A 72,089-nucleotide genomic window follows, 5' to 3' on the forward strand; every position below is an offset into this window, starting at 1 on the left:
TCTTGGCTCCATGGGATTGGATGTTGGGAGCATAAAGTTGGCAAGGGAAATGGTGTTTAAGAGCTGGATGCTTTGAATGTTTCCTATTATTACTCTGGAATTTTAGAAAACTGAAGTGGTTCTTAAAGATATACATCAGTTGCTGAAGAAGGCATCCCTGGAGAGCAATCCACATCCCCTCTGTGATTTGCATGAGATCTTAAAGTGGGACTAAGTCTAATTAGAAAACGATGAAGGAGATGGGATGCTTTTTCGATATTGTATTCCTAAATTTACCTCTGGGGAGAAAAGAAAGTAATTAATTTTGTTTTAGACTTAACATATCTGCAGGAAGTGAGTGGATTTGCTGATGGGAAAGCTGACATATCAGAACTTTATAGGGTGCAGGAAAATTGGGAGCACTGTATACTTTCAGCACTTTAGTTACAATCAAGATTTTCACTTTCATCTGGTACACTTGACTGGACATCAGGACTGTCATAATTTGGACAGGGGATCTCTCTGGAGTAGGCTATGTGCTTTGGGGTACACTTAATAACTTGTCTGGATAAATAGGTAGGTTTGGGCACAAAAGGAAAAGATATTCATGAAAGACCTTGAAGGATCTGAGGGTTTGTACCCTTTTTCCTGGATTCTCAGTGCAACTGAAAATGGCCACAATGATTTAGCAGAACTTTTTTTATTCTTTGCCAATGTTCTCCCTTGATGGGAAGATACACCACTGAGCGGCCAATAGAGTCTATACTTCCACTTCTCTGTTTCCAAGGGGAGCCAAACGTTTCCTTCCCTCATCCATCATCCCTACAGGTAAGTCTGGTTAGAGAATGAGAATGTGTATTTGGCCAAAATGCTAGGGAGTGATTTTTTGGCACTCATTTCCTTTTTGTTTATTTTCCCTTATTCTTCTTGGAAGCTGGTGTCTTCATATGTGCCCATACTTGCTTCTTACTTGGAAGGTGAGGCCTAGAATGATTAGCTTCACCTGGCTTTGCCCTATAGATTTGACAGACTTAACTAATACAAATACAGGACACAGATGGTGTGGATATACTTTTCCTCATTCCTCCACTAAGGATAACTAAAAATCCTGGAAATCATGTATTAAAAAAACAAGAATGTTCTGAAAGGTGGAAAAATGAAACGATCTGGGAAACCAAGGAATGGGATGGTGTTGAATTCCATGATTTTTTTTTTTTTTTTTTTTTGGTCTCATATATCTCAGATTTAGACCTGAAGAAACTTGCAATCTGAAAGTGCCAATGAGTGCAAAACACACTACACATGTACACACACATGCACCCCAGCCCCAACAAAGCCTGTTACCTCTAGCCAAAAGACCAGGAAAAAGACAACGTAACAAAACATAAAATTTTTAGATTATAATCACTGTACTCCAGTCAAAAACCACAGAAGAAACTGTGCCTCACACAGGAAACACTGAGTGGGGAATCTAGACTTCCATCTTCATGCAGTTGCAAAAAAGCACCCTGATATTTCTGCTAGGGTGTCAGAGAAGGCCACATAAGGAGTCAGAATTTTGCTTCCTGCCAGTCCCTAAGAAAGCACTTCAAGCATGTGGTTTCAGTGAAAATCATGTGGCGACCCTAGACTTCAAACCCCATATGATGGTAATCAGGTGTCCTTTCTCTCTGTTAGTGTGGATTATATGGCAGTTTTATTTCTTAATTATTGAGGAACCTCCACCCTCTTTTCCATAGTGGCTGCACCTATTTCCCACCAACAGTTCACAAGCGTTCCCTCTTCTGCATATCTTCGCCAGCATTTGTTATCTCTTGTTTTTTGATAATACACAGCAGGTGTGAGATACCATTCCATTGTGGTTTTGATTTGCATCTCCCTGATAATTAGTGATTTTGAACATCTTTTCATGTACCTATTGCACATTTGAATATCTTCTTTGGAGAAAACGTATCTATTCAAATCCTTTGCCCATTTTTAAATTAGATTATTTGTGTATTTTTTACTATTGCTATCAAGTTGTATAAGCTCTTTATATACCTATATACATTAATCCTTTATCAGATGTATGATTTGCAAATATTTTCTCCCATTCCATAGATTTTTTTCATTTTGTTGATTGTTTCTTTTGCTGTGCTGAAGTTTTTACCATATGATCCATAAATTTCACTTCTGGGCATATATATGAAGGAAACAGCATTACTATGCTGAAGAGATATCATCACGCCCATTTTCATTTCAACATTACTTACAATAGTCAAGACAAGAAAACAACCTCAGTGTCCATCAACAGATGAATAGATAAATAAAATGTGGCATGTGTGTGTGTGTGTGTGTGTATGGCATGTGTGTGTATGTGTGTTTGTGTATTCCATATATAGGTGGAATTATCTGAAAAGCAAACTCATAGAAAAAGAGATCAGATTTGTGGTTACCAGAGGTGGGGCTGGAGGCTGGAGGGTAGAGGAATTGAATGAATGTGGTCAAAAGGTAAAAACTTCTAGTTATAAATAAGTCCTGGGGATGTAATATACAGCATGATAATTATAGTTAACACTGCTGTATGGTATATCTGAAAGTTGTGAAGAGAATAAATCCTAACACTCCTCATCACAAGAAAAAAACTTTTTTTTTGTATCTATATGAGGTAAAGGACACTAACTAAAAGTACATGGTAATTATTTCGCACTATATGTATATTGTCATTATGCCATACACCTTAAACTTATACAGTGCTATATGTCAATGATATCTCAATAAAAGGAAAAAAGAGAGGGAAATAAATACTTAGGTGTAAGTTTATCAAAACATTTAGAGGGTTTGTATGCTGAAAACTACAAAATGTTGATAAAAGTGTTTAAAGATCTATATAAATGGAGAGACATATTCTGTCCATGGATTGGAAGACCTAACATAGTAAAGATAGCAATTCTTCCAAGATCAATATCCACATGCAGTGCAATTCATAATCTCATAACATGCCAAGCAAACGTTTTTTGTAGATATAAACAAGATTATTCTAAAATTTATATGTGAGGGTAAATAAACTGCAGTTGAGGAGGGATAGACACATACAACCATGGAATAGAATAGAGAACCCATAAATAGACCCACAAAAATAAGCCCAAGTGCTTTTTTGACAAAGGTACACAAAAAATTCAATGGAAGAAAAATAGTTTTTTCAAAACTTGGTGCTGGAGTAATTGAACATCCAGAAAGAAAGAAAGAAAGAAAGAAAGAAAGAAAGAAAGAAAGAAAGAAAGAAAGGGAGGGAAGGAGGGAGGGAGGGAGAGAGGAAAAAAGAAAGAAAGAAGAAAGAAAAAGTATAGAAAGAAGGAAAAAAAAAAGAAAAAGAACCTCAACCTAAGTTTCACAACCTAGGTAAAAATTATTTCAAAATGGATCATGAACTTAAATGTAAAATGCAAAGTTCTAAAAGTGTTAAAAAAATAAGATAATTTCCAGGATAAGAAAAGATTCCTTACAATCGACACCAAAAGTGCATTCATAAAAGGAAAATTGATAAATTGGCTTTTATCAAAGTTAAAACCTTTTGCTCTGTGAATGACCCTGTTAAAACAATGGAAACATAATGAGTGGAAGAAAATATTTACAACCATATATCTGACAAATAATTAGTATCCAGAATGAGTAAAGAACTATTGGGGCACCTGGGTGGCTTAGTTGGTTGAGCGTCTGACTCTTGATATCATGATCTTGATATCATGACTCAGGTCTTGATCCCAGGGTGGTGATCCCAGGTTTGGGGGATCGAGCCCCATGTAGAGCTCCATGTCAGGCTCTGCGTTGAGCATGGATACTGCTTCAGACTCTCTCTCTCTCTCTCTCTCTCTCTCTCTCAGTCTCCCTCTGCTCCCTCCTCCACTCCCCACTTTCTCTCTCTCTCTCTCTCTCTCTCTCTCTCTCAAAAAAAAGAAAAAGGAACTATCAAAATTGAAGAATGGACAAAATAAATTAAGAGATACATTTCACTGTTCTAATTAGATTTTTTTTTAAGTTGTGGAGTTCTTATTCTAAAAGTTTTATAATTTTTTTTTCATGTTTGGTCCTAGTATGCTTTGTGGATGGAAAATATTCCCCAGGTAGTAAGTGATTACTCAGGCTTCCCTGTGCCCTCCCCAACTCTGGAGTGTGAGACATCATCCTTTGCTAATGATTATAAAAATCTATTGTGCATGTGTTTGTATGTATGTTGGAAGTTGGGGAGAGCTGAATGTATAGGTATGCATGTGTCTAAATTGTGTGGGTTGGTAAAACACTCCAAGTTTATCCTGGGAAATGTGTTACCTTTTGAATTAGAGAAAAATTAATCTGGAAGGAAATATTTACAGAGTAGCCTTTGGTAAAAGATTTAAGCTGGCCACGTTGCCTGATTTCATTCTAGGTCTTTATGGTCTAGTTTAGATAATCAGAAAACAATTTTGTGGCTATAGCATATATTCTCAATGGGAGTGATATCACCTCCAAGGGACAAAACTTGGTTCTTTAGGGCAAAAAAAATCTTATTTGTTTTATGTATAAAGTGCAATTATATATTTAGTACATAAGCAGATATTCAATATATCTGTGGTAAAAAATGTAATGGAGATGCCATCAGGGGGAAAACAGCTTTTTGATGGGTGTGATACAAGTAGTGAGAATGTTTTTCTATACTAATAAACAAAATGAATTGATTCCTTTGCATATCTTCCTTTGAATTTGTTTTGGCAATAGATGGTTGCTTAAGGATTTGTGACTGTAACATGCAAGTCTAATAAAATTTCGTGTAATCTTACCTCACAACTGGCTTAATATTTTGGAAAATTTTGCAATGAATGATGGCTAACCTAAGCCCAAATAACGTTTACAAAATCCACGATAATAGTGATTAATCTCCTGATTAAAATGGGGGGTCTTAAGTTTTAAATGAGAGGTGGGAAGGGAAAGAAGAAAGATAATGAGAGAAAGGGGACAGGGAGGGAAGGAGGGGGGAAGGAGGGGAGGAGAGAAGAGGAAAAAATCTCTATCATTTTTCTAGATTTAGAAATTTAGTATTTGGGTAGATAACAAAACTGTAAAGGAAATCTTTAGTGTGTAATAACACCCAATCAATCATCCAAAAGACTATCCTGCTATTCTTCTTAATGTACATATACAGAAACTAGAAAGCAAAGATATTTGGTTTCTATACCAGACTGTAGAAAGTCAGAAAACCAGTACAATACATTATTTGGGAGGTGGGTGAGGGAGGAAATTATATCATGTAATTTTCCTTAATGTTCTATGTTTTCCCTCCACCACACATTTGATGTTAGTCCTTTCCCAGAAAGCACTGTTGTTTTTGTTTCCTTTCCTTGCTCTCATTCTGTTATCACAATTCTCTCTTAATGGAGAATTCCAAGCAGATAAGAGAAGTATGAGTTAATAATTCTGTGGCAAGCTCAGTAGAATGGCACACTCTTTAATGACAGGAGCAAGCTAACAATATGAGGTCGATGTGAGCACTGTGCTTTATGTAGGTAAGGTATCTGGCTCACAGTGGACATCTTTCCTTAATGACTGATGTTATGGGATTCTGCTACCTTTTGCTTCTTGGCAAGCCCATAAGGAATACTATATGTAACTCATTAACTTAGAATAATAACTTCACAGAATTTAATTACTTTAAATACTCATAAAAAAGAAGGTGAAAAAGGGCTAGTCTCAATACAAATGGGCAGTAATGTTCTAGAATGCAAATGATTGCCTTCTCACGTAAGTAACACTAGGTATGCCATCTAAGTGATCTGTAACTCATTGCAAATGGCAGCATATTTCACAGAGAAGGTATTTATACACCAGGCTAATAGGCAATCAAGGCTTTGAGAGAAATAGATATCAATATGCGGTGGGACAAATTCACGGAAACCTAATTACATTTACATTAAACAATCAAGTAAAGCAAATCCCAGCAGAGATGCAAAAACACAGGGACAGCCTTACATGCACACTAGATGATCAGTAAAATTATTTCAGAATGTAAGGAAGACTCTTCTTCTTCACAATAATCTCTGATAGTATTTATGATATTGTAATTTATCTAAGAAATATATATTTGGTCTTTGTCCTCTTCCTGGCACAGAACTCCTGAAGCACTTGGAATTTCCTAAATAATAAAACCAATAAAGGTGTCATTTGTTATTCATTACAAGCCTTAATCAACCACATCTGAGTGTATGTTAATGGAGTGATTTTTAGAAAGGTCCTGGATAGTCGCAGTTTGGGGGCTGGTTGTAGGGACCAAAGATATAACTAGAATGTTAGAACTTTCAGCCCTAACTCTTAGGGGCTAGAGGTTGATTTAATCACCAATGACCAATGATTTAATCAATTAAGCCTATATAATGAAGCTCCATCAAAATCCCTAAAGCACAAGGTTTAGAAGAGCTTCCTAGTTGGTCAACATGTAGAGGTGCTGGAAGGGTGGCAGAAAGGGCCTGGGGCTCCACATGCATTCTTCCAAATCTTGGGCTATACATATCTTCCATCTGACTGTTTCTGAGTGATAACCTTTAAATAAATCAGTATTCTAGTCAGTAAACTTGTCCTGAGTTTTGTGAGCCACTCTAGTAAATGATGGAACCCAAAGGGAGGTCATGGAACCTTGGGTTTATAGCCAATCAATCAGAAGTCTAGGTGACAATGTAGACTTGTGATTGATGTCTGAAATGGACAGTCTTATGGTACCGAACCCTTACCTTCTGGGATCTGACCCTCTCCCCCGCTGGATAGTATTCCAGTTGAATTAAATTGTAGGACACTCAGCTGGTATCAGAGAATTGCTTGATGTGGAAAACCCTTCCACAGATCTGCTATCAAAAGTGAAGAATTGAGAGTAGAAGAGAACAGAGAGGTTTTTCCTTTCAATGTTGAACTTTAAAAGATTGTAAATTGTTTAGGCTTTTTAGAAGGCAATATCCAGATATCAAAACATGGCATACTAGTCATAGAGAATAATCATAACCTAGGTTTCAGAAGTGGAATGAAAGGTCACTAGATCAGCAGAAGAGATACCGTGATGTAAAATCAGTGAATGTTCATCCAGAGTTTAGTTTAACAAACTTTTGTGGCTGCTAGACTCTACAAACTTACTCTGAAACTTACTCTAGACAATAAAAAAAGGTTATATAGCCCAGTGCTTTGTGGTCTAAGGTAGGGTGGACAAACTTTTACTATAACAGACTAGAAAGTAAATATTTTAGGCTTTGTGATCACGTATGGTCTCTGACACAAATTGTGTGTGTGTGTGTGTGTGTGTGTGTGTGTGTGTACTATCCTTTAAATTTCATTGACTACATAAAAATAGATTGTGTGGTATATTGGGCCTGTGAGCCATAGTTTGCCAATCCCTGGTCAAGAACAAGTTACTTATCCTTAGTGTGCTTCCGTTTCCTCATCTTATAATGGGTATAATACTTCTCTTGCAAAACTGCATTCAATATTAAATAAGATAATGCTTACAAAGCATTTAAAGTATGGTATCTGTTCAATAAATGGTAGTAGCTGGAGTCATTATGGTACTTGTCATAGTTGAGTAGTTTAGTATTTATATAGTTATTGTTATTATAAGATTACTATCATTTTTACTTTATTAAAAAATTTATTATAAAATTGCTATCATTTTATTCTCCAGAGTGTTGTGGTCATTTCACAGGGAGGAGAAAGCCTTTGAGAAGAGAATGGGTCAGCTATGTCTAGTAGTTGTCATACCTAGGCACACAAAGAGAAATAACAGATGGAAGAGCAAGAGCGAAAGTATCAGGTCATTTAATGGAGGGCTAAAGATACCAAGCAGTGTAGCATTTCATAGCATATACATCCAGTGTGGGATTATATGTAATGTGGCATTTTAAGTGCATACATTCAGAGTCTTTTCTTGATCAAATTTTAGTCAGGTTCCTTTCAATTCTATTGACAACTTAGGCCTTGCTTTTTGTACTTCCATGTCATACTTTACATAGCTTAATTTTAGCAAGAATCCTAAGTTGATTTAGGCAGACTTTCCCCACCCTTCATGTCTAATCATCATTGATGACATCTAAGCAGGTTCCTCATCCTCTACCATCCCTTAGGTGATGTCTTGTCACTTTGTCTACCTTCAGCAAGAATCCTATTAGGTCAGTCTAGCCAGAATCCCTCCTTAACCCCCATGTTTCCTCTTAGTTATTTTTCATCCACTCAGCCCCCAACCCCCCCATCCCACAGACTGCTCCTTGGTTATAAATTCCCACATTTCCTTGTATTCAGAGTTGGGCTTAAATCTCTCTACCCTGCTGCAAAACCCCAATGTAGTTGTCCCCCTGAATAAAGTCTGGCTTCCTGTGGTCTAACAAGTGTCATGGATACTTTTTTCTTTAACTAGTATTATATGTAGGGTTAAGTAGGGCTAGATCACAGAGCACTTTTTCAATACAATAGAGCAGTGGGTGTTATCCTTTAGGAAAGGATTAAATAAGATTGAACAAAGGATTTGAAGATTGGGAGTCACATGGGCCTGACCATTTTGATATTGGGCAAATAATGGACCAATCACTTGATCAAGAAAAAAAAAAAGTCACTCTGTATGGAAAGTAGAGAATAGGATAAACAAGAACTAGACTGAAAGTAGCAAAAACAGGAACTATTCATATCAGAGATTACAAGTGTCTAAAATAGAAGGAGGAATGGAGGAGATAGCATCGTGCATAGGATCTTAAAATATTTTCAAGGAATAGTGCTGGGTTTTATCTAGTGCATCCTAGAGAGATATACAGGATGGGTCTTGAGTTTCTAGCTCAGATGGTACTGGGATACAAGCGCATTAGTAGGGTTTATGATGACAGATTGGGCAGAGAAGATACACTTAATTTGGGACATGTTGAGTTTAATGTCTACCATGGTCACTTAACCACATGTCTAGCAGATGGTTACATATACAGGATCGTATTACACACACATATATATATATACTTTACATATATATACTTTATATATATATATAATTTATATATACTTTATATATACATATACTTTTGTATATGTATACATATACTTTATATATATATGTACATACATATATATACATATGTATATATTATACATATATAAAGTATGTGTGTGTGTGTATATATATATATATATATATATATATGAAGCTATTTTACCTAATTGAGTTTTTAAACCATGAAAGTGAGTGAATTTGACCAGGAGAATAGGTGGAGCAAAAGGAAATATGGGTAGAAAAAATATGCCTGGGCCTACTGATAAAGTTTTCTGTGAAAATCTAAAGGAAGGACTATTTTTTTTTATTTTATTTGAGAAACACAGAGAGAGAGAGAGAGAGAGCCAGGGAGAGGAGAGGAGCGGAGTGGAGAGGAGAGAAGGGGAGGGGAGGGGAGGGGAGGGGAGGGGAGGGGAGAGGAGAGGAGAGGAGAGGAGAGGAGAGGAGAGGAGAGAGAAAATCTTAAGCGGACTCCACACTCAGCACACAGCCCACCATGGGGCTTGATCCCACAACCCTGGGATCATGACCTTGGCCAAAATCAAGAGTTGGAGGCTCAACTGACTGAACCACCCAGGCACCCCAGGAAGGACTATTTTTGCAGTTGTCCTTAACAAACCATGCTAGGGGGAAAGAATGATGCAAAGATAAGGAATCATGCAAACTTGGCAGATTAACCAGTCCCTGAAAATATTACAAGTTTTATGAATCAGTATCCTGCATAATTTCCCAAAATGCAACTTCTGCAGGCAGTTAAGGTAATTCAGTACGAGTCTTGCAATTATAACCCACATCAAAACATGACCCAAGAAGAAATTAGGCAGGTTGGTATGGCAGGTGCAATTTCTATTTTCTGTAGAGCTGAGTAAGGCTATCCTTTCTTTATCTACTCATTATCTCACATTGTTTAAAAACAATTATGGAAATTAAGTTCAGACCTTTCTGCTAAAGGAAACAAGAAAAAAAAGCACTGTCCTTTTTGGTGATCACCTGGTCTTATTGGTCTTTGAACTGGCATGGAAAAAAAGAGGCAGTTGGATCTGTTTGCCAACATCAACATCATTTGTGTCAAAATTAGGAGGATTTTATTTACCATCAGAAATTGATCCTTTTTAAATAATTCTACATAGCAGGACAATACTCTCAACATTAATGATGTCCTGTTAACTAAAGGCAGATTTTTCAATATATACAGCAGGCTGCTGGAATCTTTCTTAAATATTTTGCAGACCAGAAATACTCATATGACATGAATACTTGGGGTCACATGTATGAAATATTGAGATGAAACTGGCAAAGATAATATGCTTCTTTTTTGTCTGACATGTTCTAAATTATAATAGTCAGGCAATACTAGGTGGGATGCCAGCTACTTCAAAATAGTACCTGCATACCTACCCTGATGCTTGGTGTCTTTCATTCCATTTGGTATAATTGAACCTGGCTAAGAAAAGCATCCTCATCATTACTATAAGCACTTATTAAAAATTTAATTATGGCAAATAGTTTTCTCCAAGCTGTATATGCAGTTAATCATTAATTCTCACAACACCCTTAAGTTTAGATGAGATTATTATCACCCTTTCTGAAGATGAAGATATACAGAAAGTGTAAGCAATTTGCCCAAGTATTTGCTCAATATTAAATGTCTAGTAAATAGCAAAGGTGAGTTTTATACAAAAGTGACATGTTTCCACAGTCTGTGTCTTTAACCACTGCATCTCACCTCACTCTAAAGATTTCCCAAAGATATAAAGTCAAGGACGGGATACACCAGAATTCAGATGTGCCAGAAGCAGAAGAATTTGTTAGATCTGTGAGGATTGGGTTAGAATATTGCAAGATTTATATCTACTCAAGGAAAGGAATTAGTTTCTTTTTCCTTTTTGGGAACATCCATTGTTCAGGAAAATGGAGATAGTTCATTTAATCCTTGCCTTTTTTTTTTTTTTTTTTTTTTATTATTATTTTTTTTTTTTCAACGTTTATTTATTTTTGGGACAGAGAGAGACAGAGCATGAACGGGGGAGGGGCAGAGAGAGAGGGAGACACAGAATCGGAAACAGGCTCCAGGCTCTGAGCCATCAGCCCAGAGCCTGACGCGGGGCTCGAACTCACGGACCGCAAGATCGTGACCTGGCTGAAGTCGGACGCTTAACCGACTGCGCCACCCAGGCGCCCCTAATCCTTGCCTTTAATGAGGAGGCAAAATTCAGTGGAATAATGGCATTTCAACTATGGCCATTTCAAAAGTCTGTGAATAATGTTAATGGGCACTTTGGGGCAATGTAAGCTTAGCAATTAGATGTCTCAGAACCGTAAGTAAGAGCATGTAGTCTTCAAGTGATGATACTTCCAGTTTTCCATGACTCTTCTAGAGTAGAAACAAGTACTATACCTCTTCCATTTACCATAGACATGGGACATAGTGATTGTTTATGCAAATGTGGAAAAAATGAAGTCCATCTTAAAGAATGCAAACAGAGATTATTCGGAGCTTTCCATAACAAAAGAGTTAGCCACCAACACTTGCATTTAGCAGAGACTCAAAGGCAGACAGAGGAGTGGGAAAGCTTCATGGTGGAAAAAAAGGAAAGCCATGATAGGTTATGGTTATATTCTTTCGGCAATTGTTGGCACAGGGAAATTGGAGTCAGGCTAACTAGAAGTAGCATTTCATATAATTCATTTGGAGAACATGTTTGTCTTTCTCTGGTTGGTCCTGAGTTGGGAGCAGGCGTGAAAAGTGAGGAAGATGGCAGTTATTAACTTAGTTCTGACTGTTCTGGGCTGACTACTAATGTATTTGGTGTGGCCATCGTTTCTCTGTATATTGAGACTCACAGATAAATTTTAAGCAGAAGATAGGACAGTCTTCACATCTGTGAAGAAAAATTCTTCACAGGTAAGAATGGCTACAATGAAGGTGCAACAAGGAAAAGGTCAAGAGCTAATTATTTAGGAGTATAGGGCTGGCAGTCACAAGGTCCATTCTAAATCTTTGTGAGTGTACAAAAAACCAAGGTATGGAGGTCAAGCCCTGCATGGAGCTGCTGTGTCAGTGGTTGCCGCCACCAAATCTCCCATCACAGGACAGTGATGATGTAGCCTCAGGTGCTGATTATTCTGAGGGATATTATCTTATCCCCTTTCTGTATTAGGTGAATCATGGATATGAGTCTATTCTGGGATGGGATATCAAGGATGATAATCAAGGACAATGGTAAGAGTGGTTCTTACCAGAATTTTCATGAAGCCAAAGATTAAATAAAGGTTGACAAATTTGAAGGCACAGTGATTAGTATGAAAGAAGGATGTTAAGCAAACAAAATGGAGTCTGGTAGGTTTGTGTGGGGTGGTAGTGGACTTGAGAGTTAGGGTGTCCAAGAGCTAAGATGAGCCAAGGAGATGGTAGATAGAAAGAAAATCTGAAGGAACTGGCTAGTGCTCTCATTAGCTCTTTAAGAATTAATAGATTCCTCTTGTATATAAATGAAGAAGACAAAGGGTGGAAAACAACATAAACAGTCATATTGGAGAGCACATCATATGTTTAAAATTTCAAAGGTGTTGCTGCAATTGTTTCTGATAGACAGTAAACACCCAAACAAAGCCACATAGGCACAATCTCTCTCTTCTGAGAAGCTGGGGAGCTGAACATTAGCTTTTAAGGAAGGAACAATAGAAGAACACTGATCATTCACTCCATCATTTGCTATTCTTCTGCAAAGTAGGATACTAATAACTCCTACCTTATAGGGTTGTTGTTGCCACTCAATGAATTAATAATGTAAATTTCTGAGGATAGTGCCTAACACAGAGAAAATGTTATGCAGTAGCTATTAGTATTATTGTTACTACTATTACTCTTTAGTAAGTTTTGAGAACTGTACAAAAGACCAAAGAAACAAAGACCAATAAGACAGAGGGCTAACCAAAGAAATTCATGTTTGAGAAAAGAAATGGGGGTGTATCAAATAATTACAATTTAAGTGCCATGATTAGGGTTATACACATACAGCATGGAAACACAGAGGAGAAAGTCACGACTGGAATACTAACCCTGGAGCTGGAAATACCCGATTGGTGCAATTCCATTATCATAAAAATCACAAGGTTGCTTTCTGTTATAAACATCCCAGATGGCCACTGATTAAACTTGACCTGAGTGAACTTTCAAAAGGATTAATTCTGATATAAGAGATGAGTGAAGAGTTTGCTTTTTAAATTTCTAATTTAGAAGATCTTTAATTTCACACTAATTCAAGTCAAACTACTTTAAATTGAGACATGTCTCAGTAGGGCTGGTTTGTATTAATTGAGTATTTGCATATGCAGTTCTTATTTGCTGCCAAGATTTTAAAGTTATTTATCTCAGTTATTGCTCTTGGAGATGAAGTTAAAGAAAGACAAAAGGTTAATACTGTTTATTAAACAGAAATATATCATCTTAGCTTCAAAATATTTTTATCATAAAGGTATCACTAAGTCCATTTAATACAAGAAGAAATTTTATATAAAGAGGTTGAGGAACTCTCCCAAAATTATTTGTCAATAATTCATTTTAGCCTGGATATATTTAACTCTGAGGACAAAAATGTGGCATTATTTTTTGAATCCATGCTATTTCCAATAACGTAACCAATAATATTACATCATTGATCTAGAAAAAAATATTATATGGCCTTAAATGGATTAAAGTTATTTTCTTGCAAGCATCTCTGACTTTTTTTTTTTTTTTTTTTTTTTTTACTTTCACTACTGAGATTTATAGTCTCATGGTTCTGGAGGCTAGAAGTCTGAGGTCAAGGTGTCAGGGCCCTCCACTTGAGGGCCATGCGGGAAGGATCTGTTTCATGCCTCTCTTCTTGGCTTGTAGATGGCAGTCATCTCCCTGTGTCTTCACATTATCTTCCTTTGTACCTGTGCATGCCCAAATTTCTTTTCCTCCTTTGGTTTTGTTTTGGTTTACAGTTGAAAACCATTTTATAGTTAAAGAGATGGGAAGTGGAACATTAATGAGAGGCAAGTACACGTGTATCAAATTGAAAAAAGTAAAAACATTTCCTATATGCTTACAAACATTGGGAATTATTTTTCTTTTTCACTTTTGACATATTGATATACAAAACTAGTCCCTCGGTATTGCTTTACTTTACGTTTTTTTGGTTATTAGTGAAATGAAACTCTTTTTCATGTTTATTAGCTGTCTTTGCTATGAATTATTCATTCATGCCCCTTATCCATTTTTCTACTGATTTTTTTCCTCGTTGATCATAAAAGATACATCTCTTCTCTGACATTTTTTTAAGCAAACTATTGACAAAGCAAATATACTATTGGATTAAAAATACAATATATCATGACTACATTGAGTAAATGCAAGGGTGGGGAATGTTATCAGAAATCCTCATATCAAAGAAGAAAAACCAAATCAATCATGTTAATGATATAGAAAAAATGTTTTTTCATAAAACAAAATACCACATCTTGATAGAAATATAAATACTTAAGAATATATGGGATGCCTGGGTGGCTCAGTCGGTTAAGCGTCCGACTTCGGCTCAGGTCATGACCTCACAGTCCGTGAGTTCGAGCCCCGCGTTGGGCTCTGTGCTGACAGCTCAGAGCCTGGAGCCTGTTTCAGATTCTGTGTCTCCCTCTCTCTGACCCTCCCCCGTTCATGCTCTGTCTCTCTCTGTCTCAAAAATAAATAAACGTTAAAAGAAAATTAAAAAAAAAAAGAATATAACAGAACTTCCTTTATCTGATAAAATATATTTATCAAAATCTATAGCATAAGTATATTTAACAAAAATAGTAGAAGCATTCTCTTTGAAATAAAAAAATAAAACAAGAATACTATTATTATTGTGCCTAACAAACACTTAACTGGAGATCTAGGAGTTAACTTACTATTTATTGTGACAAAATTAAAAAAAAATTAAATTATGATAAGGAATAAGATGTTGCCTCTATTGTAATTGTATTGGCTTTTCTCAAATTAAAATATTGAATCAATGTAATTCCTATCAAAATTCCAACAAAAAGTTTCATGGAACTTGACAAGCTGTTTCTCAATTAATATTAATGAACATATATATGAATTTTTATGGAGGAAATATAGACCTCTGTAGACTAGGGAAGCATAATCAAGAGCCCAGAAACTTATCAATGCATATTTGGCGCAGGTCTTAAAACCCCAGCACTTCCTTTCTAAGAATGCAGCTCAGAGAAAGCCTATCATCTATGTACTAAGAAGCATACATGAGTGAAAACCGGAGCAATGCTGGAGTAGCAAAACACTGGAAATATACATCAACCAGGAGAATGGATAAACAAATTGTATTTTTCCATAGAATACTGTGCAATAGGCCAAGTAATGAAATAACACCACCTTCAAAAACTTTCATGAACCTCAGTAATATGATGATATAAAAGAAGGAAGTCACAGAAGAATATGTACGTTATAATCTCATTTATATAAAGGTCAAAAACATCAGTGTAGTTTTAAGGATGATGCATACACAGTAGAGCCATGCAAAAAAGCCAAAAAATATAAACATAAAATTTAGGAGTTCTCCTTCTGGGGAGAGGTGTATGCATTGTGAAATATGGAACCAGAGAGGAAGACTCAGAGGATATCAATTTTACTGGTAATGTTCAATTTCTTTTTTAAATTTATTTTTGAGAAAGCATAAGTTGGGGAGGGGCAGAGAGAGTGGGGGACAGAATATTCAAAATGGGCTCCATGCTAACAGCAGCAAGCCCGATGTGGGGTTTAAACTCATGAACTGCAAGATCATAACCTGAGCCGAAGTCGGAAGTTCAGCCAAGTGAGTCACCCAGGTGCCCCAATAATATTCAATTTCTTAAGCTGTGTGGTAAGTCTTAAGTATTTATTTTATTAAGCTTTGTACTTTATATATGTCATATTGTTTTTCTTTTTATGTATTAAATATAGTATAAAAATGAAAAAGCTCTTCAATAATTGTAAGAAATGATCTCTGAGATATATTGTTAAATGCAAAAATAAGAGAAAAAAAAGTTCAGGTCTGGATATATAAAATGCAACATTTTTATGGCATGTGAAAAAATATTACATGGCATATTTCCTTACATATTCAAACAAATTAGCTCCAGAAGTAATAGGCCAAAACGTATTCCTATGTGTCTCAAGATCAGCCAGCAGATGAATGAGAGATTTAGAACGAGAGAGGTTAAAAAAGCTTTCTCAAAGTCACAAAATAGCAGCAGAGCCAGAACCAAACTGGCCCTTCCCTTTAGCAAATATTTGTTGAGTACCAACTATGTCCCAGGAACTGGTCAGGCATTTTAGATATGTCAGAGAACAAAGTGAAGAACTCTGCCCTCATATAATTCAATTCTAGCTGGAAGAGATGAGAATAAAAAATAAACACATTAATATATCATGTTGGAATGTGATAAACGCCCAGGATATGACGATAGGCTAGAACAGGGTTAGAGGGTAGTGAGGCCTGAGATGGGGGGAGGGTTAGGGTGCAGTTATGTTACATAGAGCAGTCAGGCAGGCCTCATTAAGACGGTGAGGATTGAGAAGAGTCATGAGGAAGGTGAATGAGCCATGCATATGTTTAGAGAAAGAACATTCTAGGAAACTAAAGCAGACCCTGAAAAGCAGGCACAGCATCCAGGCAGGCAAAGTGAAATCTGAAGCTTCATTACTGCCATCATTATGCTCCACTGATTACCCTGAGAGTTCTGCTATTTCTCACTCTGGAATGGACTGTTAGACACAAATTGTGTGAATAGAAATGAATGTTTCCTTTTAGAAATATCAGTTAATTTATAACTTAATATTTTATATCAGTTGTATACATATATGCTAAAATGGGAATACGTTGGGTTCACACTGTCAACCAACAGAAATATCTTGCAAGACATGAGCAATTATGATGTGCAGGATCTTGAAGACTTTCTCATCTTTCCTAACATCCGCATCGTGAATGTTGCCCAGGTTCATGGAGCACATGTGAGACTCACTTGTTTTTAAAGATTGAATACATTTATTTCAGAATAAAGGAAATAGGAAAAGCAATAACGCCTAAGCCCAGCACATTCCCTGCCTCCCCCCACCCCCGGCCCATTTTAAAAAAAATTTTTTTTTAACATGTATTTATTTTTGAGACAGAGAGAGACAGAGCATGAATGGGGGGAGGGCCAGAGAGAGGGAGACACAGAATCTGAAGCAGGCAACAGGCTCTGAGCTGTCGGCACAGAGCCTGATGCGGGGCTCGAACTCACGGACCGTGAGAACGTGACCTGAGCGAAGTCGGACGCTCAACCGACTGAGCCACCCAGGTGACCCCCCCCGTCCCATTTTTAAAACAATAGTGGGAGGCATTCTCTAAAACCCTATCTTTCCCAAAAAAAGTTGCTCAAAGAAAGACATGTTTTCTGGTTAAAAAAAAAAAAAAAGCAAAATATCAGGGTGCCTGGCTGACTCAGTCAGTAGAGTCTGTGACTCTTGATCTTACGGTTGTAAGTTTGAGCCCTGTGCTGGTTGTTGAGATTACTTAAAAATAAAAATCTTTTTTTTTTAAAGTATCAGCATATAAGGAGGAAATAAAACCGTTGATATTAAAAATGTAAGTTGGTATTAAAGGAGAGGAAAAATCAGCCCACAGTCTACCTGGGGGATTTGCAGAGGAAAAAAGGAAAGAGAACAAAGGTTGTAACTTTTATCCTCACAAAATATGCTGCTGTAAGGACTTAAGTTGTTTTAATCTTCTCTCTACATACCACTGGTTTTCTTGACCTTGCAAAAGTCATTTGGTATCTGTTCATATATCTGTGAAAACAAGGGCAATGATCTCTTTTCTCTGTGGATCCTTCAGGATAATTTAGTAACTTTAATATCTAATACCAATGACTATTATGTCCATTGCCTTTGTTCTCAAAACTCACACCACTGACCTAATAATGGACAAAATGACAGCCATGTCTATAGCCACTTGCAACAAAAGACTCTCCATAGTCTCATATTGCAGTATAATGAAGAGAAATTACAAGTGGGTAGAGAGCAGCTACCCAGAGAGAATCCGAGGATGGAATGAAAGGAACAGTCTCAATGATGTCCTTATAAATGTGCCACCAGCCTAACGGGAGAGAAAGCATGCTTCCTAGTTAATTTTCCATATTAGTATAATGAGAAGGAATAGACAAATTGCCAGCGGGTTCATTTGGCTAATGTTTCAGCCAGCAGACACAGCACAGCTCCCACTAAAAGGGGTTAAAGGTGGACAAAAATATATATTATTCGAAGCTGTTTCTTTTGGCCTTACAAAATACAGAGTAGAGCCACTATGGAGAGTGGTTTAGGGATGCCACCAATCATTTATAGTTCATTTCTCCTACCATATTCTGAATTTTGCAAAATATTTCATTTTAATAAACCTCTGCTGGCTGAATTATACCTAGAGCATCAAGCCTAGCCTTGTACTTCCCATTGCTATGAACAGCCCCCCGAGAAGTCGAATAAATATCATTTTTGTGGATGCTTATTCTGCCTGTTTTCAAAATGTAATAGTCAGTATTCATTATTCAAACTAAATAGCAACTATTCAACCTAAAGCCCAGCTTCCCTTAGAATTCTGACAAGGAACAAATGAACATAATAAAAATATGTAGTAAATACTTGTCTTTGCATATAGACTGGAAAAACTGCTGACTTCTAGCACAAATATCCCATATTGTAGCTGTAGAATGACTGGTTAAAGGATTGTACTTATTAGGTCTCAACTTTATGGATCCATTGACAATACAAGATTGTCTGTAAAGTAGTTACATGGCATATTTTTCTAAAATGCTCTATAATCATTAGTTGTTCCTGACAGCAGCTCTATGCGAATTCTGAAGTGGGTTCCTATCAGTTCAGTGCTACTTTGAGGAGTCAGGTATGGATAATATCTGTCTGAAAATTATCCAGGGTGATCATTCATGACAAGAGTTGGGCTGAGATAAAGACATACTGTTACTAAATTCACAACCAATTCATTGAGCAAGTTCCTCTTGGTCATTTATTGCTCCTTGCTCCCTTTCTTTCTTTAAACCACTGAAATCCCATGACTATTTCAGGCAACTCTCTTTTCATAATAATTATAAGAATTCAAAGGTATTGATTATCTATAAAAGAATTACCTTTTACTGATTATCCACCATGACCATGAGTGATAATCCTGGCATAGTGGAAAAAAGACATGATTTGGAATCAAGCCTGGCTCTGCCATTAATAAAGAGATTTGGGCAAGTGACTTCACTTCTTTTTGTTCATCTGAAAGAAAAGAGATTTTGAACAACTGATTTCTAAGGTCCTTTCCAGCATTAAAAGCCACTAATTTTATATCCTCCATGTTCATGTAATGGTAAAGTCAATAATTACATCCCTTTTCCCCCGATTATCTTCTGGGGAAAAAAAAAATCTGAGACTATCTAATACTTATATCTACAGTTCAGTGACTGCTTTTTGGCAAATGATTGTGTGGGCTGACAAAGTCCCTGGTATTCGTTGACACTGGGTTAATGTGAAAAATTCATATCAATTGGAGAGAATGTGATGGAGATACAGGTAGCTAACAAGAACTGTGTGTGAATACATGACCCGTTGTGCATGTTAATAAAATCTATCAAATTTATCCTCGGTGGAGGATAACTGGAGAAATATTCATATGCTATTATATTTCAAAATCATATGTAAATAGTCCAAAATTGTTTTTAGCTCCCTTCATTTAGCATAAACAATTGGACTATGGGCACACTTAAACATCACATTTTCTTAAATGTCTAACAATGCTGAAGTAATTCACTCTAATTTGAGGCTCTGGGCCATTGCTAACATTTCAGCTATGTAGGGTAAAATGCCAGCATCCTTTGAGCAAGGTATTAGAAGTTTTTCATTGGTCAGTAACGCTTGACTGAAAATTAATTTCTGTGCTTTACTAATATGAATGTAAAGAAATGGGACATACACATGTGGCGGTGTGGTGGACAATACAGTAAAAGGTTTACAACTAAGAGTCTCATTTAAGGAGTGCAGGAATAGATAACAAGCAAGAGTGGGTGTTGCTGTTGGAGAAGTGATTCCAGAATCCTAGGATTGATGCCAACAGAATAAAGGCACATAGAACGATAGAATAACTTCCAATACCCTTGTGTGTTTTTCTATATGCCTCTGGTTGATCTTGTCTTCATCAAACGTTATATGAGAAATTCAAGTATTGGTACCAGTTCTTCACTCTCCTATTTGAAAATTGGGCATCCACACCCTTGCCATGTCATCATGGTGAAATTTCCCGTACTTTTACTTTGGGCTTGGCTATGTGACTTGTTTGGTCAAAGGGATGTTAGTGGATGTGATGCTAACAGAAGCTTGAATTATAATTGCTCATTCTGACTTGTGTTTTACGCTTGACAATTTGTCACAAAAAATATATATACACCACATAGCCACTGACCAAAGGAGAATTAGAGGCATATAGCCCGAGCTTACAACTTGCAGCCAAGCCCAGTTGACCTATCGCCTGAAGCGGTGCCGTAAAGCAGCACAGCTGAAGCCAGACTATATTAGCAGGCTGCAGTTGGCCTGTAAACCCACAGGCAAAATGCTTACTGTTGCAAAACACTGAATTTGGGCGTCTTTTGTGACATAGCATTACTATATTGAACAACATAGTAAACCATGCTTTAGTAGTGCCTTCTCACTTTTTCAGAAAAATTTTTTTTTTTGGCTTGTCTTTTGAGAAGAAAAATAATATGTATTTATTGCAAAAAATTTAGAAAGTAATTTTGTATATTCTTTTTTACTCAATCTATGAACATATTTAAGCTTATAGCTTAAGTTTTAACTTGAACGTAAACAGACAGCAAATGAGATGGACATTTATGTCTCTAAAAATAAGGCCATATTAAATAATTTTACTGTCAGAAACAACTGCATTTGAATTGTGGAGATCTGCAGAGGGATATCAGAGTTGAAGGCAGGCTTGAGCAGGAAGAAAAATTCCTTGAATGCGGATTAATTTCAAACAAGTTATGTACTTATTTGTTTTAGAGTTTTTAATTAAAGTAAATAATCAAGTTCCTTAAGGAAGATTGAACTAAATATTGCATGGATCTGTATATATCTGGAAATATAAGCTGGTGGAAAAAATCTGGGCGATAGATTTGTTAAAAACTCTCAAAAGTAGGGGCGCCTGGGTGGCGCAGTCAGTTAAAGCGTTCGACTTCAGCCAGGTCACGATCTCGCGGTCCGTGAGTTCGAGCCCCGCGTCGGGCTCTGGGCTGATGGCTCAGAGCCTGGAGCCTGCTTCTGATTCTGTGTCTCCCTCTCTCTCTGCCCCTTCCCCGTTCATGCTCTGTCTCTCTGTGTCCCAAAAATAAATAAATAAATAAATAAATAAATAAATAAAAAACCTCTCAAAAGTAGACCCAGTAGCTATACCTAATTTTCTTAGTAATGATATTTAAAATTGCAATTCTAATTAATTCTTTGCTCCATTTTAATTCTGCTTTAGGTACAAGGATACTTTATTTTAAATTACTGAATTTAATCTGAGCTATTATTTGTGGTATATTTGTGTTGACTTTTTTACATGCTTTGAGTTTGCCAGACCATATAAAATCAAACTATCTCACTTCAGGTGGTCAGTGAATGAAGTGTGAAGAATATGCCATACAATATCTAGAAACAAAATTACGTGCTTCAAAACCTCCAAGTTATACTTAATGGTCATAGTATTAATTGTAAAAAGCACCATTTGTTGAAGTGCTATTTTATGCCAAACACTGTGATAAGCATCCTGCGTGGATTATTTTGTTTAACTATTATGGCAACACTCTGAGTACGCCCTTGAATATCTTCGCTTCATCACTAAAGAAATTGAGGGAAAATTCTCCCATTTTTCGTAAATTCATAAATCCATACTGAAGCAAAAATCGTCTGGTGTCTGTTATCAAAATAAGGACAATATACTTATTGAAAATGACGGCTGCTTCGTATTAGAACCCCATGGAATAGGGTAGGCATTTGGTGCGACCCCATCTCCCACCCCTGCCACCATTGATATATGTCAAAGATTTTCCAAATATCTGCCAACCCATCTAATAAGGAGAGACTCAGCCACGTTTTCTCTTATTTGTTAATGATTGATGGTGTTAAATGGAACAGCATTGAAAAATCTTGTTAACATCAAGATATATTTAATCTATTACTTCTTCTTGATCTCCTAAGTCACTCTGACATATAAGGAAATTAGATTAATCTGACATGATTCATTCTTTATACAGCCTTGTTTATTACTCCCTAGTACAAGGTAGCTGGTGTTCATCTAGCTGTTTCCAATTGATTTTTAATGATAAATTCTTTTTTTTTTTTTTGCATTGAAATTTAGCTAAAACATGTCACTACTTTGTGATCCCTATTGTGAGTTGGGAAAAGCATATAAGTATATTTAATTGCACTGGTCTGTTTTATTAAGAAATCTTCAAATTTAATTTCTAGATTCTCTAAGTTTAGAAATTAATTTAGAAATATAAGTTTAAAAACACATATCGTGACTCCATTAATGTCTTCGTTATCAGAGGTTGTGGACACTAGGAACGAAAGAAAATTCAGTTGTAGTTTTAAACACATTTAAATTTACTTCTTCTCCTTCTAGCTCAAGTGTAACATTGCTTCTCTTTTTTCTTTCTTTTTTTCCCCAGATTACCACAGTTGGAATTTTAAAATAAAATTGAAGACAAAAATAATACAAAAAGTTTTGCTGTTTGAATGTTCTGTGTGTAGATATTTCAATTTTGATAATTTAACCCAATCGCTATTTAAGAATTATCTCTGAGAATCCCCTGCACTATTCTGTGTTCTGTAGGAACTGTGATAGAAGCAAGACAATATATGATGCATTATCTCTGACTGCAAAGAGCTTGAAAAATTATTAGTCAAAATAAACCAAGCAATAAAGAATAGATTAATATATAATAAAACAGCATTAGGTCATTAAAGGTGCATACATCTGAAGACTTGATAGAAAGCTCAGTCCCCTTGATGCCCCACACTCTTGTTTTCTTATCTGAATGACAGGGAAAAGGACACTGCTGTTCTAAGAAGAGGTGGAACAGCTGTTGAATTCTTGCCATCATTTTAAAGGTTGCTCATTCAAAAAATCCAAATAACACAAAGAATGTTGCTGCTTAGGGTAGAGCCCCGGCATTCATTCCCTGGTCCTATTATCCATTTAATTGACCCGGTTTTTGGCACTTGGTCAACAATGTATACCACCCTTTCCATGAAGCTACTTTCTGGGTATCACTTACGTTTCGTGAGGAGGTCTCCTAACTAGCCCTTCTGAATGCCAAAAGATCAAAGTCAGCACTAGTAGGAAGAAGAAAAATTACCTAAGATAATAGTAAATAATGTTTAAATATTCAAAAACAAGAAAGCAGAAGAGAGGAGAGCAATTGAGTTTCAGAAAAAGTAGGGAGTATGGGTGTGGGGACAAGGTTATGAGGATGAACAAAGAATAATGTAAAATCTCTGCCATCATTCTTGCTTCCTTTCAGAAGCATGCACACAGGATCTTGTTTTAATCTACTCTGGCAGCTTCATCCTGTCTGTCAGTACTCTCCCAATTTGGGAGCACATAAAAAAAGGATTAAATCATACGAAATAATGTAAGCTCAAAGTGTTTGGCACAATATTTGTGGAATATAAACATAGCATTCTTTACAATATTTCTAAAAATTCTCTCTTATTCCTTGTTTATCATTTCTGATTGCATACTAATGTAGCATTTTTTTCCTCTTCTTTCATCTTTTTAGGAAAAAGACATTTTATGTGTGTTTAGTTTTATACTTCCTACCTTCCTTCCTAGCTTGGTGGAGGGCTGGAATGTTTTCTCATACAGCTATCAATAGCTTTTAAATGGTTGTCCCGGAATCTTTTGACACTTACACTACATTTGCATGGGTCATCTCCTGCGATCCCCATTGAGGCCTCTGAAATTCACTTTCTACCACAGCATACGGAAAATTTCTAATAGTCTGAAAAGTGCACAGAATGACATCAAGGTGGAGCAGCAGAGAGAGAAGCGCAACAACAAAAAAATCCTGCTCTGAGAGTTCAAAGCCCTTTTATGCATTCAGCTGACTATTCATAGAGATCTTTTCTTCTACTAGGGTTTGGAAGCAGCTTCTGAAGAATGTGCAGAGGTAGTCTCATTATATCTAGCAAAAAGAGCTGGACACATTGAAAACACACACAAAACTGGTTTCATTATTACACACTACATTTTGTGCCCAATATTAACCATGGAAGAAAACACACCACATACCAAACTCTTTGAGGTCAGTGAGATCTTGGTGGTTAAACAGATAAGATAAATAAAAATACACATGTTTCGTGAATATTACCTTTTCATTGTCTCTACAAAATAGCTTAGAAGTATTAGATTTATTTTCTAATGCCAAAAAAAGGGAACACTTAAAAAAATACCACTGGTCAGGACACTGTTTAAGAAATTAAGAGAGAAAACACTGATTTTTATCCTATTCATTTTTCTAGATCCTATAACTTTAATATTTGTTATTTAAACTTGTTTCTTATACTTTAGTAAGGTTCCTTGGGTTATTAATTTATATTTTCTCTTTATTGCAATGATTACAATTTTAACCAATTTTGTTTTATTTCCCTGGATTTCTTAGTGATAAACGAGGAATTGAAAGTGCTTGAAATTTCAAGATGGAGCCCAGTTAAGGTCTAACGAACCTAGTATCAAATTTTATCACATCTTATCTTAACCAGTTAGTGTTTTAAAGCATGGTATTTAATAGGATTTAAATGTGGCAAAGAATAATAATATAAATAGATGGGGCAATGGCTTCTTAATCAGTCGATAGATATAAGAATAGTCAAGAATGTGAAAGGTGACTGTAAACCACAAATAAGAATTATTAACATTTGTTCAACAGCATTCCAGATATTTCTACGAATAGATAGTAAGACAGTAGACATATGGGTAAATAGGTGAAATATTTGCTACCATTTTTGGTATTTTTAATTGAATGTATTAACTTTTACACGAATACAAGAGGAGATAACAGACGTGAAATGATAAGAGAAATGTGGTGGAATTCACCTTCACAGAGTTTCTACCAGATACTAGTTGCTTAAACTTTAATCCCTCTGAAGCTAATGGGGGCAAGGCAGTCCTGAAATATCTCAAAGATTGGAATCTTCCTCGTGTACCTTTTAAACAAACATACTCAGTGGGGAGACTGGGTGGTTCATTCAGCAGAGTTCCACTCAGGCTCAGGTCATGATCTACGGGTTTGTGAATTCGATTCCCACATCAGGCTCCCTGCTGTCAGTGCAGAGCCTGTTTTAGATCCTCTGTCCCCCTTCTTTCTCTGCCCCTCCCCTGCTTGTCTTCTCTCTCTCTCTAAAAAAAATAAAAAATATTTTAAAAATTTAAACAAACATACTCAATATTTCCGGTATTTTCAACATTTTAAATATTTTCAGTATTAACTTCCTATCACACAAAAAATAGGAAACTGGTATGTCGATACTTTGACTTCCCTTTCTTCAAAACTATAGTTTTATATGTGTATTATTTTTTACACATTTAAGGTTCTTTAAGCATAACTTCCACAGTTATAGGGATCTACTTGGTCATTTAAATGATTCATTTTCACTCCTTCTTTCTTCCACTGCAGCCTTCATAATTTTGATATTCGTGAATCTGTCACACACATAAATGCTCCAGAAGTATTTCTTTTCCCTTTTCCTTTGCACCAGTAATATAAAGGGATTTGCTCCATTACAGTTCAGCTTTCGTTCCTTTTTTTTTAAATTTAAAATTTTAAGCTTACCTTTATTCTTCCAGTGATTTCTCTGAGTCAATAGTATAGATTAGAAAGACTTGTAGGCATGGAGGGCCTACAGTCGGTTGAGCATCTGACTTCAGCCCAGGTCATGATCTCACGGGTTGGTGGGTTCAAGCCTGGCATTGGGCTCTGTGCTGACAGTTCAGAAGCTGGAGCCCTTTTCAGATTCTGTGTCTCCCTCTCTGTCTCTGCCCCTTCTCAATTTGCGCTCTGTCTCTCTCTCAAAAATAAATAAACATTAAAAAAATAAAAAAAAAAAAAAAGAAAGACTGTAGGCATTTGTATCTTTCTGAATATGTGGTGGTGAATTGTTAGAATTCTTTCTTGTGTGTGTCACATATAAGATTTGCATGCACAACAAAAGCACAAATCATTACTATTTATTTGTTGCTCATATAAAATGCATTCCAAAGGGAGGGGGGAGAATATCTAAATTGAAATGATTTAAAAGAGAGTTCACTTCCCAGGCAACATACCAAGAAGATTATTTCCCTGTAGCATAAAAATGACTGATGGCCTTACAGGAATATATGATCTAAACTATTTTCATCTTTGCAAGGTCCATATTAATATGATTAGTAAACATTTGGAATTTATATTATGCTAGATAAACTAAAGCATCGTAAAAATAAAACACATAGCTGATCTTCATTTTAGAAATGAATAAAAGTAATAAAATCATGAAATAGAAGAGTCCAGATGACATATTTTTGCATAGTTTAGAATAATTTTATTTTAGAGCAATACATTTGCAGGAAGAATTTCATCCTCACTGAAGTGACATGTCTTTTGATAATTATTATGCCTCTCAATCACAATTTTAGTAACATTGATAATAAGATAGAGCAGCAACATGTATTTCTATTGTTTTTGTCTTCCAGAAACACACAGACTTTTAATAATTGTGACTTTTACCAAGTGTGTTGTTCATCTTTGCAGTAACCAGACAACGCAAATAAGTGGTAGAAATTAAAATTGAAATAAGCACATTTTAAAACATTTTTAAAAGGCAAATAAGAAGTTCTGGAATCATTTGTCACATAATATAAGATTTTTATTTCTAGTTAGATATGTAGATGCCTAAGGAAGAGGCAAGGTAGAAACAAAATCCATAGGAAAAGGGGATACACACACACATACACATCCAAGGATATTTTTAAGTTTTCATCTAGAACTAAAAAATAGAATTTATACATTTTTCTAACATTTATTATATTAAATATCTCCAATATGATAATTTTAATAACAAACCAAGAAAATCACCATGCATTCTATACATTAAAAGTATCATAAGGTCTTAGACATATAGATATCATTATAATAGCATTACTCTTATAAAATTTCTTAGCTGCTCATTCTTGGAAATTTTTAATTATATTTGATGCTCTCAAAATTGTTGGAAGTCTGTATTTTTACTATTATTCCTATGAATGTCCTTTTCTGAACTTCCCTTTGTGAAAAATTATGCTATTTTACCTAGTCACACAATGGTGGCCACCATTTGCTTTATTAAATACTTAACATTTATTGTGCATTCATGAAATGGAAAATACATCATATACATTTCAAAAATAATTTATAACTAAATATTAATCCATATCAAAGAAGTCAATGAAAAATATTTTTTTTAAGTTCTGATTGTGATTATCTTTCTTTGATTTGAAATCTGAAAGCCTTTATTCTAGATAGTTTTTAAACAAATATGACTTTTCTGCCTTTCAAAACAAAATAAAATAATATAATGACATGTTTGCAGTTCACATGTTAAAGTACTATAAAATATAATCTTGTCAAAGGAAATTTCCTGTTGGTTAGCGGAATCTACCTATTAAAAACTTTGAATTTCTCATACAGCCAAAACTTGCCTCCCTAAATTTAAGCCATTGAGCCAAGCCCCTCTCTGCTCTGCTGGATATTAGGAGGAAATAAGCTATCAAAGAAAAGAACTCTACTTTTAATGTGATGGCCTTGAGTCAAAATCACCCGGAGAGCTACCCTGCTCTGAAGGACAGCAGTGTTGGGACTCCGGTGAAGCCACTATCCATCAAGGGCTGGTGTTGCCGGAATGCACAACTCCTTCTGTCCAAGATGGTTTAAGAGGCATCAAGAATCCGTGTCCTTTTCCCCATAAAAATGAAGCAAGTAACAAACATTGAAAGCCCAGCATAGCCAAGGCCCACGGAGGGATCACTAGTATTTGTGCCTGAGAAAAAACATCCAGTCTATGAGACTCTTCTACTGTGGGGCTTAGTGTGAGGATTACAAGAAGTAGTAATTAGTGCCGTTTGCCTTACTTCTTTTTCCCTTACTTCCATGAAAATGCCTGGTATTTGAAAAATAATGTTAACTAGATTGAACTATGGGGTGAATGTGTATAAATTAAGCTTATCTGGAAAGCACTTGGTGATCAAGATCGGATTAGGATTTATCAATACAAATACAATATACATCATTTTAACTGAGGCAGCCATATTTCACATGTGTGAAATGCAAATGCACCCAGAAAACTTCAAAAGCACTTTTATCAACCAATGCATTTGTATGCACCAACAACAGAGTTAACCTTGGTATTACAATTATAAGCAGTTTGATATTACTTGCTGCAAACGTAAACTCACATTTTATCTTTGGCCATCAAATATAGACTTAACAGTAAATGGGTTCTAAATGTTTACATGTTGAGAAAGGTATTAAAGACGGTTTATCTTATTTCATACCGTTTTACTTTTCTTATCCGGACACCCCTGATTTTGCTTCATTTTACTTGAAAGCAGGCTAATCTGACAGGTGGAAAACCTGGTGTGGCCCATGGGGTTTTAGTCTCTGGCCCCATGTTTCCACAACACTTATAAGACACTACAGTTTTCATTTCTCATAGTCCAGCCGTTTGTTCTAATGCCTGATTTGACATCATTGGTCCCGCTCCTGGAGTTCTGGTTTTCCTTGTTTTGTTTTTGTTTTGTTTTGTTTTTTTCTTATTCATTGTCACATGAATCCTAGAAGCCAGCTCAATATATAGCTAATATTGGCTCTCGAATGTATTTGAAGAATAGATACATGAATTAATCTAGCAACATCCTGAAATATCTAACTCATACTCAAGGCACATTCTCAGCATCATTGACAAGCAAAGAAACTAATTAATTAATGAAGTATGGGCGCAGGCCTAATTTATGTACCTCCAGTGATTTTTTTCAGCAGTAGTTATAAAAATCATTCTCTATGTCATTTTTCTGAGATTCCATCAAATATAAATCTCTAAAACGGAAGAACAGGCGTAGAGATGCAACACGCATATGAACATTTGTTAGAGCTGCAGACGAGTAAACATGCCTGATCATAACTAATGCATCCATTATTTTGTCTCACTGGTCTCTCCAAAACCCACACGTCCAATTTTTGTTTTGCCTCTTTCTGAGTATCTTCTAAAGGGAGGGGATCATATCCTATTTTTGCATTTTTTCTCTTCACTTAATAAAGTTACATCTTTAGTATTGACATTTCACTTTCCCCAGGGTGAATACTTGAAAATGGTAAAAGCATGTATGATCAGGAAGCAGGTGAATTTCTTACAGTGTTCTGCACTGTTCTTTCCATCTGTCCGAGTTTTTGAGTTCGGACTGACAGGAATTAAATATGCTTTATTTCCTGTAAGGAATAAAGTTCTCCTGACAATCACTTCCAACCAGAGGAGGAAACATGGTGTAAGAATGGAAGTCAGGATTTTACTTTCATTTCCTCTAGAAATCTTGTCTCCTCAAGGGCAAAAACACATTTCTGAGGAAACATTAGGAAAAATGATGTTTTATTTGGTGCCATGAACTCAAGGTAGATGAATGTTGATCTTCAGTATATGTTTACACATACTGTCTTTAAATATAATCAGAAGTATAAAATCTCTCTATTCTAAAATATTTCACTGTGTGCCAAGAAATTTACTCAGATTTTTCACCACAGAAAGAAAGTTGAATATTTTCAAAAGGTTGTTATTTTGATTTGGCATCTGACTTTCCCTATCTGTGAAATGGGTAAATAATACCTTCTTTATAAAACGTTTGTGGTAACTTTGTGAGAAAATAAATATCAATCGAATGTGATATGTAGATTAAAAAAGCCTAGAAGGTCTTCAAAATGAGATATTGCCTCACATATTTTATTTTCATCATTCCAGGATTTTCATTTTGAATTTAGCTCATTTTTATTTTCATTTTTAATTTCTACTTCATTTTTAACTTTTTGGTTTTTCCTCTAGTCCCTGCGAAACTGAAAAAAGCATTTAGAGATGGTGCCAACTGTAAATCTGAAAGACAGAGAAAAGAACCCCCTACCAATATTGAGCTGCCAGGTGATAAAGTGGTCAGTTAGGACAATGAGCCAAACTGACAGTAACAATCAAGCCTTTCTTCACTTACTGTGATAGTATAATTGAGAGGCGAAAATAGGCACCAGCTCCCTTGTGTTTCATTTTCCTGATGGAACCACACTGGTAGAGGGTCAGATGACATGCAGTGTAGGAGCAAAAAATTGTCCCACTGCCCAAATGCACTAAACAAAAGCCTGCTTTTGTTTTTCCTTTCTATTCTTTTTCTTTCTTTCTTTCTCTTTCTTTCTTTCTTTCTTTCTTTCTTTCTTTCTTTCTTTCTTTTTTTTCTTCTTCTTCTTCTTCTTCTTCTTCTTTTCTTTCTTCTCCTTCTTCTCTTTCTCTTTCTTCTTCTTCTTCTTCTTCTTCTTCTTCTTCTTCTTCTTCTTCTAATGGACCCAGGGCAAGAGTTCAGGGAGCAGGGAAGGAAAAACAGGGCTATGGGGTAGGAGTGGAAAAGAAATCAGAGTATACTACAGGGGGTGGGTACTGAGTCCTTAACTGAGTCCAGAAGGCATTAATACACTGGCTGTGCACCAAGTTTGGCGTGGGGAGAACAGCTTTCCCCAATGAGATCTGCCAGGCAACACTTTATAATTGCCTACAGTCAGGCCTGAAAAATCACACAAGGGATTTTTGCCTGAAGTCAGACTCCTCAGTTACTTTTTGTGAATACAAAATTAGAAAGCAACTCACTAATATTAGAGAGAAAATTATATACTAGAGAAAAGGTCCTTGCAATTCTAAATCACAAAGTAACTATAAATGACCTCAAAAAAAACGTAAACATGCCAAGTATTGGGGCAATACCTAAGTGGATTCTGATATATCTGCATGATGATATATTAAGTAGCAGCAATAAATAGTGTCTTCAAGAAATATTTAATGGTATGAGGAAATATTTGCAGTGTAACATGAAGTAAAGAACATAGAGTACCACATTTGATATAGAACAAGATTCTCCAACTTGTAGATATATCTTTGTGCATGTGTGTGCATGTGTGTGTGCATGTGTATGTAACCTTGAGAAAGCATATCTAATGTTAAGAATAGTTTTTCTAGTTGTGCCTGGGTGGCTCAGTTGGTTAAGTGTCTGACTTTGGCACAGGTCACGATCTCATCATTTGTGGGTTCGAGCCCTCTGTGGGGCTCTGTGCTGACAACTCAGAGCCTGGAGCCTGCTTCAGATTCTGTCTCTCTCTCTCTCTCTGCCCTTCCCCCACTTGCTTGAGTGTGCACTCTCTCTCTCTCAAAAATAACTAAACGTTATAAAAAAATAGTGTTTCTGGGCAACTTGATTATGAAACAAATTTTGTAACTTTACAGGATTGGACAAATAGTGAGCATGTATAACTCAATAGTGAGCATGTATAACTATTACAATTATTAAATATACAATTATGCAGACAAAAAATATTTTAAAGATATGGATCTGAGCAAAAGAAAACATTGCTCTGAGGGACCTGCCTCAGTTGCACTAGTCACTACCCTCAGCACAGGCAGACGGTGCAGAGAAAAGAAGACATTAAACGGTGGAAAGGAAAAGTCATTGGAGCCTCCCTCCCTGTGCTTTTTTGTTCAGCTTTTAGATTGCCCTTTTTTTTCAGTGAAAATATTATACATACAAATAATACTTTAGTAAGTCTAATGTTAATTATTTGATACTAAATGCACAGTGATGTTTGTAAGGACCTGGGTGGAGGGGGGACACTTTTGTGCGAAGAAGTAGGATTATAACCATTCGTGATGAACCTACCACTTCCTTACTCCTTCCTCACTTTCTCCTGGACCTTTCATTGCTTCCGTTTTTTGTCACATTTGCCCCACTGAGTAGCCTCCTGTGTCTCTGGGTGCACAGCTAAAAGACTTGCCCACACTGTCTCCCTGCAAATGTCACCTCTGTCATTTCAATTGTGATACATGCTATTGACAAGCAAGGGGATTGGAGAACGTCATGGCACTTTTTCTATTTTACATCATCTTGACAACTTAAAACCTCCCCAAACAGCACAATCCTTTCAGAATTCTACGTTACTTTTTGATTTCATAGGGATTTGTTTTAGAGGATTAAGGATGCTTCACCTTGGCCTCACCTCTTCCTAATCACTGGTCTTGATCCTGACATTCAAACTTTATTTTCCTCAAGAAATTCAAAGGCTGAATTGCTGCCATTTAGCAAAGCAAGAGGAGCAGATCCTGAAATAATGGAGGAGGACAAAGCAGATTTTTCCTAAAATATTGATGTAGAAACAATACCATTAATTCTTGTGTTTCTTTCCAAAATGATGCTTTGTTTACAGGGTTGTTTCCTTCCTATTCAAAATAAACCAAAGCAGAAGTAAGTAAGTTTGAGATTTACTGCAAAGCTCAGCCTATAATTACTGAGCAAGTTAATCAAGAGAACACATTTATAACAATATGAATATAAATTTTTAACAAATTCCATGTATAATGAATATAGACAACCAGGTACTCATTGACAAAGGCCAGAAGGTTGGATAGTTTCTTTTCTTTCTTTCTTTTTTTAATTGCCTTTAACCTTACTAGCCACTGTTTTTTCATCCTGATCAATACACAATAATGGAACTTTTAATATTTTAATAGCTTTGATTACATATTTCATTTCAGTCAACCACAGGGAGAAACTGGTGCTTACCTCCATGGTATTTTAAAGGAAAAGTCCATCACATAAGTATAAAGACAAAATAGACTCCTAGGCTATAAAGACAGGTGGGGTGTAATATATTCAGTGAAAGAAATAAAAGACTTATATACATAAATAAAGTAAGCAACCTGTGTCCTTTGGTTTCTCTCTTTAATTTATTTCAAACCCCATTATCTCGTATAGAGATAATGCTTTTTTTTAAAAACTGCTTTTTTTTTGCTTTTGTTTTTTTTATTTCAAGTTTTTAATTTAAATGTTAATTAAAATATAATGTAATATTGGTTTCAGGAGTAGAATGGAGTGATTCATCACTTACATATAACACCCATGCATATCACAAGTACCTTCCCTAATACCCATCTGCCATTTTTATCCCATCCCTCCACCCACCTCCCCTCCAGCACGATAGGTCATATTTGGGGCAAATTTCTACTGTGGTTAAAGCAGCTCTGCTTTTGGAAAGTCACACGGGACCAAGGATGGAGACTGACAGAAGTAAGAATCTGCCTGCCCATCTGCCCTGACTCCACCCTAAGCCAAGAGGGAAGAATATTTCTTAGATCTTTGGTGTGTGACCAAGCCAATTTTGGAGGTAGTAGTTGTTGTTGTTGTTTTGTGTTTGTTTATTTGTGGTGTGTGTGTGTGTGTGTGTGTTTGAGAGAGTTAGTGGGGGTGGGGGTGCCAGAGGGAAAAGGAGAGAGAGAATCTTAAGCAGGCTCCACACCCAGCTCCAAACCTGACTCGGGGGTCAATCTCAAGACCGTGAGATCAGGACCTGAGCTGAAATCAAGAGTTGGGTGCTTACCTACTGAGATACCCAGGCACCCCCAAGCCAGTTTTCTTATAGAGAAGATGAGCTAGAACTTAGAAGGCAAAATCCACCCATCAATTGATCAATTTCTTACCTTTCTACTTTGTTTTAGCTGAAAGATAAGTGAGTTCAAATCCTTTCTCTGCCACTTGTTAGTAGTGTGATGTGGGCAAGCTTTTAACAATTCTGGTCATCAAGTGTTTCATCTATAAAATTAAGCTACTACTTAGTACTTCTCACATATTGTTGTTGAGATATTAAATGGGTCAACACATGCAAAGCTGACCCTGACACATACTGAGCACTGGATATATGTTTATCTTCTATCATTCCCTTTCTCTTTTTAGCTGTTTGAATAATCTGTTGAATGGTCCTGACCATTTCTTGACTTGGAGAAGTAATAAACAGTTTTAAAATATCAAGCAAATTGTCTCTTCTAAGTCACTGCTAATTTGCATTCAACTTGGGTCTTGTCTTTAGCTGATAGAAATGACATAGCCCCATAGACATACTGTGGAGTTATCAAAATGCAGAACAGTTGGCTCTCTGATCTCCCACAGATAAAATTTAAAACAATTAAGTGAGCGTGATAGCACATTGGCTGATTTGAAATCTTTTACTATATGAGGTTTCAGTCCACAAGTGTTATTTTTTATCATTTTTAATAAAGCTATTGTTTTGTTATAGCTTATCTCAGACACACAAAGTTGTTCAAGGTGTACCGATAGCCTTGGTCTGCATAAGGCTTAGCCCTCATTTTATTATTAATCATTTCAGCCTCCATTTCCTATCTTCTTTGTTTCCCTCTTCTGTAAAGGCCCTAGATTAGTCTCAGATCCAACAGATCTGCTTTTCCCCTTGCCCTTCCCCTGGCCTGCTCTATAACACAAGGAAATCATCTTCTGTGAAATACACGTACAGGCTCCCTTCACCTGACATCGAGTTAGTCTGGATCAATAGGAGGCACTGATGGAAGGACACAAGAAAGGAGGGTGGGGAAGGACAGGTGATGTTACTCCTGTTTCTCTGCTCTCAGTAGTATTGGCTGTGACCCCAGATTGTGCTGAGCATCTGCCCTTGCATGGTTTTAGTTCCTACCAGGTACCCTGCCTCTCCCAGAGGCCCAGCTAGGGCCATCTTCATGGGCATGAGACCCACGCAGTTGCAAGGGCCTTGCACACAGAAGGACCCCACCCATAGTTGAATGCTCTGCTGTCACCATCTTGGAATTCTTAAATTTTGAACAAGGGGTCACATGTTTCCATTTTACCCTCAGCTCTGCAAATTACATAGCTGGTCTTTTCCAGCATCACTGGGGGAACTCCCTTTACATTTGCAGCTGCCATCTCCTTAGGCTCCATGAGAATACCTTTGAGTGCCTTTTCTTCTAAAGTTCCAGCTCCCCTATGTGGCCTGGCTCCTTGGCTCTGTACCTCCATCATGTCTGACATCCTAGGAGTAGCGGGAGCTTTTGCAGTTATTCCATTTTCTACAGCTTTCACTCCCTCCTACTGACAACTATGCTGCAGTTCACTGAATTATATTTACTGTATTACATCATCTGACATAGATTCCATTTGCTTGACTGGAGTCTGGCTTTATAGACACCAAAGCTACAGTATCTAAAATACATTCAAAGTTATGCAAGCATTTTTGACAAATATATTCGAATATTTGTGGGCTTTCAAAATCTATACTAATAGTCTTGTGGGGGCGCCTGGGTGGCTCAGTCAGTTAAGCATCCAACTCTTGATCTCGGCTCAGGTAATGATCTCACCAGTTCCTGAGTTCGAGCCTGCATTAGGCTATGCACTCTCAGTGTGGAGCCTGCTTGGGATTCTCTCTCTCTCTCTCTGTTCCTCTCCTGCTAGTGCTGTCTCTCCCAGAATAAATAAATAAGGTGAAAAAAATAGTGTTGTGCCGTAGGTCTTTGTCAGCTGCTGACATTAAACTTATTACTGTTCTTAAACTTTACTCATGGTGCTGAATAAATTTTACTTCTTTACTGTTGCCGGCTTTCTAGCATTCCATCTTTTCCCGAGACAGAATTCCTATTGTCTTTTTCCCCTAATAAGCGACATCTAAGCTTTCTTCAGCTCCCCACTACATACTGTGATTGCAGGAAATTCCCCATCTCATCCTAAGGTAATGCATCAAAAGTCTTGGTACTCTAAGTCAGGGTAGGCTTTTGCTTTTTCAAAATGAGGATGCTCCTTCTGCTCCTTATTTTCTGGTGTTTTATATCAGAGATTAGGATCAAACCTTATCAAATACCTTTTCAGTGAGGATTGGAATGATCATGCCATTCTTCTCCTTTAGTCCACTAATAGAATGATTTACATAGATTGATTTTCTGTTTCAACTACCTTTCCATCCCAGAGATAAAACCTACATAATGATGTAATATGTGCTTTGTGTCTTATTATGTACTTTTAGAGGCGATTAATAAAAGTACTCTTTACTGGGTAAATCTATTCTGCTCCCAAATTTAGATAGATAAAATTCCACGTATATCATGATTTTCTACTCTTACCCTTGTTAGTCACTCCTTATTATTTCTATCCTTCTTGTTTCTTGGCATTTACTTTGTTGTTTTTTTCATAGCTCTGAAGTTGCACAAATAGTTTTTTCAAAGTTTTAGCCAAATGCCACATTTGATAAGTTACTTCATTTATTCATTATTTCATTAAGTATGTCTTCCTCAATGAAGTACTATTTAATATAACTTTTCCAATGTGTGAAATTTTTATCTGTATTTGTATTTATATTTGTTGATTTCTATTATTACTGCATTATAATAATGGGTGTGTGTGAGTGTGTGTGTGTGTGTGTGTGTGTGTGACTATATGTGGTATATTTTGTGATCCTGAGCAGATTCAGTTTTGACAACTTTCCATCTTGGTTTTATATACTATACAGTTTGCTCAATATCTATATTTTTGATACATTAGCTTCCAAGTACCGATAGTATTAAAATTCTCTGAATTTGAACAGATATTGATTTATTTATGACTTTATTAATAGGTTTATATACATTCAGTTGTTTCTGATAACCTCTTTTTCATTATTCCTTTAACCAGTGTAGCACTCACCTTATTTTCTCTTTTTATGTTTTTTACCTAAAATTTTCTTTTTTTAATTTTTTTTAATGTTTGTATTTATATTTGAGACAGAGACAGACAGAGCATGAGCAGGGTAGGGGCAGAGAGAGAGAGAGACAAGAATCTGAAGCAGGCTGTAAGCTCTGAGCTGTTAGCACAGAGCCTGATGTAGGGCTTGAAGCCACGAACCATGAGATCATGACCTGAGCCAATGTCAGAGGCTAAACCAGCTGAACCACCCCAGTACCTCTAAAATTATATTTTTTCTAATATTAAAATTGCTGTCATGGCTGACCTGCATATGGTTTATATAATCATAGAGACTTTAACTTCTTATTTTATAGTCTAGCCCTTTTACATTTATTATAATTATTGCTACATTAGGATTTCTGCCTCTGTATATTGGGTGTTCTGTATAACATATATATTTCTGACTCTCTAGTTACTATGTGTTCATTCTTTCCAAACTGCATTGAATAATGCAAATTTTCTTTCTCTGATTTGAAAGTTTGTTCCGTTGATTTTTACTCTTGGGGACTTACACACATGTATAGCTTTATGTAAATGTATATGCATTTCTTCCCATGTCTTTTTTAAGGACACCAATATCCATTTCTTTCTTCTCTTTTTTCTCTATCTACTAAACCCTCAACCTTACCAACTCTTTTCTGCTCTTTTCTTAATTTGAGGACACTGTTTATTTAGACCACTATAAAGTTTTGTTGACCTACTTATTCAATGTTATCTCCTAAACCTTGTTTCTCTCTGAGTCCATTTCTATTTCGGTTTGAATACTTCCTCCAAGAGTGTTTTCAAGAAAAATTTTGTAAAGTAAATTTTACGAAGTCTCATATGCCTCAGAATAATATTTTGCCCTCACATTTAAATTATAGCTTTACTGGATAAAAATATATGTTCACATTTTTCTTTCATCAACACATAAGTATTATTTCATTACCTTCTGACATGCGGTGTAGCCACTGAGAAATCTGAATTTAATCTGAAACTTGTACTTTTGTAAGCTATCTGCATTTTTCTCTCAAGGGGCTTTTAAAATGTTGTCTGTACTAGACTTTCTCAATTATTATAACAATATATATACAGTATGGGCTTTTAACTTTCTGTTTAATACTATATATGAACTTTTCATAATTTAAATTGAATACTTTTGGGGGGCACCAGGGTGTCTCAGTTGGTTAAGTGTCCCTCTTGACTTCAGCTCAGATCATGATCTCACGGTTCATGGGTTCAAGCCCTGCATTGGGCTTTGCAGTGGCAGTGAGGGGCCTGCCTAGGATTCTCTCTCCCCCTCTCTCTCTTTCCCTCCCCCCTCAAAGTAAATAAATAAATAAAGATTGCCTTTTAAATTGAGGACTTTTTAAATTAATGTTTTAAATATTTCTTTCTTCTTATTTATTTCTTTTCTCTTCTGGTATATGTCTGCTACTCTGGGTGATGACACTTCTATTTTTATACTCCTTATCTCTAGACTTATTTTACCTTTCTTTCAATCTTTATGGGTGCCTTCTTTAAAGTATTATTGACCTTATCATCCAGTTATTAATTTTTTCTTTATTCTAGTTTAAGTTCTTTATTTCATATTTTATATTATTGATACCAGCATCCCCAAAGGGTTCTTTATACAACTTCTGTGTCTGCCACCAGTTTTATGCTTTATCTGTAAGAATATATATTCTGTGCTTAGTTTAAGTTCAAAATTTGCATGGTTCATTATTATTTCCATTTCCTTTTTTTTTTCCATAAGTTGTTTGTCCTCTTCTATCTTTCCCAGATCTTGAGTTCCCAAATTTCTTATTTTCTCTTGTGATTTCTTATTCTCTTGAGGTGCCAACCCCGTTGGATTTATTATAAATCCGGAGAAAGGGTGGAAGCTTCAGTCCTACATTATACCTGTCGAAGTCAGTTTAAAAGAGTCTTTGGGACAAGAATTCAGGCCCAAGACTTCTGGTGTTGCCAATGGGTCTCAACTCCACTTCTGACAGGTGGCCTTGCCCCTCAGAGAACAGCATTACCTGTGCTCCTATTTCCCCAGTCTCCTTCCTAAGGTTGACATTATGTGCTCCTGGGGTTGGGCTTGGGGAGGCAGGACAGCTCAAAGCTATCCGCCTGTTGTCCCTCCCTAGCTGGACCGCATTGGTGAATCCTGCCACCTGCTCTTTGTGTTCACTTGCCATTGATGTGTTCCTGCTGCAGGGGCCACAAGAAAATGGCTAGCTCCGCTCTGGAAAGCAGTGTGGAGGTTCCTCAGAAAATTAAAAATAGACCTACCCTATGACCCAGCAATAGCACTGCTAGGAATTTACCCAAGGGATACAGGAGTACTGATGCATAGGGGCACTTGTACCCCAATGTTCATAGCAGAACTCTCAACAATAGCCAAATTATGGAAAGAGCCTAAATGTCCATCAACTGATGAATGGATAAAGAAATTGTGGTTTATATACACAATGGAATACTACATGGCAATGAGAAAAAATGAAATATGGCCTTTTGTAGCAACGTGGATGGAACTGGAGAGTGTGATGCTAAGTGAAATAAGCCATACAGAGAAAGACAGATACCATATGTTTTCACTCTTATGTGGATCCTGAGAAACTCAACAGGAACCCATGGGGGAGGGGAAGGAAAAAAAAGAAAAAAGAGGTTAGAGTGGGAGAGAGCCAAAGCATAAGAGACTGTTAAAAACTGAGAACAAACTGAGGGTTGAGGGGGGTTGGGAGGGAGGGGAGGGTGGGTGATGGGTATTGAGGAGGGCACCTTTTGGGATGAGCACTGGGTGTTGTATGGAAACCAATTTGTCAATAAATTTCATATATATATATATATAAAAAATAAATGGAATCATAAGGCAAAAAAAAAAAAGAAAAGTTAGAAATTATGCTAGCATGCTTTTAATTAGCGTTTGTCTTATTCTTGTTGGGATTAAACATATTTTCATATAAAAAAAAAAAAGAAAATGGCTAGCTCACATGCAGAAAGAGTTGAGCACACCAGAAAGCTCTTCTACAGACTGTTCTCTCATTTGGCTCCTGGCCTTGCTCCACCTTGGGTCCCCATTTCCTTCCTTCATAATGACCCCACCAACTTCCAGTTCCCCAAAGGTCTTTCACAATTTTTGTCTTAAGTTCTGGGTTCCCTCAACCTCCTTCTAACTTCTGTCATATATTTAAAGTTAGATTCTGTAGCCACTTAAACAAAGCCATGATTTTGTTTCCTATTTTATTTACCAGTCAAGAAATTGTGTCTCTGGTGTATATATTTTAATTTATATATATATACAGTTATTTTATATATATATAAAATTCTCTGCACTGTCAACACAGTACAAGTTGGGGCTCGAACTCACGAAACCATGAGCTCATGACCTGAGCTGAAACCAAGTCAGACGCTTAACTGACTGAGCCACCCAGGCGCCTTGTCTCTGGTATATATTGATAATATTTAGTAATGTGCTGTAATCACTCCCTAGCAAGCTGGACATACATTACTGTAGACCAGAGCCCTGAAATTGAAGTAATTTGTTTCTATGAGGTACAGATTTATATCTAAAGTTGAGTGATTCTGTGGTATCATTCAATATTTTCATTCCCCCCCCCTTTTTTTTTACATTTTGAGTGTTTTATAATTTGGAAGTTATTCAGGTGAAACTTCAGAGCCATGTTGAATTGTTGTTGGTAATTTATTGATAATAGCTCACTGGTTGTTCCCAGTAGCAGAGGAGAGTATACTAAGATACTCTGACAGTCTGAAAATAACTAATATTTGTTTAGCATTTTGCAAAGCATTATCTTAGTGGCTAATAAAACAAAACTGTAAAACAAGCTTTATTAGCATTCTCATTTTATGGATGAGGAAAGCAGGGTTTAAGGCTCTTTGACTTTTTCAATATCACTCAGCCAAGAATGAAGGTCAGGTAACCGGCATAAAGAAAATCACAACCTGGGATGCCCCAAATGCAGAAATATGTAGGCACAAATACCAAGTATACCAGCAATATGTTAAGCCAGCAAAAGGGAGCAAACATGAGGAATAGATATCTACTTTTGGATGAAAAACCTGAAAAGAAGTAGGGTGGTTTGGCTGCCAGATTAGTCCCAGCTATACCCAGCTATACCTCTGCTAAAGGAAAGAAAAAGAAAAAGAACTAAATGAAAGAAAAAGACAAGGACAAAGAACATAAGCCTGACTTAAAACGTGGGAAAGCAGCGGGTGGGAGGGGGTAGGCAGAGAGAGGGGATCTACTCAGGTGTTTTCTTTACAACTTTCCAGAGAGGAAGAAGTTTTGGTTACTACACTTATTTAAAAATTATGTCAAAATAATAGCAGTTCCCTTCTCTCCATGCTGCCCTGTTTTCTGTTTCTCTGTCTCTCTCTGTATTTCTTCCCTTCTACCCCTTCACTTCTTCATCCCAGACATTTCTTTGTAGAGATGTCTCTCCTTTTTGCCTGGATCCTGTCTCTCATCACTTTCCTATTTGCCCCCCTTCTCCCTCCTTTTTTCTCCCTAATTCTGTCTGTGTCTCCATCATATTTATTATGCAATGATATATCAAGATCACCAACCCCATGTCTTTTATTTCTCGAAAAGGGAAGCTTCACAGTGTTTGGATATTCAAGTAAATTGGATATTTTTGTGTTATTCTTCCCAGGACTTAGTTATTTTATTACTTTCTAAATAATATGGCATTATCTGAGAGATTCTGAATGAAAGTCATGAAAAGGGACATCCTTATCTTCCCCTTCAGTTTGGCAAAAATGGCATATATTGATTGTTCTGGGTTTGTCATAAATACCTAAAATTAGAAATTGTCTCCTACCCTCAGCTTAATAAGTCTTGTGAATTTTATTTAGCTTGTAAATTGGAAACAGGTAGTTTTTTAATTCTTTTTTAATCATCTATTAAGATAATCATCTTTTTAAAATATTTAATCTTGAGCATTGTAACTCATGTAAATAATTGTTTCACTCTTGAAGAAAAGCCTACTTGGTACTATTTGTAAATATCATATTTAGAAGTTCAGCTTCAGGGCTCCTGGGTGGCTAAGTTGATTAATCGTCTGACTTTGATTCAGGTCTGATCTTGCAGCTCATGGATTCCAGCCTGACATCAGGCTTTCTGCTGTCAGGGCCTATCCTGCTTCAGATCCTCTCTCTGTCCCCCTCTCTCTCTGCCCCACCCCTGCTCACACTCTTTCTCGCTCTCAAAAATAAATAAACATATAGAAAAAAATAAAAATAAAATTTCAGCTTCTATGTTTATCATTTAGATTGATCTGTGGATTTTCCTTTCAGTGCTGCTCAGATTTTATTTCAGGTTTGCTTTAGCTTTGTGGAGTAAGTTGAGTAATTTTTTTTTTTTTTAATTTCTGTTTTTCTACATTGTTTCTAACATTGATGCTCTTTGTTGAAGTTCTGGTAAAACTCATTTGCAAATTTTCTAAAACAGATATCCATGTTAGAGGTAAGCTGTTCTGTTGTAATTTTTTTTTTCAAAATCTATGGGGATTGGTTTATTTAGGTATATTCATTCTCGTTGCATGTATTATGTGTCACTTAGAGTATATTGCATCAAAAATATTCATTTAATTGATATTTAGTGGCATTAATTTGCCTGTAGCATTCTCTTATTTTTCATTACTATTCCATATTTGTACTTATGCTTTTTTCCTCATTTCCAGTTTTGTTGTTGTTTGTTTGCTTTGATCTCCTTCCATTTTTCTTTATCAGATATCTTCACGGCTTTTGTTAATCTCATAAAATAAGTTTCTTTATATTAACCAAATCTACATTTTTCTATTATATTTTTCATTATTTATAATTATTTTGTTATAATAATAAATATTATAATTATTATGTTATTTCCATTTTAACATTTATTTTGTTTTTTCTAACCTCTTAAATTAAAGTCTTAGCTGCTGTATTTTTGATCTTTCTTGTTTTCTATTACATATATTGAAAGCTATACATTCTCTGAGTGCCATCCTGGATGCTGCCAGGTTTAAATATGTAGTGATCTCACTGCCATTCAGTTTAAAGTACTTTCTGATTTTCATTTCATTTCTTCTTTGGTCCAAGAAAAATTTAGTAGCGTGTGTCTTATGCGTAAACATAGTAGCATAGTAGCATGTTTCCATATGCATAAAGTTGAGGGGAGGGACAAGAAAGAAATACTATTCTTTTGTGCAAATTTCCAACTTTTCCTCATAACGTTCAGGAAAATGGCCTACATGTTTTTTGCTTTGAGAAAATTTCTCAAATTTTCTTTAATATCCAATTTCTTTAATATCCAATATGTGATCTGGTTTATTGAGTGGTCTAAATTTACTTGAATACAAATTTATTTCTAGCATATTGGATACCCAATTATATGTATATATGACCATAATCTGGTTAATTGCTTTATTAACATCCACTCTATAATTTCTTTTAAAATGTATTTTCTCTCAGTCTCAGAGGGAGATGAATTAAAAGGATCTTATTATAATAATGAATGGTCAATTAATTTTTGAACTATCAAAAAACGTTTAATGTGTTGCACCACTAGTTTGTTAGGCCCAGAGAGACTTTGTCATTACTACGTGTCTTGATTAATTAAAACTTTGATGGATACTGAATGATATCTGACATTTATTGAGCTTCCTAAACAGGAGGCAGTGTTTGAGTACTTTGCAGCTCTAGTTAGTCAATAGTGTTATTGGTGGCATTATTATTTGACTTTTATGCGGGAAATACAATGTTGTAAAGAGTGAATATCCAGTTACTCTAAGCAAGCAAGCAAACGAGCTGCCCTGGACCCAGACCCACAGGGACTGGCTCTAGAGCCATATACATTAAGGACCACTCCATGTGGCTCATTATCAACACCACTCATAATTTTGTCTTTTTCTTCAATCCTATTGTCTTTCTTTTATACAGTGTTTGTCTGGCTTCTATTTTCTCATTCTTTTGTTCTCAATTGCTCACTGCCATGTTTCTTTTAGGCTCAATACTTGTTAACATCATATAGCTGGTTTTATAAAACCTACTTTATAGGCTTTATCAAGGTCCTTCCTTAAATCAACAACATAATTCCCCCCTCCACACATACAAATGCATTTTAATTATGGTTATTTGTGTTTGTATTTATATTATTTTCTTATTTATCATATTCTCATTAATTCCTTATATTTTTTTCTCCAAGTTTTCTTTACTAATCCTCTATTCTTTCACTTACCTTAATTTTCTTCTGCCTTTATTTACTTGGGAGTCATCCACTCTTTCCCCAGTTGTCTAATGTTTAGCTTTAACATTTGATTACGTGTTTCTCTGAAAAGTCTAGAAGAAAATCACCTTTCATTTCTTCCTCTGGAGTAAGACAAGAAATTTAAAATGACTATCCCTATCATCATGCACTAGGGGAAATTCATGCCAGGGTTATAACTTTTTTTTAAAAAAAGGTATTGGGGCGCCTGGGTGGCGCAGTCGGTTAAGCGTCCGACTTCAGCCAGGTCACGATCTTGCGGTCCGTGAGTTCGAGCCCCGCGTCGGGCTCTGGGCTGATGGCTCAGAGCCTGGAGCCTGTTTCCGATTCTGTGTCTCCCTCTCTCTCTGCCCCTCCCCCGTTCATGCTCTGTCTCCCTCTGTCCCAAAAATAAATAAACGTTGAAAAAAAAATTAAAAAAAAAAAAGGTATTGAGTATTATCAATAATTTGGACATAATTAAAAATATTTCTTCTCATCCAGGTTTCTCATTCAATTTTATTTTCTGAGCTTTGTTTCTGTAGTGCTAGTTAAAAACTTTGAATGATTTCTGTGCAGCAAACTTTCTCACTTTTAACTATGAAGTTCACTTATTTTACTGCCCATATAATTGTTAGATAATATTTTCACTTTAAAGTTTCAAGCTTTCAAAAGCTTATGTGATATTATATCTCCTTGAAAATATAAAACTAGAATATTCAATACAATAACCAAAATAACATTTTAATTTTTCTTTTCCTTGATTACTGCTTTTCTTCTATCTGCCTTGTGTTACTCTGGGATTACTAGTATATAATACTAGATTTCTTATGTTAGTTCTTCAGGTCTGTCATATTAAGGCCAGCGAGTTTTACATCTTTCTTGAATTCTTTTTTAATTTCATGTAACTGATCATGTAATATCTACATTTCCAAATTGTTGCTCAGTTTCTCCATGGCATTTTAAAATGTTGTTTTTAATCTCCAAGCATTTCACTGGTTCTTTCATGACTTCTGGCTGTAGATCATAGATAAATCTTTTTTATGTTTTAGAGACTTTCTAAATTTTTATTTGTTCTTTTTTTTATTTGTATTTTTGAGGTAAGTCTTATTTATAAGGGAATCATTCTTCCCATTGACCTCCTCTGACTTAGTATATCTTTGTATATGTCCAGTGTGTGTGTGTGTGTGTGTGTGTGTGTTTTCTTTCATTTTATATCATATGTATAATATATATATGATTTATATATATATATACACATATATATATACATGTATATACATGTATATGTGTGTGTGTGTATATATATATATATATATATATATATGATTTTACTATTAAGAAGATTAAGCTGACTCTTCACCTAGATAGTGTGAACATTTGAGTCTTTCACGTCCAGATCACACATTAGTTCTGAAAAAGTGAGATCTTTGTTAATGAATGGGGATATGAATTGGAGAATGTGATAGGGAAGAGAGAGAAAAGAGGTCTGCAGTACTCTGCATGTCATAAGGAGGGGCTATTTTGCATTTCTGGGCAATTGTGTAATGGACATTTGCACAAAAATGGACATTTTGCTTGTCACCACTGTAGTGAGCTACCATTTTCTAGTGGATAGAGGCCAAGGATGCTGTGAATCCACCTACAATCCAATCAACAGTTCTCCACAACAAAGATTTAGCCAGTTAACGATGTCAATAGTTTTGAATGTGTGAAATTCTGGTTCTAGAAATGCAAAGGAACTCATGGTTTAGGAAAATCAAACAACAAAGTGGTCAAAGAAGGGTCAGTAAGAGAGAATAGAGTTAAAATTATTGTCACAACAAGAGTAAATATTGGAAATGACATGCACATGTCATTTTAAAGTTCTCCAACAGAGAGTAAAAGACGATCCTCTTTTCATCTCCCCAAGAACATTTAGCAAAAATCTATATTGCTCAGCTTACTCTAAGTGTTGCATTTCTGATATTTATTTGGCTTTTCAACAATATGCTAAGAATGTCTCCCCAACAGGTGAAGCAGAAATTACCAAGGAGTAGCTATAACGTTGTTACATCTGGAACTGTAGTTTTATTTAGCCATATCCAAAGTTTCCTTGCCTATGAGAAATAGCTGGGAAGCAATAGCTAGATGATATGGTAAGTAAACTAAATTGCCATGTCTCAATACAAAATAAGTGAATTTCTAATTAGAACCAGTACAGGTCAGCAAGAGGCTTTCTTTCCATGACAACTTAAAAACTTGGGATCCGTTTATTTTTGGATGGACCATACCAGAGTCTTCTGCATCTAACCAGCAGATAGAAGAGTGAAAAGTAAAGAGGAAACATATCCTTCTCAAATACCTAGACCCAGTGTTGAGATACGTTATATTTTTTCACAGTTCACTGGAGAGAACCAGTCACATGCCCCCCCCCCCCGATACAATAAAAAATGTGGGTAGTATAATTCTTAGCTGAGCACAATAATTCTATATATTAAATAGGGAGCATGCATTTTGGTGAACAGTTGGTTGTTCTTAATACACATCACAAGAAAATTTTTCATGTCTTTGAATTTATTTTTTTATATTAGCTGATAACTGGACGGTTAATTAGAAAAATCAGTTATTCTTTTATTGACATACTTCTGGCCTTATTAGGAGCAAAAGTCTCAATATTTTTTCTTTATTTCACATGCTCTTTTTGTGTCAATAAGAGCATGGTCTAGATGCTGAGAAGGATCGTCTTTTTTATCAGGCCTATATTGACAAATTCCTATCCAGGTGGAGGAAGTCTGAGAATTTTTACTTCTTTTTTTTAAAAAAATTTTTTTTTTCAACGTTTATTTATTTTTGGGACAGAGAGAGACAGAGCATGAACGGGGGAGGGGCAGAGAGAGAGGGAGACACAGAATCGGAAACAGGCTCCAGGCTCGGAGCCGTCAGCCCAGAGCCTGACGCGGGGCTCGAACTCCCGGACCGCGAGATCGTGACCTGGCTGAAGTCGGACGCTTAACCGACTGCGCCACCCAGGCGCCCCTGAGAATTTTTACTTCTAAAGAGATTTTTTGTTTAACTGACTGTGCAAGTATGCAATAATATGTATGAGTTGTGGGATTTTTGGTCTTGGTATCAGTCTTATCTTACATTATAATCTGCAGAACCTCAAACGTATTTGGAATATATTGGTTATAACTTTCTCTAGTTTCCGTGAAATGTAAACTTAAAAAAATTCTTATATACATTATTTCAGTAACATTTTGGAGGAAAATGGCATAAATGAAACTACTCAAAATATGTTATGATCACTGAAAACACTACTTCCTCCAACATCTGACTTTTATTAGCCCCAAATATGAAATCAAAGTGTCAGCATTATTACATGTGTTAATATAAGGATTCTGAAATAAAACCTGGAAAGTTCCTGATCACATTAAGATATTCGTTGATTTCCTCACAATTTCTACTAGAAATGAAATGAATTTAGTTACAATATTTATGAAAGGACACACTCTCATTAAGTTGTGAGAAGACCACCAGCAGTGGTTTGTGATGAGCAGGATATTTAATGCAGCCTGGTTTTTTGTTTTTTGTTTTTTGTAATTTCTGTTGTATGTATTCCAATAAAAGTGTTTTGATAGAAGGTGTATGGAAAAAATAAGCATGCCCATGACACTATCATAAGGAGGAAATGTCTGAAGCAAATAGCTATTGCTTGCCTTTTTAGAAATGTAGAACTTTCCTTTGAATTAAAACCACATTATTTAAAGATCATAGGATCATACAAAAAAAAGAGCATAAGAAAAGTACTTCAAATTTCCTCACTGAAGACACAGAAAGTATTTGCACATTTACCAGAATACCATATCAACTCATGAAGCATAAAGGGCATAGGGCTGGCCTGGCATAGAAGTCCAGCTAAACACAATTCAAGGATTTTACTGGTCTTAGCAAATACGTGTTAAGTTTAAGTAAGTAACAGAAACAAAGGAATAGGCAGAAGTATAATCTTAGAGAGAAATTTGGAGGGCAGAGTCTTAGAGATCATAAAATTAGAAAATGGCTTTATCAAGCAGAGTTAATCCATTTTCATACAGTAAAGTTTCCTCTGGGTTATATTCTCTTTGGCATTTGACTTCCTTGTGCTTGGAGTTAATAATTGCAACCAAACAGAATTTAGAGTAATCCTACTCATGATTGACTAAGGGAAAGAAAGATATGCCAATTAGATTTCACATGAATGAACCTTAATGAGGCCATAAGATTCACTGACAAGCGTTAGATCTAAATTCCATGCATAGAAAATATGTTTATTCAGCACCTATCGTGGTCAGGACTACCGAAAGGAAACAACAATCTGCAAGCATTTTTAAACTTTGAGAAACATACAGACTGGAGCAGAATAGATACGGCATCTTTAAGGTGGAAATTAATAATTGCCGTAAGATATGTGGAGATGAAGTGATTTCAGAAATTCAGAAAACAGAAACACCGTTTGCATAGGGTGAAAGCATCCAACGTATCATGGAAAAGGGTGTATTTGAAGAGAGCTTAAGATAACGGTAGGATTTGGATGTGTAGTGATTGTGTAAGAACATTTAGGTAGATTTTCCTTTTTTTTTGTATGACAATTGGAAAGTATGTGCATCTACTTGTATGTCGAGGAAGTGAAGGAGAAACAAGTTTGAAGAACTATACTCAAGGTGTATTAGCAGAGACCTTCAGATGCTGGATTGACGTTCTGACACTCTAGTGCCCAACTGACAACCATTGCTGAGATTCTGAGAAGAGGGGAGAGGGTGGTCCACTTTAGGGAGGTGCATTTAGTTGCATATAGTTGTCATTAGAGAAAAGAAGATCAAATTGGGAAGGGCTGTTCGTAGATTATTGCAGAATTATGGTGGTGAATGTCTGACTGTAGTGGCTGTAGTAAAATGGATAAGAAAAGTGAGTAGTAATAATGTAACTGGGCTCTTGGCAGAAGGTGATCATCACTGTGGGTGATTACCAGAGAATGGTAGCACTACTATTTCAAATCTGGACATCTGGAAGGACCAGGAATATTCTTAGTTTGAATAAGGAATATACAAAGAAAATACAGGTAGAAGTAGAAGTAAGTTTAAGTACGAAATAAGCACTGAATATATAAAGCAATTATTTTGATATTTTAATACATAAAAAATAAATGTTTAACACAACTTTCTAAAGATTAAAATAATATAGCAATGACGAAAGTAATATTTTTAAAGGAAAGTGAAGACTGATTGATAGAACTTCCAGTTCCATCCATTAGTATTTCGCACCTGATAATGTTTGAATTAATCATTTCATTGCTATATTCTGCATTTTACTTGATTGAGAAGATTTATCCTTAAGGAGGCCAAAGGACTCTAGTTAATGTGAATATTAATGGCTAAGTTGGCTTGTTAAATTATTTTTGCGAAGTTACCTTTGGCTTTTAATAACCATTAACAGTAAAAACAATGATCATGCACTTTGCAGATATCCAGAGTTTTCTGTGACCTTCTCCTGGGGAATAGGAATAAAACAGACTGAGGGGAAACTAGCATATGTGATTAGAAGAACTTTTGAATGCAAAGGAAAACATGCTGTCTACATCAGTTTGAGAGCAAACTTTTCAGCCAAAGAATCCTCAGTGCCAGAAAAGAGTTAAACACAGACTGGAGGAACTAAAAAGCGAAAGCTAATAGGAGACTGTTCCAAGCAATTGTATTTTCTTGTAAAAGTAATACAGAGAACCTGAAGTAAAACTTCAAATACAAAAAACACACATGTACCAATAACCTCTCCACAATTAGCATTTCAGCATATATCATGCCAAACTTTTCTAGGCACATATATGCAGATATTTAAGTCATTCATTCATTATAAAGATCTAACTGTCCACTTTACTGATCGAGATCAGTAGCTCTCAAGTGGAGGCAATTTTGCTCCCCAGAAGACATGTGGCATCATCTGGAAATATTTTTGGTCATCATAATTTAAGGTATAAATGCTACTGGAATCTAGTCAGTAGAGGTCAGGGATGTTGCTGAGCATCCTGTAATGCACCGAACAGCTTCCCACATCAAAGAATTATGGAGCCCCCAATTTCAGTAGTGCTGAGGTTGAAAAACCCTAATCTAGATTCTAAGGATTCAGTAATTAATGAAACAAAACACTAGCTTTCATAGATATTTCTTCTATTTGTTAGAGTAACACAACCAAAGAAATACATTAGATGTAAATAAAATAACTCATGAAAGGCATTAGGGAGTAATGGTAAGTGGTGTCATTTTTTTATAGAGTGGTCATGGAAATTTCCCTAAAATAGGTTATCATCTGAACAGACATACATGATGTGCGGGAACTAATCATTTAGGTATCTTGACAAAGAGTCTACTGGGCAGAGGGTCAATAGGCACAAATATCCTGAGAATAAAATGAGTGTAGTGTGTTCAAAAGGAGAGCAAAGAGGCTGTGTGCCTAGATCATAGTGAAAAGGCAGGAAATGGTCAATGGTTATTAATGGTTGCTGATACTTTAGTGCCTTGTTAAACATGACAAAGATTTTGGGCTTTTACTCAGGATAACAGTGATTTGCATTTTTAAAAATCACTAACTATCTGCCATGTGGGTACAGGAGAAGGGAAACTGTGTAGGTCATTGAGATTGTCCAGCCAAGAAAATATTGTGGTCTGGGCCACAGTCATAGTAATGGAGATAGTAAGAGATTATTGGGTTCTGGATATATTTTGAAAGTAGAGCTAAAGCATTTTGTCTTCAGAACCTAAGAAGTCCAAATTAGTAGAGTTCAAGTTTGCAGGTTGAGAGCAAAAATTCTGCAAGTGGGTTCATTTCTTCTGGGGTCTATGTATTCTCTGTAAGGAAAAGTGCCATATAATGTATCTGACTCAAAACATATACATTACATTATGTAAACCCATCTTTTCAGGGTGTTGTCTCCCATCTGGAGCTATAATTGAGTCATTGATAAACCATTCCACCTTTCATTAGCTTAGCTCCTTCCTGGAGGTAGGGAAGGTGGCAATTCAGATAATTTTATGGGCATGAACCCAGTGTTGCACTTCCTTTGTTGTAAAATGAGTTCTTGTTAGAAGCTAGATGGGAAATGTTCTGGGGATGCATGGATTGTGGTGTTGGCAGGAGCATAGGAGCAATGAAAACAAATACCTTCCTAGACTGTATGTCTATTGCAGTGAGGTTTCATCTCTGCTTCATTGCAATCAAACTACTAACAGATAGCTGGCTAGAATGGCCCAGGAAATTGTGCCATATCAGGAGCAGCTGATCTCTGCTGTTGACAGATTAGTCTCTTAGAAGTAGTGACAGCTAGGTCATCCTTGGTGAGGAGAAGACCATGTTATTGAGTCTAATCCCTAGCTTCTAACCTTGTCACTGTGGCCACAAGGTGTATATGTAATATGCTATTTTGTCCGCCTGAGTAGTAAGAGTCACCGTTGTGGTGGATGCCCTTTGAAGATTCACATGGGACACAAATATCTTCACAATCTATGCCCATTCTAAGAGGTCCATCCATATATTTCTTCACCAGACTTCAATGGGACAGAGTGGCATTTGGGGCCATTTGATGGGTCTGAGCATCAAATCAAAATCAGAAATCTCTGAAAAGTCTGGACATTTCTTTTTCTCCAACATACAGTCATTCCAGTAAATGGGCTTTTTTGGAAAAGAAGTAGAGGAAGATTTATTATGGTGGCTACTTTTGGCAATAGTGCAAGAACCTTCCTCAAAGAGACCTAGCCTTTAATTAGGGGTCTCTGAATTGACATAGAACCGGAAACTGGATGAGAAGCTGGGACTCTCCATGGTAATTATTAAGTCAGATTTTTGTCTACCAGACTTAGTTTCCTGTCATGTTGATCAAATAATACTGCAGTGGGTTGCCCAACTATTACATTACTAGAGACTTCATGATCAAATCTCCATTGCCAAATAACTCTATGGGCCAAGGCTTTCTGATTACTGGTATAGCCCAGCTGCCTTTGTCAGTAGATGTGCTCCTCCTATCTCTGGTTAAGTGCTGCCAGGCTGCTTCTGCTACCTGTCCTTTGAAATGAGGAAGCCCATCTTAATGGTGGGACCTATGATAATACCTGATCTGCTGGAAATCCACACTTTGAGGTACCTGCTTGCAAGCTGTTGGCCACTGTGTACTGCTAGCTACAGTGAGTTGCAAGAGCCTGGCTAGAGAAGCGAACTGGAATCAGAAATCTCTTCCTCCTTGACAGCCCATCTAGTGCTCTCTATTGACTAAATTAACATTGTATTGGCTGACAAAGGAGAAATATTTACAAGGTCCAAATCTTTTATCATAGAAGAGTGATTTGAATCTGAGGGGGAATCTGTTTATAATCAATACAACCTCTATTTTAAAAATCCATGCATACTAATTTGGAGGCTTATCTGGAAGCTCCACAGCATTGAGAAACCAGAATCCATCTATCTTTTTGTTCTTCCCTTCACCTGGTTGAAGGTGTTGTAAGACCACATCCAAATACCAGTAAGCAAGATGGAAGAAGAGAAGCATGCCTCCTTCCTTTAAAGCAGTGACTTGGGATTTGCACTTACCACTTCCACATGCATACCATATGTTACAGGGGCACATCTACTTAGAAGGAAGGCTGGATTATGCAGTCTTTACCTGGGCAGCCTGTGGCCAGCTAAGATTTAGAAGTTCAATCGCTGTAGGAAAAAAAGAGAATGGATATTGGGAGCCAATTCATTTACTGCCTCAGTTACATTAACTTTGGAATGGCAATTAAATATTCAAATATCTGTCTCATGTCCCATCCTTAAACTGAAATTACACAATACCTGTTTCATAATCTAATTTTTATACTTAAAGTGTGTTTCCATAGCATGTTTTAGCAAAATTTGAGATTTAGTGTTGCATCATGCTTTGTGTTACTAAAAATCCTATAAAAGATTTGATCTGTCTCTTATTTTTTTTGCTGTTTTCAATTCTCAGTACTAAAAATAAAGCTCCATGTAGATATGACTCTGCCCACATGCTTGATTTTTTAAATTTAAAATACATTCTGAAAAACTGTATTATCCAGTAAATAAGTACATGATTTTTTTCAATATTATGTGTTGACAAATTACTCTTCAGAATGATATAAACAATTTAAAATAGTGTGTGAGAGTGCCCATTTCATCACACCCTCACCACACAATTTTCATTTTGTGTTTATCACTTGTCCATTTGAATGATTTGCAATTCTTCTTATCTATATCTTCTTAAAGTACTAAATAAAATATACTATAATTATCTTGATCAAAGATTTAGACATATAAGTATGGTATGACTCCATTATATTTTTGAATGGGCTATGTTTAGTAGGTGGGAAATATTGATTTTATATATTCACTTATTTTTTCTGGACAAATTACTTGCCCCTTTATGATCCTCCTTGGTTTTCCAGTTATAAACTTGTATCATCTAAAATAATAATCAGATTGCCATCACTTTAATACTTCAAATTTCTTTTTCTCTTCTATTTCATCAGCTAAAACTTTTAAAACAATATTAAATAAAAGTGGTGATACCTATTGGCCTTGTCTAGTTTCCCAATATAATTAGAATGCCCATACTATTTCACCACTAAACACAATAATGCCATTGATTAAAATTGTTACTGTTTCATAGTTGTTGAGAAGCATATCTCTATTACAAGCCTGTCATGATTTCACTGACCAAACTCTCATGTAGTTTCTCCTAATCAGGGCATTCCACACCAGCTGTGCTCCAGCTAAGACCAGGCTGTATACATAGTAAGGTCTTATAAAGTTATGGTGATGGTGGGGTGGGTTGGTAAAGCTTACTGGTGAGTGAAGGAATTACAGGTAACTCATTACCAGGTTATGTGGGCTTTTAAATTTGAAAGCACTGACTTGACACAGATATACCTAAACTGATAGAGGCTTTGAGGAGAATGAAGGTCATGTCAAGTCAAAAGAAAGCCAATCTCAACCACATGAGCAATTCAGGAAATTTTACTTTCTGTTGCCCTTATGTATGTCTTACACAGCTTTTTAAACTCTTATTATCTAACTGAGCACTTTACACTTAGTAACATAGCTGACTGAATGTGGAGATTATATATTTAAATGTTTATTTACTGATTTTGAGAGAGAAAGAGAGAGCTTGAGCAGAGAGGGTCATAGAGAGAGGCAGAGAGAGAATCCCAAGCAGGCTCTGTGCCTTCGGCATGGAACCCAATGAGGCCTCAGTCCCACTACCGTGAGATTATGACCTGAGCCAAAATCAAGAGTGAGATGCTTAACTGGCTGAGCCACCCAGGCACTCCTGGAAATTGTATTTTTAAGAATGCTTTATAATGTACAGCACAAAATTCATTTGTAACATTTCTTAGAAAGAAAATTGAGGCAAAGAGCTGTTCTTAGATTAAGCATGGTTAGAAAAGAAAATTAGGCTTTCCTGTCTTCAAAACTAACACACAATAGAAGAAAACAATAAAATACTCAAAAGAAGATGAAGACTCAAGGGAACACTTTAGAGCCCATACATTTTTGTTTTTATTTTTTTCTTTCTGTACCCAGAGCCAGACTATGTTCCAAATATGACTTATGACCTGGTAGTTTGACCCTTTAATTAATATTTAGTATGATGATTATATCTTTTTTGAATGATCTTTTATACCATAATTTAATGTTTTAATGTATTAGAATGTTTTCAGCAATTTTGGAGAAAGTAAAATCCATAACTCTTTATAAATGTCTCTGAAACATGAGTGCTGTTTTCTCTTACAAAGCCTTAAGTGCTCACCCATACAACCAAATGACCTGTCCCACTTCAGGGCAGTAATTCAGATATAATGTCAAAGAAATATATGGTCCACCTTGAAGCTTTAGCAGTCACCCTGCCTGCCAAAGCAAGGCTCCTTTGAGAGACAGCTTTTTTGAGCATAAAGTCAAAAAGTTCGACACATCACAGGCATTTTGCTATCCCCACCATCTGTGACTAGAGATAAAGCCCATGCCCTTATCCCCTAATAATCTTCTGACATTGATAACTATAGTTAAAGAGAAACAGACTTCACATGCAAGCCCCATCTTAATAGAGCTTAAATTAGCTAAGCTAAATTTAGACACTTTAACATATACCTGATGGTCAGAGTAAGAGATAATAAGTGGTTTCTGTGGTGCTAGGTGGGTAGATAAACCTTGATGTCTGAACTGCACTTGTATAAGTTCCAGATACTATAAAGTGTAAATGATTTCAACTGTGATCACGGCTCAAACCACAGCATGGGAGCAATCCAGAGGATATTAGCACTGATATAAATATAATATTCAGCAAGAGACCCATTTCTGGTGTATTTGTGAACTATTTCTTTTATAAAAAATAGGTATATAAAATGTACTTGTGTTATTACTACTAGTCCCAAATTTAAATAATTTATAATTATATTTTACTTGAATAGTGAGTTTCAGTATGAATGGTAAAAGAAACATATAATAAGCCAGGAAAATTATTAATAATATTTGTGGAAGATAGCAAATTAATATTCTTGCTATGCAAAATAAATTCTCAAATCAAAAATTAAAAAATGAGCATCCAAATAAAAAGATAACACAAGTTTGGCATATTGACACACAAAAAAGGAAATAGTAGAAGAAACAGAAGATATACATTTTTTTAAAGATACCATTTTTCTCAACTTTCATAACATCAGAGTTTTATTTATTTTTTAGAAGTTTTTATTTATTTTGAGAGAGAGAGCCCGCACAAGTGGGGGAGGGGCACAGAGAGAGGGAGAGAGAGAATCCCAAGTACAGAGCACCATGCAAGGCTCAAACTCATGACCTGTGAGATCATGACCTGAGCTGGAATCAATAACCAACAGAGCCACCTAAGCACCCCATTATCAGAATTTTAAAAGATAACCATCTATAATAAACTAAGAACTCTCATACCATGCAGATAACTGAAATAACATTATGGGATACAATTAAGGTACATATTAATTGAGGGGTGCCTGGGTGACTCAGTCGGTTCAGCATCCAGCTCTGGATTTCGGCTGGGTCATGATCTCGTAGTTCATGAGATTGTGATATCTGTGTAGTCAGCTTGGAGGCTGCTAAGGATTCTCTCTCTCCCTCTCCTTCTCTGCCTCTCTCCCACTCTGTCTGCCTCTCTTCCTCGAAAAGGAATAAACCTAAAAAAAAAATTTAAGTAACTTGTCCAGAAATTTATAAGTACATGAAGAATCTGAAAATGAGTCTAAAAGCTCAACTACATATATTTCAGCAACAGGCTTTCATAATAACAAATTTACTCTACACTTGCTATATGCCAACAATCATTTCATTTATGGTGATAGCTCCATAAGATAATACTATTATATGCAAGTTTCTCAGGTGAGGAAATCATGGTATAGAGTAATGAAATAATTCACCAAAGTTCTTCATCTAGAAGGTTTAATCCAAGATTAAAAATGGGTAGTCTGATTCTGAAGAATAAATTCTTAACTTTGAAGTACAGGGGAAATGCTTCATTAAAATTCCATTATTGGGATGCCTGACTGGCTCAGATGGTGGAGCATGTGACTCTTGATCTGTGGGGTTGTGAGCCCCCATTGGGTATAGACATTACTTTAAAATAAGTTATCAAAAATTCCCATTATTGAAAATTATTTAAAGCTCTATTCAATTATTTCTCATTGATGAATTATATTACTCAAAATATATCATTGATAATATAATATAGCTCTTGTTTTTCACCAAATCACAGACCACCTAATAATTGTACAAACTATTTTAAAAATACAGAAATTTACAAAACTGAAATCTAGCAAATACAAAGAAATAATAAAATAAATTCATCAGAAGAAAACTTTCTTGGAAAGATGCCTGTTTTCAACTTAAAACTGCTCTTCAAATACCCATTAAAATGAATTAAAGGATACACTGACCTCCATGAAATGTAATTATATTTCTAAACTTCAAAAATAAAGATAAAAATATTTAAATTTATTCAGATAGATAAAATACAAGTGACATACAAATATAGAAAATGTGCACTTAATTAAGTCTAACTTTCCCAAATACTAAATGTTGAAAGACAATAGAACAGCATCTTAAAATTTAGTGTAAATTTATACCCAGCCAACCTGTAGTTCATGTGTGAACTTTACAGAAAGATAGTATGGGCTAATTGTTGAATCGAACAGTTGACCACAAAATGTGCTTCGTTTTGTAGAAAGTAAATTCTTGACAAAATACCCCACCCAATCAAGAAATTAAAATACAAACACACACACATCAAAAATAAGGAACACGTGATATGAAATTAAAAACAGAAACTAAGGGGTGCCTGGGGGGCTCAGTGGGTTGGGCGACTGACTTGAACTCAGGTCATGATCTCGCGGTTTGTGAGTTTGAGCCCTGTGTTGCACTCTGTGCTGACAGCTCAGAGCCTGGAACCTGCTTCAGATTCTGTGTCTCCTCTCTCTGCCTCCCATGCTCATGCTCTGTCTCTCTCTGTCTCTCAATAATAAATAAACATTAAAAAAAAAGTGGAAACTAAACTTAAACAACATTGAAAGAATCACTGATAACATTTTACTAAATAATAAAATATACAGTGAAATTTTTGAAAGAGAAAATACATCATGCTGTATAAAACAATTAATTAATAAGGTGGGCCAAAAAAAGTAAGTTGGGTCTAAAATCACAGATTATTTCGATAGATTTAGAGCTCAAGATTGCTGAGAAAAATTGAAGACTGGCTAAATTTCTTAACCTAGTCAGAGATATCTTTTAGAACTTTTACATTTTTCATATTAATGTAGAATCAATAGAAGAAATAAATTATAATCAATAGAAGAAAATAAAATAAATTCATAGAGATAAAAAGCAGAAATATTTTAAAAGAAAAGATCAAGAACTTGTAACATATATTATGTATAGCACAGAGAAATTAAAAACAAACGGATAGTGAGACACATTATATACATAAACAGTAGGAAATATGGAGGAAGTGAAGATAATGTTAGACAAAATGTACTTTAAAAAAAGAATATGTACTTAAGAATAAAAGCCTTTATCATTCTGTATATGTTATATAAGCTGTATATGTTATATAACATGTTTATGTGCCATGTTTATATTTATGGTCATATATGTGTAGTCATATATTCATGTATTTATAAATATTTATAAAGATATTCTATGTTAAGTTATAATATTTATAGACAAATATATTTATATCATAAAATATAAAATTCAGTTATAAAACTTCTGCATATATATACATGCACAGAGAAGAGCATTAAAATTAAACAAAATGACTACAATGCAAAAGATCATTTGATATACAATAACATCAGTGGGGGACATGAACATATGGTTAGGGCTTTGACCACCTATGTGAACAACACGCACACACACACAGATTCAGATTGGTTAGATAGATATATAATTGATTGATGGAAAATGTGTTTCAGCAATTCAAAATATTTAATGACATTCACATATAATATACATTTATATATGCCTATATCACAAATAAACTTATGACTAGTCGACATTTCTCATATAAAAATGAATAACCTTTTGCTTTACATATATCCTTAGAAGAAGATAAACTTTGATTATGTATTAGGCACTAGAAGAATTGCAGGGTATTCTCAATTTAGAAATTCTATCAAGCATATTCTTTAACTTTAATCAATAGTATACCTTAACTGTGATAATTATTTATTGAGCATATAGTATCTTCAAAGCAATGCAATTACTCAGAAACCGATAGACTTTTTGAATAAACAATAATGAAGAGAATATAACCACTTTGAAGATAATAAAATATGTCTCCTTGGATCAAAGAATTAGTCAAAACTGCAAGTTGCATTTCAAAGAAATTACGAGTTATTATCAATGAGAATAACATTTACAAAACTAAAAAGATATTGGCAAAGCTGTACTGACAAGAATATCTAATAGGCTTTTTTTTTTAACAAGAAAAAAATAAGAAGCAAGTAAAATACGATAAACAGAATAAATGTAGTAGGAAGCAATTAATGATGATAAAGATTAATCAGCATGTAATTTATTCAATAACATAAAAAAATGAATTGACAGTGTGAAGGCCTAGTTTTATTAAATAATATCAATAGAATAGACAAACTCAGATAAAATCCTTTGTGACACAGAATGACAACAAGATCTCAATATAGTTTGTGTGAGAAAAGGAATATATTAGTATTGATATGGTAGTGATTTTTAACATATAATTCTAAAATGTTAATTTTAAAATTATGATAAAACAGAATTTTTGGAAGAATTTATAATTTTAAAATATTGTTCAAGAGTAGGTAGAATAACTTAGTAGCCAATAGTAATAGCTGATAATAATGTGAGAAACCAAAACAGTTCTCAAAAAACTAAGCAGAAAGTTTATATCTCATGCAAATGGTTTTAATGCTAGGTTTCTTAAAGATTCACTTATATTCTAACTGCTCTGGGCATTTAAAAACCTTTATGAAAACATATACACATTCACAAAATAATGTGTGGATGATGTCAGTTATGCATATGGATTTCAAAATTGTAAATATATTAGCAAACAAAACAAACTATATAATGAACCAAGATTTATTCTTGGAATGGAAAGATGGTTGAATATTAGGAAATATGTAATAGAAATTCTTATATAAATTATATAGGAGAAGAGAGACCTTGTCTGTTTTTATAATCTACTTAATCCCCAGTTATTACAACAATGCCTGTTTTATTTTAATTGCTCAATAATTATTATCTGAATGACTCTTCATCATCAATAAGCAAAGGAAAAAAATAAATGTATTAAATACAACAGCTAGTATTATATTGATGAATTACTTTTTACCAGATATTGTTCTAAGTGTTTTATTTACTCAGCCTAGTTAATTTTCACACCTACGTGTGAAATGTGTGCAGAAAATACAAGAGCAGAGGAAGATAAAGAACAAGTTACAAATTTACTGCTGGAGCTGGGATTCAATGAAGATAGTCTACCTCTAGAGTCCCCAAAACTACACTGCATGGCTTTTATAGTTAACATACCAGAAAGACTTTTGATGGAGTTCGATATTCATTACTGACATAAAAAAAAAAATCTTTAAAAACCCATCGGTTTATATAATACTATAAGAAGGATTTTTCTTAAAAGAATATAGATGATAGATAGATAATAGATGATTAGCATTATACTGAACTTTCACACTGACCATGAAACATCAGAAGCATTATTTTTAAAATTAGGAAATAATACAAAATTAACTGCAACATTACTTAGGACTATATAGTAATTTTCAGAGTATCAATAATGAAGAAATCAAACATGGTAAAACAGTCAATATTGTTGCTACTTGCAAATAATTTTATTTTGGTTTTTATTTTAAAATTTTATTTACAAAATATTTAAAACATACAGATAACATGACATCATCATATCCACTGCCAAAGTAAAATAGATATGAAAATTGAATGGAATGGAATATTACAAATAAAATTAAGTCTCTACTCCTGAAATACACTGGACACAGCCTGTGCCCCATTTCTAAGTTTACTACTACCATTGTGAAATTGCTATAAACATTTCCCACACATGCTTTTATTATTTTCCTACTTAAATGTGTATCTTATCAACAATACATGATATGATTCAAATGTGTTATAACTTACATAAGTGGGTTTGTTGTTTTTTTATGTAAAGTCCCTTTCATAGCAATATATTTTTGAGAATTTAGGGGCCTAATTCATTAATTTATTTTTTTAATTTTTTTAACGTTTATTTTTGAAGGAGAGAGAGACAGAGCATGAGCAGGGGAGGGGCAAAGAAAGAGGGAGACAGAATCTGAAGCAGGCTGTAAACACTGAGCTGTCAGCACAGAGCCCAAAGTGGGGCTTGAACTCACGAGCTGAAGTCAGATGCTTAACTGACTGAGCCACCAAGGCCCCCCAAATTCATTAATTTTAAGTACCAAAACTATATTTTACCATGTGATTACACCACAAATGATTTACGATTCTTCTACAATGGGACAATGAACAATAATCATCTTTGCATGGGTCTCCCTAATGCAGATAAACGAGAATTTGTCTAGAGTTGCCTCTTGGATATGAAATGTCAGACTTTGATAACATGTACAGCTAGAGCAAATTTTATAGAGCATTAGACAAGACAATGTCGATTGGCTAGAAGTTAGGGGATTTCCTCATAATGCTAGAAGGTCCTATTTTCTAGGGTGAGATGAACTAGCTAAGCTGAGTTGCAAGATTGTGATTGATGTATGTTATTTCCTTGAGGGGTGTTTCTCCTAAACTCAGACTGACTTAGGTTTGGATCTGTGATGTGGGCTGGGCCACTGGGGCAGTCTCCATTTTGTGGGTCTCCTAGACAAATTAACTTTCCGTATCTAAATTGTCTTCTCTAATCACTTTTAACATCTAATATAACTCACAGACAGCAAAATCTACTCATTTTGAACATACCATTTAATGATTTTTGACAATCAAGGTACACAAATGTCCATCATGCCATAAAATTTCCTGTTTTCCCTTTCCACTGAATGTCTCCCCTCTCAACTCCAAGCTTTCTGTCACTAGAGGTTAGATTTATATCCACAAACTTTTTGGTCTTTGTACGTAATTCCTTTTCTCTCTAGTTGCCTTTACAAATGTGCTTTGTTCTGTAGGTTCACTGTTATGTATCTAAGTTTGGATATATTTTAAATTATTCTGCCTAAGAATTATTTTTCTTGAAACTTTCACCATCTTTGAGAATTCTCAGCTATCGTCAATTCTATTGTTTTCTTTTCCCCAATTTCTTTATTATCTCTTTCTCTAAATCCTAATACTCACATGTAGTATTTTCTTACTTTATCCTTAAATCTCATGTTTTATTGCATTTTTATTGCTTTATTCTTTGTAATCTCCTCAGCTCTAACTTGAAATTGATAAGTTCTGTCCCTATACTTGTCCAGCCTATTATACAACCCATCCACGGGGTTTTAAAATTCATTTATATATTTAAATTTTTAGACATTTTGTTTAACTCTTTTTCAAGTCCAGCTCCTTTTAAGTTGTGATTCAATAATTTGTGTCCTTAATCAATTACTATAAAAGGAAATTCATATTCTCTTTGTGATATTTTCCCCATTATCTGAAATTCATGTTTTCTATTATTGCTATTTCTTATCACTGTTAATGTTTACTGTGTTTACTCTTGCCTTGTGTATTTTGTAATTTCTGATGCTTAGTTCATATTTGCCTTCTGTTTTTTTCTTTTTGAATTCCTTGTGCCTTAGGTCATCAAAGTTTCTTTCCAGAGCGATTTTGATTGGTTTCTGCCAGGAACAAAATACATATAAATGGTTCACTACCACTGTCCATATTAATTTCTCAGGTTGAAAGTTCAATAACATATACTGAAAGACTAAACTTAGGTAAATTGTATACCACTAGTTTTAAATTCTCAGGGCAGACTTTTCCATATTCAGGGTTCAAGCAAAAAGACACAACCTTTTTAATCATCTGTGATAACTTTTTAAAATTTTTTTTGAAATTTAATTTTATTTATTTTGAGAGACAGAGAATTAACAGGGAGGTTGGCAGAGAGAGGGGGAGAGAGAATCCCAAGCATGGTCCCAACTGTTAGCACAGAGCCTGACCCAGGGTTTGATCTCACTAACACACTAATGGTGAGATCATGACCAGAGCCTCAATCAGGTCAGATGCTAAACCAATTGAGCCACCCAGGCACTCCAATTTTTAATATTTATGTTTATTTATAAAATGAATGGAATTTCTGGATGGAGGCAGATTACCATTATCACAGATGACATCCGTTCCCCTTTTCCCCAACTCTGGTCTCTTTTGAAGTTACACAGATAGAAACAGGAACTTGAAACAGGAATTTGGGAGCATTTATAAAACAGCCAGCACAAGAGCCTCCTCCCCTCCAGGAGAGGGAAAGAAAACTTGTTTTTAGTGTAAACAAATCCTTTGTAATGTTAATGAAAGCTCCAGATATAATCTCCCTTTGAAATGTAAACAAATACCTCAAGGGGGGTAAATCTCTACTCCAGAGAAATCTAAATCATCTTTTAATTTCCAAGGCCTGTCTTTTAATCCAGGTTTCAGTTTTCTTTGTTTAGAAACCCCTAACCATGCAGAAACATCAAAATATTTTCTCTACAGTCCCACTGTCTCCCACAGTGGGTAAGTGAATTTTTTGTATATTGCCTTTTCAGGAAGGGTATATTCAGGCTTTTGAATAGTCCCAACCAAATACTGAGCCTTCTTGCCAAACTCACAACTCACTCAGTGTGAAGGCTCATTTGTTTGACCTGCATGGGTAGTAAAAGTCAGGCCTTATACTGCCACAAAGGATACTTGGCTAATGTAATTCCACTTTAATGCAATTATAGTAATTTTCAGTTCTTTTTATTTCTGGCACCTGCAGAGTTTCCTTTGTTTCTCACAAGTTCTTCTATGCTTTATTTATTTATTTATTTATTTATTTTTAAGAATCTCCTAAAGTCTCTTCAAGTGTTTGTATCTGAAAGATATTCAAGTTGCGTTTGTCACATCGTCAGAAACAAGCAACTGATGGTTGGATTTGTAATTGTAGTAACAGGTCAGTCAGGTGACTGGATAAAACATAAATTCAACAGTTCTATATGCCAGGGATCATCAGATAAACAGTAGTGATGAAATCTCAAACAAAATAGTAGCAAACACATACCCAAGGTTATTCAGTGTTTTATAGAGAAAAGTTGGGAAAGAGGCATTCCTGACTGGAAAGCAAATTTGGCACTGCTATGTAGCAATTTGCTGACGGTCACTAAATATCCTGGCAAGATTTATGCTTTCTACCCTCTTAATTCATACTCTAGAAATTTATTCAAAGAAAATTATGAAGGATATGGGCAAAGATGTTTATAAAAAGATGTTCATAAAAGTGTTTTGTAGAGATAAGATAAATAGATCTGATTGAGCAAATGGAAAAAATTTAAAATGCTCTACAAGAGGTAAATTTTGGCATGAAGAATTAAGTAGCATGCAGAATTTAAAATTCTATTCTGAAAGGACAGTAACATGAGAAATAGTCACATTACAACAATTCATGAAAAAGCCAGGCACTGAAGTATATATACAGTTCAACATGATTTTTGATAAAATACATAAGAATGATGAGAAAACTTAGTGAAAAGATATACAAAAACTTGAAAGAGGATTTCTCTCTGAGTGATGGATTTCTCTTGAATATTTTACATGTGTAAATATTATTGTTTCTTCTGTTCAGTATCAGAAGTTGGTGATTTTTAGAGTTAAAATATTTCTTTTGCTGGCTTAATAATTCCACTCTAAAGAAAACATCAAAACATATTTGTAAGAGTTAGTCACCAGCAACTACCTAAATGTCCAGCTTTATAATATGATTAAATAAATTATCATCTCTCCATGTAAAGAAATAATATGTAAATATTGATAACATCTTTTTAAAGAATATGTAAGGGCTTGAGAAAAATCAAACAGTATAAAGTTATGTTTAAAAAAATACGATGGAAGATCATAACATAATCTTGATTTGTGTTCATTTTCTTGGATAAAACTTTATAAGTAGTCTTCAAGATATTAAATAATAGCTTGGGTTATCATGAAGTATGCTCCTTTTTGTGTAACTTATCTATGTTCTGTGAGATGTCATGGGACTCTAATATGCTAGAAGCAGTCAGTAATCTCCTTTAGTTATTTGGAAGATATTTTGTCTGCTTGATAGAGTATATTCTTGTAAGTCTTTGAAATTTAATCACTTAGTCAACTGCATGCCTGGTGCTATGTACCATATTGTTGCCACTAGCTACATGTGGCTACTTAAATTTAAAATAATTAAAATGAAATCAAATTAAAATTTGAGTTCCTTACTCACACTAGCCACATTTCAAGTGGTCAGTAGTCACATGTGACTATTGGTTATTTACCATAACAGCAGTTTGCATAATAGCATATGTGAAGTTCAGAATATTTCTATTATCACAGAAAGTTTGATTGGAGAGTGCTACATAGACTTTTCAAAATAATTCCCCAGTTTCTAAGGAAATGTAAAATTAAAGAAAAAACAGTTCTTCACATTTAAGAGAACTAAATTGTATTTTTTTTATAATACTAGTTATATGCTGACTCAGAGACTAGTAAGGAAAACATAAACCACCCTGGACATTTCAACAAGAGGAGATTTTATACAGAAAATTAGTACATAGGGGCGCCTGGGTGGCGCAGTCGGTTAAGCGTCCGACTTCAGCCAGGTCACGATCTCGCGGTCCGGGAGTTCCAGCCCCACGTCAGGCTCTGGGCTGATGGCTCAGAGCCTGGAGCCTGTTTCCGATTCTGTGTCTCCCTCTCTCTGCCCCTCCCCCGTTCATGCTCTGTCTCTCTCTGTCCCAAAAATAAATAAACGTTGAGAAAATTAGTACATAGATGTTAAAAGTTTGAATGAAGACTACCCTATGAACCAGCAATTGCACTACTGGGCATTTACCCAAAGGATACAAAAACACTAATTTGAAGGCATGTATGCACTCCTATGTTTGTTGCAGCATTATTTACAATAGCCAAATTATGGAAGCAGCCTAAGTATCCATGGATAGATGAATGGATAAGGAAGATGTGTCATCTGTATGCAATGGAATATTATTCAGGCATAAAAAAGAATGAAATCTTGCCATTTGCAACAGTATGAATGGATCTAGAGAGTATAATGCTAAGCAAAATAAGTCAGAGAAAGACTAGGGCCAGAAATACCCAAAGGACATGGAAGAAAACATTGTTAACTGTCATCTGAAGCCAAAGTGATACTTACATGAATTATAAACTGAAGGGAATGTCTGTTCTCCCCTCATCCTTTCCAGTCTTTCTCTAATAGAGCTAAAAGGACATTAGTTGGTAAATTATACTTTATAGATTTCTGTAAGCATCCCAGAGCCAAGTGTTGAAAGAGGATATGAACCTAAGATATAATAGGTGACTCACCTGTATATATTTACACACACACACACACACACACACACACACACAAAACCCTAAAATTAAATCATTAGCTATGTTTCTCCAAAGGGAATAATCACATTTAAATAAAACACATATTTATCTGCATGTATTTATATAAATATATATACATGTATTTATATAAATATATATACATGTATTTATACAAAATATATAAATTTATATAAATATATATACATGTACTTATATAAAATATATATAAATGTATACACACACACATATATATATACTATTTAATTAAAGCATATTTCATGTAGTAGTTTAAAGCATATTTCATGTAGTACTTTTATTATTATTTCTATTGGTAATAGTTATGATTTTATATTTAATATCAATGTTAAAACATCAATTATTTATTAATTATTAATAACACTACCTATGTGTCAGGTATTCTCTACATGTTTTATCTTATTTACTTGTAACAAAAATCCAAAGAGTGTTATTTTATGCATTTAATGCATGTGAAAACTAGAGGTTGGTAACACATCCAATGATTCATACTCAGGAAGAGGAAGGCTGATACAAGAATTGGAAATTAGCCTCCATGGCCATGTGACCATAAGGGAACTATTTGTGGTTCTATGTTCCTATCACTCTTTTAATATTTGATATTTTGAGTAATTATTGCTTAAGAAATGAGACAAACCAAAAATATAGTAACAGAGTAGCAGATCCTTACCAAAGATTCATGTAACTGCATATTGATTTTGACTTTTCTTAAAGCCTTGGAATATTTTAGGGCACTCTGTAGTCAATCTATGAATATTTCATTTAAAGCAGTTTCCCCTGTTATTTTTATTTCCCATAATTTATCCATTTACCTATAATGTTAGAATCATTCTCCCATGAACCATCCAGGGAAATCATTGTTTGGGGAAGATAATTGCAACTGGTTTTGTTATTATTTTTATTCTGACTAGACTTTGTGTGTGTGTGTGTCAATAATGACAAAGGATAATGTTACTGAAAGGTAAACAAGTTCCCAAGTACCATGCTATTGCATCTAGGACCATGAGTTTTTGTATAGAACTGAAGCTGAGAATCTGGAAGGGAGGAGAATAGGAAAATGAAAGGGAATTATATTTTATTGCATTATTATTTACTGGAAAGTGTTCTGAATATGTGCTTTCAATTAATCATCAAAGTTAGTCTTGGAGGGGTGCCTGGGTGGCTCAGTAGGTTAAGTGACCAACTCTTGATCTCGGCTCAGGTCATGATCTCATGGTTTGCGAGACTGAGCCCCACATCGGGCTCTACGCTGACAGTTCAGAGCTTGCTTGGGATTCTCTTTCTCTCTCTCTGTCCCTCCCCTCATAATCTCTCTCTCCCTCTCTCTCTCTCTCTCTAAAAAATAAATAAACATTAAAAAAAAGTAAGTCTTTGAGGAAAACATTATTTTATCTTTGACAGGTGAAAAAACTAAGATTCAGAGGGTGGGGTGGGTCCCTCTGGCAAAGCCAGAGCGGGAATGCAGACCAGTTTGACCTCATGAGCAGTATACTCTCCTCCAAACTAAGTAGAATTCTGGCTATTTATTTGGTTCAGGGTTCATTCCCCGTTCACCAATTGATCATAGTTTTAAGAATCTAATATATTTGCTAGGCACTCTCTTGGTAATGAGAAATGCTGAAAACAGTAAGACAGTGTCACCAACAAAAAAAAAGCTGTGAGCCAATGTGCAGAGACCAGACATGTAATCAGACAATTGCATCCCGGTGAGATCATTACTCATGAAGGTATTTCAAATCCTGAAGAGGAGATAGAGGAAGTCCAACTTTGCTTTGTGTTTGAGAAAGCTTTCTTAAGGACATGGTAGAGATTTAAAGCATAGCAGAGAGTTGTGTATTAATAGATGTGGAAGGCTTCCTGCCTAGTAGGCTCCTGAATGGTAGCTGCACGTTCTGACCACACTCCTTTGCATTGGGTCCTTTTTTTTTTTTTTTTTTTTTTTTTTTAAATTTTTTTGTTTTCAATGTTTATTTATTTTTGGGACAGAGAGAGACAGAGCATGAACGGGGGAGGGGCAGAGAGAGAGGGAGACACAGAATCGGAAACAGGCTCCAGGCTCTGAGCCATCAGCCCAGAGCCTGACGCGGGGCTCGAACTCACGGACCGCGAGATCGTGACCTGGCTGAAGTCGGACGCTTAACCGACTGCGCCACCCAGGCGCCCCTGCACTGGGTCCTTTTAAAGCATGCAGGAAATCTCACATGGGGATAATGCAAATTTAAAGTAATGTATGCATTTGATTTTCAGAATATCATATCTCTCTTGGAGATTTCTCAATTATCATTATCCCTGGTAATATCAAAGATTTGAAGAAATATAAAATACATCTTATGTTTCCTCTCTCACTCCTGATCTGATACAAAACCCTATTAATAAAACTCTCTTTTTGCCCTGATTCTTTTTCAACACTCAAAAAATTAAAACCTAGGTAAGTCCTGATATAAAAATATATATAATACAGTTTCCAATTAGATGATGAATAAGTAAATAGAAAACTTTACAAATATCTTTTTAAATGTTATCCCAGAGTAAGCTAGTGTATAGCATAGTCAACTTTATGTTATTTAACCTCAAATATGTTTCCAAAAACCTATTTTTTTACATCCAAATTTACATGTGAATGAAACCAAATTCAACATAATTTCTCCTTTTGGTACTCTAAAACCTGGCTTTTTTGCATCAAGAGTTACTGAAGGCATAAGAATGGAGGGATGTTAGACATTTTCTTCAGTTAGACATCTTGCACCCAATGGGTCACCTTGTCCACTCAATTATATTTCTTCCTCTACATTTCCATAACAATTACCATTGATTGAATCCTCATCATTTATTTTATGTTTGCTCACTAAAGGGTCAATAAGATAGATTAATCCTACATATAAGTACCTTAGCTCAAATCCTCATCATTTCCTGTCTGAATTTTTATAATCATTCCCATATTCGACTCTATATTTAGACCCACCTTGTTACCAATGCAAGTCTAGTCATATGATTCATCTACTAAAACAGTCCTATATACAGTCCTTATTTACAAAATTAGTTTTATATGAGAGCGCAACATGCAAAGTTCTTTATTATCTATCTCATTTGTAATCTTTCCCATTACTTTTCCCATCACCCTCATGCTTCCAAAATCTAACCCATATTGAAATTTCTGTATATCACCCACATGCTTCCAAATCTAACCCATACTGAAATTTCTGTACTTCTGAATGAGCCCTCCTCTCTTGCGTCTCTATATCATTTCCTTTGCACCCTACTATTTCTCTGCTTGTTATTCCCTTCCCATGCCTCAACTCTTCAGCACTTCAGATATTACCTTCAGTGATTTCTTCTCTGGTTAAGCTCTTTTATGTCCTCAAATGAAGCCAGGTATTTCTTGTTCTTTGTGTGAGTGTTCTAGGCTGTATGTTTGTGTGAGTCCTGCTTATTTATTTATTTATTTATTTATTTTCCCTAACAGCTCAGCATTTTAAACAGGGCTGCATTAAGAACAATGCCTACTATTTTTTTTTATTTCCAACTTCTATTTTCCAAACTCCATCCTATTGCTGACCTCTTATGACTCTGTTTGTCCTCAGTTATATCACATCTGCCTTGACAAATAAGGCTGTTCAGCTAAAATACATTTAAAAATAAGAAACTCCTATGACCTGTGTGATTTATTAAGGTTGATAGCACAGGCAAAACTATTGTCAGTCCTCCTTCTACCTTTACACAGCTGGGCCCTGATGTTTTTCATTCCAACTTAGTACCACTTCAGTTTCCAAGCAAATCTTTACTCAAGTAGCCAGCATAAAAACACATACAAGATAGCTTAAAAATAAGCTCTCCAACCAGATGGAGATTTAGGTTTCCTAGCATGAATGTCAAGCTCATTCATTGCTCCCAAGAATTTCTTTGCTTTGTAGTTCAACTTTGGACACTGTGTACCTAGGAAAATCTTTATGCCCATGCTCATTAAACAACATCTTTGCACACCAACTATGTTCACAGGTTGTAGTCTCCTTTTCCTGATTTGAATTTTGATATACAAGTATAAGCCAGATAACTGTTAAAAGACAAATTATGGATATATCAATCAGTTTGGAATGAACAGTGCTATTTTACATCAGTAAGATTAGCCTTATTTTCTGATATCTCATTCATGGCCAACTTGGCTGATTCTCAGATTTGATCCTCCCCTATCTCTTATTCCCAGCTTTCTCTTTACCCATATTCATGCCATCTCCCATTAACTTTGGGATAATTCAACTTTGGGGACTATTCAACTTCTTTTTCCAGTATCACAAACTGAGCCCATCATCATCTTGTTATTAGCTGGTACTGACCATTAACTATCTTCCTTTAATTTTTACTCTCAGCCTTCTGTCTGTGTTCCAAATTACAATAAACTTGGAGACAGGAAAGTACTGCAAAGGAAGTCCTACGCAAACTATTTTATTAGTGGCAGACATAGTTTTCCATTATAAAATAATAATTTATAGATCATCTGCCCCAATCTTAACTCATTACAACCAAAATTCTTCAACTCTCCAGTTTCGGAAACTGTCTAGATGTTAATCAGAGTCATTAAGAAAACACACACACACACACACACACACACACAACATATCATAAAAATTAACTCTTAACTTTTTATTAGCTTATTTAGTTTATATTACAAAACCAAATTTTACATGTTCATTTAATTTAAAGAATCCTTAGATGCCCTGTATAATTAAGAACACTGTAAGTCTAAATCCAGTTTCGAAATTATCTCTCTACTACTTCCTAGTAGAGTCTAGTAGAGTTTGGGTTATAATGAGTTAAGATCGGGACAGATGATCTATAAGCTATCAATGGCGACCTATGTCTGCCACTAATAAAATAATCTATTTCAGACTTCATTTGCAGTACTTTTCTGTCTCCAAGTTTATTGTAATTTGGAACATAGGCAGCTGAGAGTTAAAATTGAAGGAAGATAGTTAATGGTCAGTATCAGTCAATAAAAAGATGATGATGGGCTCAGTTTGTGATGCTTGAAATAGGGGTTGAATCGTCCCCAAAGTTGGATTATCCCAAAGTTCATGCAAATGCCATGAATGTGGGAATAGAATTTTATATATTACCATATATAATGTTTCATGGTTGCAGTTATGAAAATTAACACTAGATCCAAAATACATATGGAGATTGAACTCTACATGCAGAGAAATATCTTAAATTTGATCACCCATCATACTCCCAGATCACTTCCCTTCTAAGCCATCAAGTTGACCTTCAGATCCTGGGATATCTCCAATGGCCTCAGGAGAATTTGAAATTCCACTGAGGACACTAGTTTACCTTTTAGAACACAGCATGGTTGGAGCTGTTTTCTTTTCTTTAGAAGACCTATAGATATAAATTGCCAAGAAAAGGCAAACCATTTTACCTAATACAAAATATTCCCTTTAGCACAGGTTTCTTTCTTTCTTGAACTAGTCTCCAGAAAGAGATTTTTACTTAACAGTGAACTACAGCATCTAAACCAGAGCCAGAAAAATACTTCACATAGTTATTGCCATCGCTACTTGGCCTTCTTGTCAGCTTCTCATTTTAAAGTATAGAGATTATATTAGCCAACTTCCCAGTCATTCTCTGTTTATCAAGCTGTGCTTGGTAAGATGTGGGAGAAGCTTGCTAGTTTTTAGGACTTTTATGACACATTCCATGCCTAATAGTTACATTAAATTAAAAATAACTATTGGATAGCTTAGGAAACATCTGATAAGGGACAAATAGGTTAATTTTATTTTACTAACATGTGATCTTTAATCCAATTTCTGCGATTACTTGTATAATAGCACATATTTTATATTTTCTAGAGATCTGCAAAATTCATGTCAAATTTTGACTC

The sequence above is a fragment of the Lynx canadensis genome, chromosome A3 (genome assembly GCF_007474595.2).
Source record: "Lynx canadensis isolate LIC74 chromosome A3, mLynCan4.pri.v2, whole genome shotgun sequence".
In the NCBI taxonomy this organism is placed as follows: Eukaryota; Metazoa; Chordata; class Mammalia; order Carnivora; family Felidae; genus Lynx; species Lynx canadensis.